Here is a 72,089-nt window from a genome sequence, read left to right on the forward strand (position 1 = left end):
CTACACTCACTGTCCATTTTATCAGCTCCACTTACCATATAGAAGCACTTTGTAGTTCTACATTTACTGACTGTAGTCCATCTGTTTCTCTGGATGCTTTGTTACCCCCCTTTCATGCTGTTCTTCAATGGTCTGGACCCCCACAAGACCACCACAGAGCAGGTATTACTGCAGTGACACTGACATGGTGGTGGTGTGTTAGTGTGTGTTGTGCTGGTATGAGTGGATAAAACACTTTACTGTCACTGCTGGACTGAGAATAGTCCACCAACCAAAAACATCAAGCCAACAGCGCCCAGTGGGCAGCGTCCTGTGACCACTGATGAAGGTCTAGAAGATGACCAACTCAAACAGCAGCAATAGATGAGCGATCGTCTCTGACTTTACATCTACAAGGTGGACCAACTAGGTAGGAGTGTCTAATAGAGTGGACAGTGAGTGGACACTTCAGCAGCGCTGCTGTGTCTGATCCACTCATACCAGCACAACACACACTAACACACCACCACCATGTCAGTGTCACTGCAGTGCTGAGAATGATCCACCACCTAAATAATACCTGCTCTGTGGTGGTCCTGTGGAGGTCCTGACCATTGAAGAACAGGGTGAAAGCAGGTTAAAAAAGCATGCAGAGAAACAGATGGACTACAGTCAGTAATTGTAGAAAAGTGGAGCTGATAAAATGGACAGTGAGTGTAGAAACAAGGAGGTGGTTTTAATGTTATGGCTGATCAGTGTACATTTGGTACAGTTGGTCTGTGTAAGTACTTACAAACTTGATGTAATTAAAGGCAGGTTTGCATGATGTTTAAACAGTTTGTAGCTCCAGCAAGCTTAAAACAATAAACATGTCTTGTTTCATTGACTGCATCTGGAATGAATGTAGAATTGTGTATTTTATTTAGTTTAAGGCTGACTTAAGAAATTAATGTCAGGCTAAATTATTTTGTAATTAGGGAGTAAAGACGGCTTGTTTAATTGGAACTAGACTTGATCAGAATTCAGCCCTTACTGCAATATAATGTAGGTTTAAATGAAATACGGTTTGTGTAGATATAGCGAGTCCATATAGTGCATGTACTGTGAAAGTGGAAACGTCACACCATGGAACTGTACAGTAACTGCACACACAGGGTGGCTGGAATCACCACCAGTGAAAATAATAAACAAACACAAAGATATTCTGTAAGAAAACCAGACTGTACGGTTAGTGTGACAATAATGTTTGTGTGTGTAGTTCACACTCACTTGTGTAAAAGGCAACTAATCTAATCACAGGCATCTGCTCACTCACCACTAGCCATGTGTACAATCCTAAAAGCTCTATAGATACCATCTGACCAGTCCACTTAAACCACATTCCGCTGTGTGTGTGTGTACGTGTGCGTGCGAGTGTGTATGTATGTGTAAAAAAACGTCGAGTTCTTAGCAGGGGTGCACGTTGCACACACGGCTCTCTTTGAGGGGCCTGCATTTGCCTTTGCTGTTCTTCCTAACAGTCTTCACGCGCTCCTGGATCCCCCCGCCGCACACCTTGGTACAGTCCGTCCAGCTCGACCACGGGCCCAGTTTGCAACCTGCCGGGAGAAACCAAACGTTCAGAAAGGGGGAGTCAGAAAGTATAAAGCATACAGTGTTAAATCAAAATTAAATACTTAAGTCTGTATTAGAATCAGGGCAGAATTATGTAGCCTTTTGAGGGAGCTGAGGGCCGAGGTATGCGGACCACTGAAAACGAGCTTGTTCAAACTGTCCCAGTCCAAAACCATTGGCATAAATATGGATGTTCCTCCCCCCACCCTTTGTGGCTATAACAGACCACTCTTCTGATAAAGCTTATCAAGATTTTGTGTATCTCGGTCAAAAAGCATTTATACTATATGAACAAAGCCTGCTGGACACCATAGTTCAAAAACAAAATTATATTTAAAAAGAATGACTTCTTTTTTATGCATTTGCTCCCTTTTTCTCCCCATTTTACCCAATTGCGTTATGCTTCCTCTCTACTGGTGCTGACCCCCAACCCTAATTGAGGAGAGCAAAGTGACACACGTCCAATACGTGAGCAGTAGCCGACTGCATTTTTTCACCTGCACCAGCCGAGTTCATACGTGAATCAGCCCTGTGCACGGACAGCCACACCCTGATCAGAATTATTCCTCTACTCCAGCCAGCAGAGGTCGGAATTGCATCAGTTATGAGGTCCCTATCCGGCTCCCTAACCCTGTGTGAACAACAGCCAAATGTTGTTCATACAGCTGCCCAGCCCAGCCGGATGGCAGAGCTGAGATTCCATACGATGTATTCGAAATCCCAGCTCTGGTGTGCTAGCGTATTTTACCGCTGCGCCACCTTTTTATCTATAACAGCAGCCACTCTTCTGAGAACACTTCTCGCAAGATTTTGAAGTATGTATGTGAGAATTTGTGCCCATTTGGTCCAAAGAAAATTTGTATGGCTGGGCACTGATGTTGGTCAAAAAAAGCCTCAATTTATGTGCTGAGGTCAGGGCTCTGTGCAGGCACTGGAAATTCTTTGAACCAAGATTTTGTTCATGCCTTTCGTGTACATGGGCACAGTCATGCTAGAACTGGAAAGGGCCTTCCCTGAACTGTTGGTGCAAATTTGGACGCATTAAATTTCCTGTTAGCAGTTGTTGTGACTGAAAAACATGAATTAAAATATTAGAAGTGTTGTCCCAATACTTTTGTCCATATAGTGTATGTATGGGTATATGTGTACGAGTGTGATGATAGATTGGCACCCTGGCCAGGCTCTTTCTGCCTTGTGCCTAATGTTTCTGGGTGGTTCCTGCCCAGGATGAATAACTAAAATGAATGCTTGCGTTTCTTGTGTGTGAGTGTGTGAAACGGAGATGAGCAGGAGTTATATTTAGACCTGAGCTCTCCTCATTGGGTGACGCTGACTCCCGTCCTGGTTTTCCTCTCCTGCGCTCTGTAGCTTCCGGCTTGGCTTTCTTACGGTCACTGGCTCTCGGGCCTCGTGTGCACTTGCGTATCTTACACTTCTTCCTCTGCACGGTTTCTGGGCACGGCAGGCCACCGAACTGAGGCTCCAACTTCACCATGCGAGTGCGGATCATGTGACCCTTCCCACATGACTTATTGCACTCGGACCACTCGGACCATTCGGAGAGCATACAGTCAACCGCTGCAGGATGAAGAGAGGGAGAGGGTTATGACTCGGTTTTATTCATTGTTTTAATATAAACACTGTAGCTAGTATTTAACCACCCAAAGTTAAAGTCCCTAAAGCATCCACATCGTCATACACTATATGGCCAGAAATATATGGACACCTGACCATGAGCTTGTTGGGACATCCCATTTAAAAAACAAATGGTATTGAATAGAGTAACTATAACAGCCTTCTGAGAAGGTGTCTCATAAGCTTTTAAAGTATGTTTCTGGGAATTTGTGCCCCTTCAGCAAAACGATCATTTGTATGGCTGGCCACTGATGTTGGTCAAGAAAGCCCATGTTCCAGTTCATTCCAAAACTGTTCAGTGAGGCTGAGGTCAGGGCTGTTTGCTTTGTGCACAGGGGCACAGTCATGCTGGAACAGCTATTGTACAGTGCCTCTGAAGTCGAGAGAGTAAAGGCCCAAAAGCCCAAAAGTGGCTACATGGCACTCACAGCTTTCCAGTTGGTAACCCATTGCTCTACCCACTAGGCCACCACAGTCCCATTAAAACTAAAGTTAACCTTCATTCATTAATTCATTTTCTTATCTGCTTATCCAATTAGGGTCGCATGGGGGGTATGGTGGATCCTATCCAATCTTTTCAATGGGTGCAAGGCACACAGTAACACCCTGGACGTGACGCCAGTCCATTGCAGGGCAGACACACATACACACACACATACACACACACACACACTCACACCTACGTATATGGCAATTCAGTGTCTCAAAGGACCCAGGACCTTCTTGCTGTGAGGCGGCAGTGCTACCCACTAAGCCACCGTGCCACCCTAAATTTAACATACCAAATATTTCATTTCTGTTTTGTTTTTCCAATATGCAAAATTGTGCACTGAAATTAGCAGGAAAATGCTATATTTAAGTTCTCCTTCTTATATCTGTTAGCTTATTTTCACCTTATAAAAGACTAAAATGGATTAAAAAATGTATGCCATTTGTTTTTGCTGGATCTTCTGTTATTAAATGGTGACCACATTTTATTTCTTTCTACTGAATTTATTGATACTGCTTAATAGAATTAGAGCAGTGCCACCTTTGGTACTGTGAACGTGTATGTGTATGGCATATGTGAGTGTGTTACTCACGACACTCTGGCATCATGCACTTCTCCACCTGCTCCAGCTCTTCTTCACACTGGTCAGGCAGTGCCGGGGTTTTCAGCATTCGCCTTCTCACTTGCATCCCCACACCACATGATACACTGCAGTGACCCCAGTCTGACCACGGAGACACCATGCAGGGTACCACATCTACAAACACACACACACACACACACACACAGTGTGTACTGTGTAAATTGTGGAAACTCTAGATAGTGGATAATAGATTAGTCTACAATTTGTGACATATGGTAAACCGCTGCTAGTAAAAATCATAATTATAAACACATTTAAATAAAATACAACCAAAGCAGCAGCAGTTTTCAGCATGTAGAAGAGACTATACACATGTATACACTGATCAGCCATAACATTAAAACCACCTCCTTGTTTCTATACTCACTGTCAATATTATCAGCTCCACTTACCATATAGAAGCACTTTGTAGTTCTACAATTACTGACTGTAGTCCATCTGTTTCTCTGCATGCTTTGTTAGCCTCCTTTCATGCTGTTCTTCAATGGTCAGGACTCTCCCAGGACCACCACAGAGTAGGTATTATTTGGGTGGTGGGTCATTTTCATCACTGCAGTGACACTGACATGGTGGTGGTGTGTTAGTGTGTGTTGTGCTGGTATAAATGGATCAGACACAGCAGCGCTAATGGAGTTTTTAAACACCTCACTGTCACTGCTGGACTGAGAATAGTCCACCAACCAAAAATATCCAGCCAACAGTGCTCCGTGGGCAGCGTCCAGTGACCACTAATGAAGGTCTAGAAGATGACCAACTCAAACAGCAGCAATAGATGAGCGATCGTCTCTGACTTTACATCTACAAGGTGGACCAACTAGGTAGGACTGGACACGGTATTTAAAAACTCCAGCTGTGTCTGATCCACTCATACCAGCACAACACACACTAACACACCATCACCATGTCAGTGTCACTGCAGTGCTGAGAATGAGCCACCACCTAAATAATACCTGCTCTGTGGTGGTCCGTTGGGGGTCCTAACCATCGAAGAACAGGGTGAAAGCAGGCTAAAACAGTATGGAGAGAAACAGTCAGTAATTGTAGAACTACAAAGTGCTTCTATATGGTAAGTGGAGCTGATAAAATGGACAGTGAGTGTAGAAACAAGGAGGTGGTTTTAATGTTATGGCTGATCAGTGTATATTCATATGGGACAAAAACATGGACAATAGATTTGTCTTTAAATCTGGGGTGCAATTAAGTTCTAAATAAAACCTAAAAGCATGTAAGACATTTATCTAAATTTGGTTTGGCACCATCACATAGAAGGAAGAGACGAGATTTTAGTTTGACATCAATAAATTAAATTATACAAGACTTTATTAGATTTGTTTATCTGATTAATATCTGATTAGAATGCTGCATTACTCAAGTGCTCACAGGAGCTTTATCACCATGACAATGTTTGTTTGTTTATTGGGATTTTAATGACATGTTTTACACTTTACATTTATGACAGGAACGGTAGTTACTCATTACACAAGATTCATCAGTTCACAAGGTTATATTGAACACAGTCATGGACAATCTTGTATCTCCAATTCACCTCACTTGCATGTCTTTGGACTGTGGGAGGAAATGCAGACACGGGGAGAACATGCAAACTCCACACAGAAAGGACCTGGACCGCCCCACCTGAGGATCGAACCCAGGACCTTCTTGCTGTGAGGCGACAGTGCTACCCACCGAGCCACCGTGACACCCCCATGACAATGTAACAGTTTGTAAATATTAAAGAATAGAATAAAACCAAATTCAATACTGTACAGTAAAAAGTGTGTTTATATTATGTCCATTCATGTGTCTGTTTAGTTTGTCTCTACATATCGTTTGTTTGTTTTATTAGGATTTTAACGTCATGTTTTACACTTTGGTTACATTCATGACAGGAACGGTAGTTACTCATTACACAAGATTCATCAGTTCACAAGGTTATATCGAACACAGTCATGGACAATCTTATATCTCCAATTCACCTCACTTGCACGTCTTTGGACTATGGGAGGAAACCGGAGCACCCGGAGTAAACCCACGCAGACACGGGGAGAACATGCAAACTCCACACAGAAAGGACCCGGACCGCCCCACCTGGGGATCGAACCCAGGACCTTCTTGCTGTGAGGCGACAATGCTACCCACCGAGCCACCCCGCCACCCCGCCACCCCGCCACCGTGCCACCGTGCCACCCCGCCACCCCATGACAATGTAACAGTTTGTAAATATTAAAGAATAGAATAAAACCAAATTCAATACTGTACAGTAAAAAGTGTGTTTATATTATGTCCATTCATGTGTCCGTTTAGTTTGTCTCTACATATCATAATATTTTTTTTAAGCTTCACTGAGGTGATTGGCTAATTTAGGATAAACACAACAGCCTCTCATACAAGCTGTATAAAAAACCCAGCAATGCTAATAAAGACAACAGCCAGAAAATAAGAAATCAATATAACATTTCAGAGCTGCAACAACACAGTAACTCACTGTCAGGTTTTTAAATCAGAAGCAGTCGAGCTGTTTGGGCTCGGAGCGAGGTAGTAAATAATTTGTTCGACAGCTGGAAGGAAGTGGAATGAGTGTGCTGAGATGAGTAAGGTCGTGCAGGTCAGTACATGCAAGTGCTTGACCTTCAATTTACAAAGAAAGTGAAGGACGAAGTTGAAGACCACAGAGCAGCATAAACAAGAACATATTGGAAAGGTCATGATAAACACAACAATCACTGTAATGCAGGTTCATGACCCGAGACGGTGCTGCAATGGTGCTGTTCTTTCTTCAATACCGTACTCCTCGTCACCAAGAGGCTTTGGGGTATCAATCAGGAGACTGAGGTTTCGAATCCTGCCCACCCCAAGCAGCCACTGTTAGGCCCTTGAGCAAGGCCCTTGGATTTGTCATTTACATTTACGGCATTTAATGGATGCTTTTATCCAAAGCGACTTACAGTATACAGTCTAAGCAATTGAGGGTTAAGTGCCTAGCTCAAGAGCCCAAAAGTGGTAACCTGGCAGAGGTGTGGCTTGAACCGGCAACCTTCTGATTACTAGTCCAGTACCTAAACCACTAAGCTACAACTGTCATCAATATACACTGATCAGCCACACATTGTCCATTTTATCAGCTCCACTTACCATATAGAAGCATTTTGTAGTTCTACAATTACTGACTGTAGTCCATCTTTTTCTCTACATACTTTTTTAGCCTGCTTTCACCCTGTTCTTCAATGGTCAGGACCCCCACAGGACCACCACAGAGTAGGTATTATTTAGGTGGTGGATCATTCTCAGCACTGCAGTGACACTGACATGGTGGTGGTGTGTTAGTGTGTGTTGTGCTGGTATGAGTGGATAAGACACTGGAGTTTTTAAATACCATGTCCACTCACTGTCCACTCTATTAGACACTCCTACCTAGTTGGTTCACCTTGTAGATGTAAAGTCAGAGACGATCGCTCTTCTATTGCTGCTGTTTGAGTTGGTCATCTTCTAGACCTTCATCAGTGGTCACAGGACGCTGCCCACGGATCGCTGTTGGCTGGATATATTTTTGGTTGGTGGACTATTCTCAGTCCAGCAGGGACAGTGAGGTGTTTAAAAACTCTATCAGCACTGCTGTGTCTGATCCACTCATACCAGCACAACACACACTAACACACCACCACCATGTCAGTGTCACTGCAGTGCTGAGAATCACTACTCTGTGGTGGTCCTGACCGTTGAAGAACAGCATGAAAGGGGGCTAACAAAGCATGCAGAGAAACAGATGGACTACAGTCAGTAATTGTAGAACTACAAAGTGCTACTATATGGTAAATGGACAATGTGTGTAGAAACAAGGAGGTGGTTTTAATGTTATGGCTGATTGGTGTATATTTACATTTTCATCATCACCTATCATCAAAATGTGATATTTCCAAACTAGAAACTTCCCTTAACATCTCATGAAGGATTACTGTAGTGAAACCAGACGTTTTCCATATTCATACCAAAATCCTAACATTTCAATATGTAAAAAAATAAATTGGAAATGGGCACCAGTGACGTAAACAATGTTAGCAAGCACACCACACACCCGGTCATCCTGGGTGCTCAGGTCTGTGCTGGTTATTCCACAACTTTGACAAATATGCTGGTAACACTTCTGGCAAGATGCCACCTTAGGAAATTGCCTATATGGTCTAACCCTGCTAGAGTATCTGTACATCACACCGCTGAAGTGACTCTGTTAGAGTAAGTTATTGTATCAGGTCATCTGAGATTTCAAGGGCATCTCTGATGTTCCATCAGTTCTGGAGACTTGAGTAAGTGCTGATGTGATCGTTTTTTTCCTTCTTTCTTTCTTTTTTTACGGCAGCGGACTGTCAAAGTGAAGGCAGACGAACAGAGATGGATAAAGAAAAAAATGCTATATTTCTGAACTGCTTTAGACTAAGGGGAACCATAAAAACATCAACAAAGCTGCAGATAAAAATATCAGCCTAATTAACAGATAGCGTGGGTAAGGACAGCATAACTGAGACCCTGTGCTCTATAAAGGCTGGAGAACTAAAGAAACCCCAGTGGCCTGCAAAGAGCCTGAACATCACCCCAATTAACCCATTTCGGGTGAGTTGGTTTGGTGATTGCAAGCTGGGCGTTCTAGTGCGTAACCTCACAAATGCACAACAATTTGTGCCCATATCTTACAAATGCTGTGCAAAAGCCTTTCCAAAACACTGGAGGTTGTTAAAGCCAAACAGGATAAATACAGTACAGACTTTTGACCACACAGTATAAGTACACTATATGGCCAAATGTATTTGGACACTTGACAATGAGGTATATATACTGTAATTACTGACTGTTGTCCATCTGTTTCTCTGCATACTTTGTTAGCCCTCTTTCATGCTGTTCTTCAATGGTCAGGACTCTCCCAGGACCACTACAGAGCAGGTATTATTTGGGTGGTGGATCTTTCTCAGCACTGCAGTGACACTGACATGGTGGTGGTGTGTTAGTGTGTGTTGTGCTGGTATGAGTGCATAAGACACAGCAGCGCTGATGGAGTTCTTAAACACCTCACTGTCACTGCTGGATTGAGAATAGTCCACCAACTAAAAATATCCAGCCAACAGCGCCCTGTGGGCAGCGTCCTGTGACCACTGATGAAGGTCTAGAAGATGACCAACTCAAACAGCAGCCATAGATGAGCAATCGTCTCTGACTTTATGTCTACAAGGTGGACCAACTAGCTAGGAGTGTCTAGTGTCCCTGCAGTGCTGAGAAAGATCCACCACCTAAATAATACCTGCTCTGTGGTGGTCCTGTGTGGGTCCTAACAATTGAAGAACAGGGTGAAAGCAGGTTAAAAAAGCATGCAGAGAAACAGATGGACTACAATCAGTAATTGTAGAACTTCAAAGTGTTTCTATATGGTAAGTGGAGCTGATAAAATGGACAGTGAGTGTAGAAACAAGGAGGTGGTTTTAATGTTATGGCTGAAACAAGGAGGTGGTTTTAATGTTATGGCTGATCAGTGTATATATATACAGGCAAAAAAAACATTTGTATGTATACTCACTGCACTCGGGCATCATGCACTTCTCGATCTCCTCCAGCTCTGCTATGCACGGAGAACCATCCGGCGAGGGCATCTTCATCATTCTGGTCCTCTTTTTCACTCCCACACCACAGCTCACACTGCAGGTCTCCCAGTCCGCCCATTCAGTCACCACACAGCTGCTGGGAGCTAAACACACACACAAACACACACACATGAACACAACTTCAATTCTAACTGACATAATATTTTACTCTCCAAGTTAAAGCTGTAGGAATTTTAGTGCAGGTATTAACATACATTTCAGTAATGTAGTAAATAAAATTTAATTATAGCCAATTTGGCTTTACAGTAAAACCTATAAATATGTAATAAAAGAATAATGAGTGTAATGATCAGTATGTACACTTTAATAACAATAGTATATAACACAGGTGTTGTCTTTTTATTGATCAGGTATGTGCTGGGTGGGATGGGATGAGATGCAGGCATCATTTATGTGAGTTATGGTCTGGAGAACAAAGCTATTTAGATAACGAATAGTCCAAATTTCACTGGCTACACCAAATATAAACCATACAACACACTTCTCCAGGCTTTATCAGAAAGTGCTTTATGAGTCGCCTGAAACCAACGCTGTTAATTCCAGAGAGAGATTCAGCTGGACCATAAACAAAGTGTGGCTGGGGCGCCTGGGTGGCGTAGAAGTCTTCTATGCTAGAGGTAAGTCAGATGGGGTATAACCTCTTTGCAGCTGTAACAGCGACACCTGCGGCCTGGTTGAGGCCCTAGCACACATGGTGAAAGAATACAGAGACAGGAGTGTGATCCTCCTTACTTAAACCTTACTGTCGTCCAGCTGAGAGGTCACCACATGGAAAGTACTCTCCCTCTCACTCACTCACTCACTGTCTTAACCGCTTATCCAAGTAGGGTCGCGAGGGGGTGCTGGAGCCTATCCCAGCTTTACAATGGGTGCAAGGCACACAGTAACACCCTGGAAGGGGCGCCAGTCCATCGCAGGGCAGACACACACACACACACACACACACATTCACCTATAGGGCAATTCAGTGTCTCCAATTATCCTGACTGCATGTTTTTGGACTGTGGGAGGAAACCGGAGCTCCCGGAGGAAAACCCCTGCAGACACGGGGAGAACATGCAAACTCCATACAGAAAGGACCCAGACGGACCCAGAAAGGACCCAGACTGACCCAGTGCTGAAAATCAATCACATTTGGGTACACCCCACCAATTTTGCAAAGCAGAGAGGTCAAAGATCCAGAAGTGTGCCAAAGGCTTGTTCACGGCTAAGGACTATGGGACACATATTGGGCTGCACAAATTTTGTCGTATTGTCATATTTCTAGAAGCTCCACAATAAATGTATGAAATAACATTAAAGTTTAAAAAACTTTGACTTCAACCACACACACATCCATACAGAATGAGGACTCACAGCAGTCGTCGTTCACCACACACTTCTCTGTCTCCTCGGTGGGTTCCCTGCAGCTCGAGCCGTCCTCGGGGAACGCTTTGATGTAGCGCTCTCTGGACCTCATGCCCATCCCACATGATGCACTGCACGGAGACCAGCTGATCCACTCGGACAGCATGCACGGAGACGCCTCTGCACGACAGCACACACATATATACACACACACTGCTGTTTACTGTTCTTTACGGTTATACAGCCTTGTACACTTGCACAGGAAAATCTGAGGCTAAAATATAATTATTAATTCATAATGCTAAATATAGGTAATGATAGGTCACATACACTATATAGCCAAAAGTGTGTTGAATACCCTCATAATTACTGAGGTGCTTTAGCTGTGTTAGATTGGATGGCAAGCATCAAACCAACTTTAGGGTGCATTCACATGAGAAGTGGCAAAACCGCAAACCTTGGTGCAAATTGCCGCTTTGTTCAGTGCTTGGTTTGAGTGGTGTGGTGAAACGTCATCAAAGTGACCACGACACGAATCTGCATTTGTGTGAAATAACCATCAAATCCACTCTAAAAGCTCCACATGTATCTGTGTTTAGCTGTATTTCCCTCACTGTTTCACTTTTAAACTTGTGTTATAGCTCAGGGTGCTGAGAAGTTGTGAGAATTAGCTTTCCGAGAGAGTCTAAAATGCTTCTAAAACGTAGTTCACGTTAAGCGTCGTTCGTACTGCTCGAGTCGTTTTTATTATGTCGTATCAAATAGTTTGTCTCATTGGAGGCGCTTTAAAAAGGTCAGTGGCAACTTGGGTCAAATTTCAATCAGGTGAACTTTGAGAGCCGCAGCAAGCGCAAAAATTGCGAACCCAATGCAGTAAAAGTACACGGTGCTTGCCGATTAGGGAGGTGCAGCGGCAAGCTAAGCAGCACCGCTGCACTCCATAGCAAACAACAACACAGTCAGCGCAAAAGCAGTTTTGCTGCTTCGCATGTGATTGCGCACTTAGGTCTTTATATGGAGTTTAGGTCTGAAGTTTGGCTGGACCAATCAATAACATTCAGTAACATGCCCCAGAACCACTGTAGTGTTGTTTTTGCTGTATGCTTGGGGTATACACTTCCATGTTAAAAAGAACTATAGGCTCCAGGGAGGTTCCTTTATTTGGCTGCATTTATTGGTCCTTCAATTCATACCAGTAACCTTGTCCCTGATGCTGATAAAAAGGAACTCAATAGAATGATGCTGCCACCACCATGTTTCACAGAGTGTATTTAGCCAGTTCTCCTATATGCCTCGGAAACCAAGAAGATAGAGAAGATAGAGAGCTGGCTCAGAGGCTTCGAAGGGCGATGCCTCCGTAGAATCTTCAGAATACACTGGGAACAGCGTATCACCAATAAGGAAATAAGCAGACGCACAGGCATCAACAACATTCTAGACAAGGTGAAGCAGAGACGTTGGAGATGGCTAGGCCACGTCCTACAGATGAGCAAGACCAGACATCCACATGCTGCACTCAGATGGGCACCACCAGGGAAGAGGAAGAGAGGCAGGCCATTGGGCACATGGCAGAGAACGGTGGAGAAGGAAATGGCAGCAGAAGGCAAGAACTGGGATGAGATACATTGGCTTGCCCAAGACCGCGATGGCTGGAGAAAATATGTTGGCGCCTTATGCTCCAGCTGGGATTAACTAACTAATTTAGCCAGGTAATGTGCACTGCCTGTTTTTGGACAGACATTGTGTTTGCTGTTCTGCCCAAAGAATTTAAGTTTTTATCTAGAACGCCTTTATTTGTCATATATACATATATGTCATATATACATACAGTGTATCACAAAAGTGAGTACACCCCTCACATTTCTACAGATATTTAAGTATATCTTTTCATGGGACAACACTGACAAAATGACACTTTGACACAATGAAAAGTAGTCTGTGTGCAGCTTATATAACAGTGTACATTGATTCTTCCCTCAAAATAACTCAATATACAGCCATTAATGTCTAAACCACCAGCAACAAAAGTGAGTACACCCCTTAGTGAAAGTTCCAGAAGTGTCAATATTTTGTGTGGCCACCATTATTTCCCAGAACTGCCTTAACTCTCCTGGGCATGGAGTTTACCAGAGCTTCACAGGTTGCCACTGGAATGCTTTTCCACTCCTCCATGACGACATCACGGAGCTGGCGGATATTCGAGACTTTGCGCTCCTCCACCTTCCGCTTGAGGATGCCCCAAAGATGTTCTATTGGGTTTAGGTCTGGAGACATGCTTGGCCAGTCCATCACCTTTACCCTCAGCCTCTTCAATAAAGCAGTGGTCGTCTTAGAGGTGTGTTTGGGGTCATAATAATGCTGAAACACTGCCCTGCGACCCAGTTTCCGGAGGGAGGGGATCATGCTCTGCTTCAGTATTTCACAGTACATATTGGAGTTCATGTGTCCCTCAATGAAATGTAACTCCCCAACACCTGCTGCAATCATGCAGCCCCAGACCATGGCATTCCCACCACCATGCTTGACTGTAGGCATGACACACTTATCTTTGTACTCCTCACCTGATTGCCGCCACACATGCTTGAGACCATCTGAACCAAACAAATTAATCTTGGTCTCATCAGACCATAGGACATGGTTCCAGTAATCCATGTCCTTTGTTGACATGTCTTCAGCAAACTGTTTGCGGGCTTTCTTGTGTAGAGACTTCAGAAAAGGCTTCCTTCTGGGGTGACAGCCATGCAGACCAATTTGATGTAGTGTGCGGCGTATGGTCTGAGCACTGACAGGCTGACCCCCCACCTTTTCAATCTCTGCAGCAATGCTGACAGCACTCCTGCACCTATCTTTCAAAGACAGCAGTTGGATGTGACGCTGAGCATGTGCACTCAGCTTCTTTGGACGACCAACGCGAGGTCTGTTCTGAGTGGACCCTGCTCTTTTAAAACGCTGGATGATCTTGGCCACTGTGCTGCAGCTCAGTTTCAGGGTGTTGGCAATCTTCTTGTAGCCTTGGCCATCTTCATGTAGCGCAACAATTCGTCTTTTAAGATCCTCAGAGAGTTCTTTGCCATGAGGTGCCATGTTGGAACTTTCAGTGACCAGTATGAAAGAGTGTGAGAGCTGTACTACTAAATTGAACACACCTGCTCCCTATGCACACCTGAGACCTAGTAACACTAACAAATCACATGACATTTTGGAGGAAAAATGACAAGCAGTGCTCAATTTGGACATTTAGGGGTGTAGTCTCTTAGGGGTGTACTCACTTTTGTTGCCGGTGGTTTAGACATTAATGGCTGTATATTGAGTTATTTTGAGGGAAGAATAAATTTACACTGTTATATAAGCTGCACACAGACTACTTTTCATTGTGTCAAAGTGTCATTTTGTCAGTGTTGTCCCATGAAAAGATATACTTAAATATCTGCAGAAATGTGAGGGGTGTACTCACTTTTGTGATACACTGTATATACATATACTTGTTTGGAAGCTGGGGTCAGAGCACAGGGTCAGCCATTGTATGGCGCCCCTGGAGCCGAGAGGATTAAGGGCCTTGCTCAGGGACCCAACAGTGGCTGCAAGGCAGAGCTGGGATTTGGACTCTCAACTCTTCAACTGATAGTCCAAAGCTCTACCCACTAGGCTACCACTGTCCCCGTAATCTAATCAGACCAGAATGTTTTTTCCACTGTTGTCTTTTACATCCCATAATACACATTTTATTTAACAGTGGCTTCCATCTTGCCACTCTGTCATAAAGTGATGGAGTGCTCCACATATGGTTGTTGGTCAAATGTCAGGTTCTCCCGTCTTGGCAGAGATGTTTTTGAGCTCTATATCCTTCAGAGTGAAATGGGGCTCTTTTGTATCTTCCTGACCAAAACCCTTCACGCCCCAATGCCCAATTTGGCCCGACAGGCAACTCTCTGAAGGTTTAAAGTTGTGCCATGCATCTTCCATTCCAAATTTATAGAGGCTTGTTTTTTTCCTGACAATGCAGTGTGCATTTTCATAGACCAAACTATATCCAATCAATTTAAACTGTAACATTTGGACCAGACACATGGCACATCTCAAAGATAATGAAAGCAAAAAGGATGCACCTGACTACAATTTGAGGTGACACAGCAAGGCAATTATATGGCTGTCCACTGTTTTTTAGTCTGTGCTGCATACATACTTCTGGATTTAATTTTCTGTGAGATGCGCTGACTCAGACTGCCCAAAATCTGCAGACTAGGGCTAAAAAGTTTAAAAAGTACCCCATGGTGCAGTGTAACCCATCTTATTTAGTGAGCCTTTGTCAGAAAAATACAAAAGTTATATAAGATACAACTGTTGTGTTCCATAATCGAATTTCCTGACACATACAAAATGTATTTTAACACATACTATAACCAACAGTGCACAGCATCCTTAAAAACAGCATCTTGTTCACCGCCTGACATTGTGACAGTTCTGCAACCTTTCACTTGTCCATGTCTGTCCTTCCTTTCATTCCTCTCCCTCACAGTGACCGATAAGGAATCAAACAAGCCCCGTTTATCTACGCGCAGCTTTTCCAATTAGCCCCGAAGCAGGAGCTCACAAATAGATTTATCATCTGGCGGGATGAGTTTGGCTAACTCTCCATAGATTTCTTCCAACCGCAGCCTCGCAGGACTGATCACCGAGCGGCGCTAATGAAGCACAACTAAGTGAATCATTAATAAGAAATGTAAATAAATAATGCTTTACTGAGGAAGGTCTCCGGAGGCAAACGCTCTGGTCCCCAAGCTAGCCAAGCCCACCATGAATCAATACGCCCTGCTAACAGACCATTAAATAAAAACAAAGAAGTGTGCAGTTTATAGTTCTGATCAATGTGGAGCTACAAAAAATAAACTAAAGCCGTAAGTGACTGGCTGTACAGAAAAGTCTGAAAAAAGGGAGGGAGGGAGGGATGGATGGATGGATGGTTAATTGATTGACAAATAGATAGTAATAATATTAGTTGTAATAATTATAGTTGGATTTTTATTTAAAAAATGAATAAGTGTACAAATGGATAGATTAATGGATGGATGTATGGATAAATAAATGGATGATTGGACGGACGGACAAATGGACATATGGATGGATGGACAGATGGATGGATGGATTGATTGATTAATGGATTTGTAGGTAAGCAAAGTGATAAACTGATGGATCAATGGCTGTATAAATAGATAGATTAACAGCTAGAAGGAGAGATAAAGGAGATGTTTCATTAGATGGATGGATATGTAGATAAGCAAAGAGATAGACTGATGACTGTATGAATAAATGAATGAATGGCTGTATGATTAGATGATATGATAAACATGTGGGTGGGTAGAAGGAGGGTTAGATGGCTGCATGAGGACATGGTTGGATGAATTGTTAAATGTCTATTGGTAGATGGATGAATAAGTAGATGGATGTAGACAGTGATAAATAAACAGCTAGATGGAGAGATAAAGGAGATGTTTCATTAGATGGATAGATGGATGGATATGTAGGTGGCCGAAGTGATAGACTGATGACTGTATAAATAAATGGATGGATGGCTGTATGATTAAATTAAATGATAATCATGCTGATAGGTAAAGTGTTGTATGAATAGGTAGATGGTTGTATGAATAGATGGATGGCTGTATGATTGGATCAATTGATAATCATGCTGGTAGGTAGAGTGATGTATGGGTAGATAGATGGTTAGATGGTTGTATAAATAAATTGATGAATGGCTGTATGATTAGATGGATGGATATGTAAGTGGATAAATGGCTGTATGATTAGATGAAATGATCGTCATGTTGGTGGGTAGAGTGATGTATGGATAGATGGATGGTTGTATGATTAGATGGAAGGTTGGCTGTATGATTAGAAGAAATGATCATCATGTTAGTTGGTAGAGTGACGTATGGATAGATGGATGGTTGGATGGTTGTATAAATGGATGGATGGCTGTATGATTAGATGGATGGATATGTAGGTGGATAAATGGCTGTATGATTAGATGAAATGATCATGTTGGTGGGTAGAGTGATGTAAGGATAAATGGATGGTTGGATGTTTGTATGAATGGATGGATGAATGGCTGTATGATTAGATGGAAGGTTGGCTGTATGATTAGATGAAATGATCATCACGTTGGTTGGTAGAGTGACGTATGGATAGATGGATGGTTGGATGTTTGTATGAATGGATGGATGGCTGTATGATTGGATGGATGGATGGTTGTATGATTGGATGGATGGATATGTGAGTGGATAAATGGCTGTATGATTAGATAAAATGATAATCATGTTGGTGGGTAGAGTGATGTATGAATAGATGGATGGTTAGAAGAAGATATACTTTATTTGTCATATATACTTATACAGTTGTACAGTACAATGAAATTCTTTCTTCGCATATCCCAGCTGGGGTCAGAGCGCAGGGTCAGCCATCGTACGGCGCCCCTGGAGCAGACAGGGTTAAGGGCCTTGCTCAAGGACCCAACAGTGGCTGCATAGCAGAGCCTGGATTTGAACCGCCAATCTTCCAGTTGATAGCCCAAAGCTCTACCCACTAGGCTACCACTGTCCCTAAATGGATGGTTGTATGAATGGATGGATGGCTGTATGATTAGATAACATGATAATCATGTTGGTGGGTAGAGTGATGTATGGATAGATGGATGTTTAGATAGTTGTATGAATAGGTGTGTGGCTGTATGATTAGATTAAATGATAAACGTGTTTAGATTTAGTGTGGATTGAAGGGTAACAATGACGGTTATATCTGTTCAAAATTAAACCCCCAACACAAAATGTAAGTGGGAACAATTTCAAGTTTACACATGATCAAATGCTCCCACAACCAAGTTTTAATTCCCTCCTGTGCAACGTAGCAATCAGTTTTATACTCAAATGGGCTGAAAATCCATGTGAAACTTCCTGTCAACAGTAAAGATTAGATTGGCAGTGTGTGTTTGTTCACTAGGTTTACCTGAGTAAAACATCACTGCTAGTGTTTTTTGTAATCTGTGCATCAGCAAAAACCTTTCAATCCTTTTATATTAGTAAACAAGAAAAGCCAAATTTGAAGTTTCTGATCTTTGCATCAGCAAAACAAGTAACACAGTCGAAACGTTTCAATCTGAAGTTTAATAAAAACAAGAGCAAGGCGCCCAGGTGGCACAGCGGGATATATCACTAGCACACCAGCACTGAGATTCTGAACTCCTCGGTTATGTCATGATTTTTGTCCCTATTCAGATTAACCTGTGTGCATTAATACGATTTTTAATGTTCGTGGAAGGCCTTGACTGATCTGCACTCACCTTCCTCACTGCAGCCGGGGCCCATGCAGGGTTCGAAGTCCTGCGTGTGGAGGCAGGAAACAGCTGCATCCAGCTGTGCCTTCAGCATCCTCTGTCTCATGCGCAGACCCTTAGCACACGTGGATGAGCTGCATGCTGACCACGGAGACCAGTTGGAGTAGATACACGTCTCTGGGGTGTTGTCTACTGAAGAGAAAAACAGAGGAGGGGTATCTAATTAGGAAGTGCACTAGTGCTCAATCACCCAGGTACTCTGGAGCGTCAGTAAATAATTATTCAGTAAGTGTTTAATTGATCTTGAAACCTTATTAAATGACATTTAATACATTTTTCTGAAGAGTTAAACATGAGAAGCATTAATTTTTGTGCCATTTAGTCGATTTCGACTCCTGGTGTTTGTTCAGAACATATCGTCCTCTGTTGGGTCTTCAGGCTTCTTAATGGCTTGTTCGTTATTCCTCTAATTGTATCCATCCATCTTGTTTCTAGCCATCGTCTTCCTCCTTTACCTTCAGCTCTTCCGTGCATAATTGTCTTTTCCAGTGAATTGATTATTCTCAAACTGTGTCCAAAATAATAGAGCTTTAGTTTGGTTATCTGGGCTTCGAGTCAGAGGTTACATTTGTCTTTGGTTGAGAATCCATTTGTTTGTCTCATTTACTCTCAAAAGTCTTCGCCAGCGCAGAAGTTCAAAGTCATTGATATTGTTCCTGTCCTGCTTTTTATTGTTCTGCTTTCACATCTATAATGAACCACAGACTTTCTAATGGCATCTTAAATATAGAACTTTTTTGCCGCTCAGGTGGAGCAGCGGTAAAGTACGCTAGCTCACCAGAGTTGGGGTTTCGAATACATCGTATCGAATCTCAGCTCTGCCTTTCCGACTAGGCTGGGTGGCAGTATGAACAATGATTGGCTGTTGTTCTTAGGGGTAAGTAAGTCGGATCATAGGTCCTCATAACTGGTGCGACTGCGGCCCCTGCTGGCTGACTGATGGCGCCTGCACAGGGCTGAGGAATAATGCTGATGGGGGTGTGGCCCTCCGTGCACAGTGCCTGTCATGATATGAACTCGACTCGTGCAGGTGAAAAATGCTGTACTGACTGTGCGTACCGGAGGGGGCGCATGTCAGTTGAGAGGCGTCCTCAGTCAGCGGTGAGGGGTCGAATCAGTATAGAGGACATAATCAGGGTAATTGGACACGACTAGACTGGGGGATGAAAATTGGGGGGAAAAAAATATAGAACTTTATTTGTAGTAGTGATCAGCTACATTACATACACTGACAAGGCATAACATTATGACCACTGAAGTGAAGTGTGACCACAGGTGAAGTGAATAACACTGATTATCTCTACATCACGGCACCTGTTAGTGGGGGGGATATATTAGGCAGCAAGTGAACATTTTATTCTCAAACTTGATGTTAGAAGCAGGAAAAATGATCAAGTGTGAGGATTTGAGCGAGTTTGACCAGGGCCAAATTGTGATGGCTAGACGGATGGGTCAGAGCATCTCCAAAACTGCAGCTCGTGTGGGGTATTCCCAGTCTGCAGTGGTCAGTATCTATCAAAAGTGGTCCAAGGAAGGAACAGTGGTAAACCGGCGACAGGGTCACAGTGAATACACAGTGCATCACAGTTTGTTGCATATGGGGCTGCAAAAGGGGAACCAACATGATATTAGGAAGGTCATAATGTTATGTCTGATCTTCTTTATTTCATAAGGGAAAATTAATGGAATGATAAGTGAGTAATTAGTTTAATGATTTATATACTTACTAAACTAGCAGCTCAGTTAAGTGTGGACACACTTGTTTTGGTACATTTGCTAAATTCCTTGCAAAAAAGAAAATGAATAGATGAACTTATCTTAGTCATCTCTAATGTACACATCCCTGATTTATCTTCACATGCCCGACTTGCCAGTAAATGACTCACAGCAATCACTTTCTGTAAAGCATTAGAGTGAGCGCAAATATACTATAGAAGCTTTGCAGGGGGGTGAAAACATGGGAGTCCAGAAAAAAGTTAATTTGGGGTGAGGTTCCAGTAAGCCCAGTGTTACTTTATTTTAAACCGATTAGTCTATTACAGAATATTATACTAATTTATTTAGGGACAGTGGTAGCCTAGTGGGTAGAGCTTTGGGCTTTTCGATTGAAAGACTGTCGGTGCAAATCCAGGCTCTGCTATGTATCCATCGTTGGGCCCTTAAGCAAGGCCCTTAACCACACCTCGGCCAACCGGCCTGCATGAGGTCAGTGGCAATTTAAAATCAGACATAAATAAATGTGCATCACACATGCAATACAACAGGATACACCAATCAGGGATAACATTAAAACCACCTCCTTGTTTCTACACTCAATGTCCATTTTATCAGCTCCACTTACCATATAGAAGCACTTTGTAGTTCTACAATTACTGACTGTAGTCCATCTGTTTCTCTGCATACTTTTTTAGCCTGCTTTCACCCTGTTCTTCAATGGTCAGGACCCCCACAGGACCACCACAGAGTAGGTATTATTTAGGTGGTGGATCATTCTCAGCACTGCATTGACACTGACATGGTGGTGGTGTGTTAGTGTGTGTTGTGCTGGTATGAGTGGATCAGACACAGCAGCACTGATGGAGTTTTTAAATACCGTGTCCACTCACTGTCCACTCTATTAGACACTCCTACCTAGTTGGTTCACCTTGTAGATGTAAAGTCAGAGACGATCGCTCATCTATTGCTGCTGTTTGAGTTGGTCATTTTCTAGACCTTCATCAGTGGTCACAGGACGCTGCCCACGAGACGCTGTTGACTGGATATTTTTTGTTGGTGGACCATTCTCAGTCCAGCAGTGACAGTGAGGTGTTTAAGAACTCCATCAGCATTGCTGTGTCTGATCCACTCATACCAGCACAACACACACTAACACACCACCACCACCATGTCAGTGTCACTGCAGTGCTGAGAATGATCCACGACCTAAATAATACCTGCTCTGTAGTGGTCCTGTGAGAGTCCTGACCATTGAAGAACAGCATGAAAGAGGGCTAACTAAGCATGCAGAGAAACAGATGGACTACAGTCAGTAATTGTAGAACTACAAAGTGCTTCTATATGGTAAGTGGAGCTGATAAAATGGACAGTGAGTGTAGCCTATGTATGTATGTATATGTACTGTATATATGTGTGTGTGAGAGAGGAAGAGGAAGTGAGGACAGCTTCTACCAGGTTTCTTTGTTCTTTAAAGAAAAATTCTTCCATTTTTTAAAACAATTGGCAGTGTTTTCTCCAATTAACTGACACAAGCTTGAAGTGCTATTTGAAAAAGTTTTAACGATCTGCCGCAACAATAACAAAGTACTTCACATTTCTCCTTCAGTCCTTTATTCTTCGGTTGCTAGCAGCTGAATCACACGGACAGCAATGCCACCTAATTTATCAGGCTACAAATTAGCACAGGAGTGCCAGTGTGTTTCCTGACTGTAAACCATGACCGGCTGTACCGGCTTATCATTGTGAGCGAGACGTCTCTGGACGTTTACATAAGAACCGCTGCGAGCTGTCTTGTTAATTAAACTGTCCGAGAGCTATGCAAGACCCCACAGAGGGAGATAAGGAAGTCAGGCTCCACGTACCCTCCACTGTCTTCTCCTGGGCGATGTCGGCCACAATATCGTCCACGGTGTCTGGAACTGTGTTGCACTGCTCTCCCTGCAGGTTAGTGGAACAAAAAACAACAGTTTAAATAATGGAATATTGGCTGGAAGAACAAAGGAAACATGGTTCACTAATTTTACACATTTAAAATCTTTTTAACAGAAAAATTATTTATGCTGAGTTAGCTTTAATGACTCTTGAAATTTTATATGGTCAAAAGTTTGTGAACACCTGGCAATAAGCTTATTGGACTTCAGATAACAAAATCCTGGTTACGTTTATAAACAAGAAAGCCTGGCTTGCAATTAACCTTAATTCATCCCAAAGATGTTCAGGGTCATTGAGTTCAGAGCTCCAATTAATGTCAGTCAGCAAGATGAACTGTGTGTCCACAAACTTTAGCCATATAATGTACACAGATCAGCCATAACATTAAAACCACCTCCTTGTTTCTACACTTAATGTTCATTTTATCAGCTCCACTTACCACATAGAAGCACTTTGTAGTTCTACAATTACTGATTGTAGTCCATCTGTTTCTCTGCATGCTTTGTTAGACCCCTTTCATGCTGTTCTTCAATGCTCAGGACCACCACAGGATCACTACAGAGCAGGTGTTATTTACGTGGTGGATGATTCTCAGCACTGCAGTGACACTGACATGGTGGTGGTGTGTTAATGTGTGTTGTGCTGGAGTTTTTAAACACCTCAATGTCACTGCTGGACTGAGAATAGTCCACCAACCAAAAACATCCAGCCAGCAGCGCCCCATGGGCAGCATCCTGTGAGCACTGATGAAGGTCTAGAAGATGACCGACTCAAACAGCAGCAATAGATGAGCGATCGTCTCTGACTTTAAATCTACAAGGTGGACCAACTAGGTAGAGTGGACAGTGAGTGGACACGGTATTTAAAAACTCCAGCAGCACTGCTGTATCTGATCCACTCATTGTCATTGTAACTGCAGTGCTGAGAATCCTACCCCACCTAAATAACACCTGCTCTGTAGTGTCCTGTGGTGGTCCTGACCATTGAAGAACAGCATGAAAGGGGGCTAACAAAGCATGTAGAGAAACAGATGTTCTACAGTCAGTAATTGTAGAACTACAAAGTGCTCCTATATGGTAAGTGGAGCTGATAAAATGGACTGTGTGTAGAAACAAGGAAATGGTTTTAATGTTATGGCTGATCGGTGTATATTAGAGTTCTCTGTAAACAGTGACGGTAAACTGAACCCTCTCTTTTATTCCTCCACATCCTAAAAGAGCAGAACTCTGACTCATCCCAGAGGTTCTGCAGATACAAAACATCTGCATTACAAAATAAAATAATGTTAAACGCCAAATCTGAGGAAAAAACCTGCGTAACTGGAAGAAGGAGGAAGTGAGAATAAACAGCATGAATAAACGGTTTTGTATTTTTTACATTTGTGAGTAATCCCTGTATGATTTTCAGATGTTTAAGGTCATGCCTCATGGACGAGCTAGCTAGAACAGATAAACTGTGCGTGACTCGGCACTTCCATTAGCATGTAACGCAAAGCAGCTGCGCACACTGAAAAGCACAACAAATCAATCACCGAATTTAGCAATCGCACCAGGACCCTGGGAAAAACACGAAGCTGTGAGAGGAGAAATTGGGGATTTAGTGTTACTTAATCTTTAATGTTCTGTTCACTGCTCAGCAATAAATATCACATTAACCCTGGTTATCATATAATAACTATAAAATACACCGATCAGCCATAACATTAAAACCACCTCCTTGTTTCTACACTCACTGTCACGTGGGAAGAAAGGGACACAAATGCAGAAGTAAAATTATAAAAAGATATTTTATTTAATTAATAAGGACAACAGAAAAGGTAAACAGCTAACATAAAATAAAACAAAACCCAATCGGAAACTCCGACGGAAGCTGACAAACACCGATCTGAAAAGGAGAAAAACAAAAGAGAAAGGTTACACAACGGTAAGGCGTGGATTCGAACCGGGGATGCTGGCGTGACTGCCGATTACTTTCCGGAGTTGCCACCCAGCGGTTACAGAATCCAATGTTCCGTTTAACTAAAGGCACTGATGCCGAAATTACCACCAACGCTAAAACAGCGCGGAGTGAAAGCCGCTAATGCTAATGTTAGCGTTTTAAAGAGACAGCGATAAGGAGTCTGCCCAGCAACTGCACGAGAGCTGGGCAGCTGTAGAGAGTGTGGATTCGAACCGGGGATGTTGGCGTGACTACCGAGTACTTTCCGGAGTCGCCACCCAGCGGTTGGAGAATCCAATGTTCTGTTTGACTGAAGGCACTGATGCCTAGGATATAACCAGCGCTACTAGAGCACTGAGTGAGACCGCTAAGCTAAAGCTAGCGCTGAAACAAACAGCAGTTCGAGGACTGCGCGGCGTCGCACCACACTATTTCTAAGAGGACGAAAGAAAACCCTCATACCTCAAACCTTGCGGTTTTACTTACCCTAATGGCCTAGCGCCACCAGGGCTACCACCTATAGCTAAACAACAGTGTGGACGAGCTGCCACAAGAGACCACAAAACAAACAAAGGTGCGACACCCACTGCTGTGTAGAGCTGGCTTAAATAGCCAGCCCCACAGCTGTGGGTGATCAGCACTAATTGGGAGGTCTGGTATAAGAACCCTTTGTTTGCTGAGCTCTGTAACGTCTGTTTCGCTGGGAACCCGGGGCACGTTCACCAGCTACCACAGACCTCGTTATAGAACCCCCTCCTCTAGGGACAGCTCCTGAGGTCCCAAGACCCGCAGCACGGTTCCGTCGGAACTCGCGGATCAGTTCAGGGTCCAGGATCTGACGAGCCGGTACCCATGAACGTTCCTCAGGGCCGTAACCTTCCCAATCCACCAAGTATTGGGTACTACCCTGAACCTTCCTGCTGTCAAGTAACCGGCGAACCGTGAAGGCAGGGGCACCCTGGATGATACGAGGGGCGGGAGGTTGGGGAGGGGGTAAAACTCCCCCGCACATAAATGGTCGGAGATGGGAGACATGGAAGGTTGGATGCACTTTCATGCGGGGAGGAAGCTCCAACCTATACGTCACCGGGTTAATCCGCCTTACCACCTTGAACGGGCCAATGTACTTGGGTGCCAACTTATGTGGAACACCTCGAACGGGGAGATCCCTCGTTGAAACAAGTACTCGTTGGCCTGGCCGGAAGGTAAGAGCCGGCTGCCGCCTGCGGTCAGCTTTGCGCTTCACAGAGCGCTGGGTGGCCACAAGTGCCTGCCTAGCTTTGCGCCAGGCGGCGCGGCAGCGGCGGACCTGAAGCTGTACAGACGGGACCGCTACCTGCTGCTCTTGCTCAGGAAAGAGCGGAGGAGGGTACCCGAACTGAGCTTCAAACGGTGACATGCCGATCGCCGAATGATGCAGGGTGTTGTGAGCAAACTCTGCCCACATCAGCTTGTCCGACCACGTGGTCGGATTCCCTGCCGTCAGGCACCTGAGCATCTTGCTCAGATCCTGGATAAGCCTCTCCGACTGCCCATTCGACTCCGGGTGGTAACCGGAGGATAAGCTGGCCTTCGCGCCAATAATTTGGCAAAAGGCCCGCCAGCACTGGCTCACAAACTGTGGGCCCCGATCTGACACAATGTCTGAGGGGACCCCATGTGCTCTCACCACATGATTCAGAATGATCTGCGCAGTGCCCATGGCGGATGGTAGCTTGGGCAGTGGGATAAAGAGGCAAGATTTGGTAAACCGGTCGACAATTACCAATACCGCCGTGAACCCTCTGGACTTAGGCAAGCCTGTCACAAAGTCCAGGGCAATGTGGGACCACGGTCTAGCCGGTATTGGCAACGGGTGAAGAAGGCCCCTGGGGCGCTCTCTGGGACTCTTGTTAAGAGCACACACCGAGCAGGCACGGACAAAGTCACGTACCTCATTCTCCATCCCCGGCCACCAAAATCTTCGGCGCAGCAAGACCAGGGACTTAGTCACGCCTGGGTGCGCCGCAAATGGGGAAGCATGAGCCCACTCGAAGACCTGACGCCGTACGGATGAAGGTACGTACAGTCTGTCAGGAGGTCCCCCACCGGGGTCGGGTTCAGCCCGTTGGGCATCCCGAATGACCTTCGATATGCCCCATGTGATTGGGGCCGCTATCTGGGTCGAGGGGATCACGGGATCAGGTCCGGTCTCCGGCCTGGTCGGTTCCCACTGTCTAGACAGAGCGTCCGGTTTGACGTTTTCGGACCCCGGTCTATAAGACAGTGTGAAATTGAACCTTCCAAAAAATAAGGACCACCGGGCCTGACGGGAGTTCATCCTCTTGACTTGCTGGATGAATGACAGATTTTTGTGATCCGTCCAGACAAGAAAAGGATGTTTGGCCCCCTCGAGCCAGTGTCGCCACTCCTCTAACGCCAACTTAATGGCCAAGAGTTCCCTGTCTCCAACCGGGTAGTTCCGCTCGGCTGGAGTCAGGCGGTGCGAGAAGAAGGCACATGGATGTAGCTTCTTCCCCGGCCCCACTCTTTGGGACAAAACTGCCCCAGCCCCGACCTCGGAAGCATCCACTTCGACAACGAAGGGTTCCTCTGGGTCGGGCAACTGCAAGACGGGAGCAGTCGTCAAGAGTGTTTTTAGCTTGTCGAAAGCTTGCTGGGCCTGCACCGTCCATTGGAACGGACCTTTGCCTGTGAGGTCCGTTAACGGGGCGGCGACTGAGCTAAAGTTCTTAATGAAACGCCGAAAAAAGTTTGCAAAGCCCAAAAACCTTTGCAGTTGGCGTAAAGAACTTGGAGTTGGCCACTTCTCCACCGCAGATACTTTAGCCGAGTCCATGCGCAGGGTGCCCTTGGACACTACAAACCCCAGAAACGAGACCGTGGGGGAGTGAAAGACCGACTTCTCCAGCTTGACAAACAGATGGTTGTCGAGCAAGAGCTGGAGAACTCGTCGGACATGCCCTATATGCTCGTCGATGGACTGACTAAAGATAAGAATATCGTCTAAGTAAACATAGACGAATTTACCAAGAGTCTCCCGCAAGACCTCATTGATAAATCTCTGGAAGACTGCGGGGGCATTCATTAACCCAAATGGCATCACCGAGTACTCATAGTGGCCAGTGGGCGTAATGAACGCAGTCTTCCACTCATCCCCCTGCCTGATCCGGATCAAATTGTACGCGCTGCGAAGATCGAGCTTTGAAAAAACCGATGCTCGCTGAAGGGCTTCGAAAGCCGTGGCCATCAGCGGCAGCGGGTACCGATCCTTGATCGTAATGGCATTCAGACCGCGATAATCGATACAGGGGCGCAGGGTGCCGTCCTTCTTGTTCACAAAAAAGAACCCTGCCCCAGCTGGGGAGGAAGAAGGACGGATGAACCCCTGTTTAAGCGCCTCACGCACATACTCCTCCATAGCAACCTTTTCTAGGCCGGAGAGCGAAAAAAGGCGCCCCCTAGGAGGAGTAGTGCCGGGCAAAAGGTTGATGGCGCAATCGAACGGTCTGTGGGGGGGCAAGTCCTGCGCCCGGGACTTGCTAAAAACCTCCCGTAAATCATGGTACACAGGAGGAACAGCTGCCAAATCCGGAATCGCCATCTTGGGTTCGGACGGCTCGGGGCTCGCGCCGCCTTGCAGTAGGCACGAGTCCCGACACTGCGTTCCCCAGATAAAGATCGATCCGGTGGCCCAGTCGATCTGGGGGTTGTGTCTTTGCAGCCACGAATACCCCAAAACCACCTGGAGGTGAGGAACGTGAGTCACAAGAAAGGTGATCCGTTCCTCGTGGTTTTCCAGGCGCAACGTGAGAGGTCGCGTCTGGTGGGTTATCGGGCTGCCCGCTACAGGTCGGCCATCCACAGCATGGACCGACACTGGAGTTGTTAGCGGTTGGACCTCAATCCCCAGCCTGTGTACCAGGTTGATGTCTATGAAACTCTCCACCGCGCCTGAATCCACACAGACCCGAAGGTCTGTGTCTCCCAGACCCCAAAGCAACCGGGCCTGCAGAAATAGTCCTTGGGCAGGGATGGTAGTTCGGCTCACTCCCGAGTCCCTAGCTCGAGAGCGGCCTGCTAGTTTAACGGCTGCCGGGGTCTGGCAGACGGACCCGAAGCCGTTGGGGCACCAGTGCGAGCTGACCCCAACTGCATGGGCTCAGGATCCAGGACAGGCGGAGGAGAATTGGGAGAGACCTGCGAGCGGGTGAACGGGGAACAGGTGCCCCGTTCCCGGGCTCGCTGGCGAAGGCGGGTGTCTATGGCGTTGGCCAGGACATAGAAGTCCTTAAGAGTGGTAGGAGGGTCCCTGGTGGCTAGCTCGTCCTTCACCTTACCAGACAAACCACGATGGAATATGGCAGTAAGGGCCCCCTCGTCCCAACCACACTCAGCCGCGAGCGTTCGAAACTCGATTACATAATCGGCTACTGACCGAGCACCTTGGGTAAGCTCGAGTAGACGAGGGCCTACCTCACGGCCACCCGAAGGGTGAAAAAAGGTCTCCTTTATAGCTTCCTTAAAGGAGCTTTCCGAAGAGCATTCTGGAGCATTTTGCTCCCAGAGGGCAGTAGCCCATTCTAAAGCTCGGCCAGTCAGCAGGGAAATTATGTATGCAACCTTCGATCGCTCCGTAGGGTAGCGAGAGGGTTGCAGCTCAAACGCAAGGGCACACTGGAGGAGGAAGCCACGGCACCTCTTAGCCTCTCCCGAATACCTTTCGGGAGGCGAAATAGGGGTGTCGCGGTTTCCGCACCCTCCGGAGTGGGTAGGAGAGTGGGCAGGGGGTTCAGGACCGGACCTAAGAATTGGCGACTGCAGGGTGAGCGCAGCTACCCGCTGCGCCAACTCGTTTAGGGCCACCTCGTGCCTGCCTAACGCTACCCCTTGATGACGTAGAACGTCCGTAAGGGGTGGAACTTCTGCTGCGTCCATGGTATGGTCGCACCTTTCTGTCACGTGGGAAGAAAGGGACACAAATGCAGAAGTAAAATTATAAAAAGATATTTTATTTAATTAATAAGGACAACAGAAAAGGTAAACAGCTAACATAAAATAAAACAAAACCCAATCGGAAACTCCGACGGAAGCTGACAAACACCGATCTGAAAAGGAGAAAAACAAAAGAGAAAGGTTACACAACGGTAAGGCGTGGATTCGAACCGGGGATGCTGGCGTGACTGCCGATTACTTTCCGGAGTTGCCACCCAGCGGTTACAGAATCCAATGTTCCGTTTAACTAAAGGCACTGATGCCGAAATTACCACCAACGCTAAAACAGCGCGGAGTGAAAGCCGCTAATGCTAATGTTAGCGTTTTAAAGAGACAGCGATAAGGAGTCTGCCCAGCAACTGCACGAGAGCTGGGCAGCTGTAGAGAGTGTGGATTCGAACCGGGGATGTTGGCGTGACTACCGAGTACTTTCCGGAGTCGCCACCCAGCGGTTGGAGAATCCAATGTTCTGTTTGACTGAAGGCACTGATGCCTAGGATATAACCAGCGCTACTAGAGCACTGAGTGAGACCGCTAAGCTAAAGCTAGCGCTGAAACAAACAGCAGTTCGAGGACTGCGCGGCGTCGCACCACACTATTTCTAAGAGGACGAAAGAAAACCCTCATACCTCAAACCTTGCGGTTTTACTTACCCTAATGGCCTAGCGCCACCAGGGCTACCACCTATAGCTAAACAACAGTGTGGACGAGCTGCCACAAGAGACCACAAAACAAACAAAGGTGCGACACCCACTGCTGTGTAGAGCTGGCTTAAATAGCCAGCCCCACAGCTGTGGGTGATCAGCACTAATTGGGAGGTCTGGTATAAGAACCCTTTGTTTGCTGAGCTCTGTAACGTCTGTTTCGCTGGGAACCCGGGGCACGTTCACCAGCTACCACAGACCTCGTTATACTCACTGTCTATTTTACTGCTTTCACTCTGTTCTTCAATGGTCAGGACCCCCACAGGACCACCACAGAGCAGGTATTATTTAGGTGGTGGATCATTCTCAGCACTGCAGTGACACTGACATGGTGGTGATGTGTTAGTGTGTGTTGTGCTGCTATGAGTGGATCAGACACAGCAGCGCTGCTGGAGTTTTTAAATACCGTGTCCACTCACTGTCCACTCTATTAGACACTCCTACCTAGTTGGTCCACCTTGTAGATGTAAAGTCAGAGACGATCGCTCATCTATTGCTGCTGTTTGAGTTGGTCATCTTCTAGACCTTCATCAGTGGTCACAGGACGCTGACCAATGGGCGCTGTTGGCTGGATACTTTTGGTTGGTGGACTATTCTCAGTCCAGCAGTGACAGTGAAATGTTTAAAAGCTCCATCTAACAACACACACTAACACACCACCACAATGTCAGTGCTGAGAATGATCCACCACCCAGATAATACCTGCTCTGTAGTGGTCCTGGGAGAGTCCTGACCATTGAAGAACAGGGTGAAAGCAGGCTAAAAAAGTATGCATAGAAACAGATGGACTACAGTCAGTAATTGTAGAACTACAAAGTGCTTCTATATGGTAAGTGGAGCTGATAAAATGGACAGTGAGTGTAGAAACAAGGAGGTGGTTTTAATGTTATGGCTGATTGGTGTATATTAAATATATAAACCTTCTGTCTCCCAAGCAGTCAACTGTGTCTATAAAGCACCCAGCCAGCTTGGTGGCACCACCAAGACTCAAACCAAGGTCTCTGAAGAGGTGGGCTAGCACATTAGACAGCTGTTCCACCCGAATGCCCTTACTTTATTGTAATTTTTTAATTAAACTGAAGAAGCAGTCTAATATAGCAGAAGTGATGAAGCGATTGGTTGAAATCCCTGACCTTCTACATGACATTCGAGCCAATCACATACCTTCCTGGCTATCCTCTCGACAAGCACTCGAGCCAGGGGTGGGATGGGGGCTCCGGAAGGGTCGTAAAAGGGGCTCTGAGGATGATCCAGGCTGGTGAGGGGTCGAATCCTTTCCTGAGGGAAACTGGGTTTATTCGGAGACTGAAAAACAATGCAGAGAGAGAGAGAGAGAGAGAGAGAGAGCATGAGGGCTGAGAGAAAGTCATTGTTAGAGGCCATATGCCAGGGGCTCCCACCTTTCATCTCCATCTGCATCACTCATTCCGCCTGTAATATTCCCTCTCCAAGTGATTTATAGCACTGTTTCTGTCGGGCCTCTCTGAGAGTCACCTGTTATGCCCCTCGTTCTGCACCGGCAACCACAGAGAGGCGCAAAATCAAATGCCAACTGCTCGTGTTCACCTAAGTTTCAGTAAAGAGGCAAAGTCTATCCACTTTCCAAAACAGAATCAATGACACAGAGGAAACGGGAGGGAAATTAATGACTTCCTTGTTTAACAGCAGGGGGGCAGCGTCAGGGGCGTCTCGCTGGGGCTTCGCAGGTGCATGTTTAAAATGCTGAGATTTAAATAAGCATCCAGTCTGAGAGACACTTAGGTAAACACTAAACTCTGTGGGTAGCAATTTCAGGCAGCATTTGCACAATGTAGAAACACAATCTGTTCCATTCAGATGTTAGCTGCTCTCTGAGGTACCTTATTTTGGCCAAATTTGCAGATAGAATTGCAGGTGTTCTTCTAAGCGTGGGCCGGGGCTTCCTAAATTAAGTCCTGGAGGCCCGTTGCCCCGCAAACTGTCGGGTTTTCTCAGCTCCCAACACTCACTGAGTCAGCTAATGAGCTAATCATCGAGTCCTTCTTGAGCTGGACCAGGTGCGCTGGGATAAGAAAAAGCTGTACGCTGGGCAGGGCAGTGGGCGTCCAGAGTGGGCGAGTGACACTGAGAAACGCTGGTGTAGGCAATGGCACAAGATTTCACCACATCAGAGTGCTATTTCAGTCCCAAATATTCTGACTGGAAGATTTTTCTTAACTTGTTAGGCATGTCTGTCAACTACCCATGCCCATAGCTAGCTAATTAGCCAACTGGTTCATTCTCCTGCCTTCTTAGCAAAGAATTTAATGATGCAAAGTTTGTCGGATCAAATATACACTGTATGATCAAAAGTATATGGACACATATTTATTCATTTTAGGTGTTTCAGCCACACTCATTGCAAACAGGTGGGGCAGGTGTAGCTCAGCGTATAAGGTACAGGACTAGTAATCGAAAGGTTGCTGGTTCAAGCCCCACATCTGCTAGCTTACCATTATTGGTCCCTAAGCAAGGTACTTAACCCTCAATATAAGCTCAATAAGATAAGATAATCCTTTATTCGTGCCACAGTGAGGAAATTCACAGTATTACAGCAGCAAAGGGATTGTTGCTCATTGTTATGTGCCACTGAGAAAACTACACTTCCTGTAAGTGTTTATAGTTTCAAGTGTGTGTGTACGTGATCTGTCGGGAGCAGTGCTAGTTGTAGAGTCTAACAGCAGCAAGAAGTAAGGACCTGCGATACCGCTCCTTTACACAGTTGGGGTGAAGCAGCCTGTCGCTAAAGGAGCTGCCCAGTGCTGCCAGAGTCTCATGCATGGGGAGGGAGTCATTCTTCAGCATGGATGCCAGCTTGGCTAACATCCTCCTGTCTCCCACCACCTGCACTGGGTCTAAGGGGCTTCCCTTAATGAGTTCGTCCAGTCTCTTCCTATCTGCCGTAGAGATGCTGTTGCCCCAGCATACCACTCCATAAAAAATGGCTGATGCCACCACTGTATCGAAGAAAGTCCTCAGGAGTGCCCCCTGCACTTTAAATGACCTCAGTCTGCTTTGAACTGCTCTATGTACTTATGGTCTTTTGTAAACTGACCAGTCCAGTTTGTTGTTTAGGTGAACACTCAGGTACTTATAAGAGTCCACTCTTAATGTCCATTCCCTGGTTCACTGATGGCAGGGGGTGTCTGTCTGCTCTCTGAGGTACCTTATTTTGGCCAAATTTTCAGGTGTTCTTCTAAGTGTGGGCTTATAAATAGTAATATAATAAATAATAATAATAATAACATTATATAATACATATAATAACAATAATAATAATAATAATATTATTATATAATACATATAATAACAATAATAATAATAATAATAATAAATAAATAATAATAATATTATATAATACATATAATAACAATAATAATAATATTATATAATACATATAATAATAATAATAATAATAATATACAAGACATATAATAATAATAATAATAATAATAATAATAATAATAATAATAATAATAATAACACATAATTAAAATAATATATTAAAAAAAATAATGAATGCATTAGTTTTTGTTCAGTCTACATTTGGAATGACCACTGGAATGATTTCAGTGGCCAGATCTTAGAAAGATCATTTCAATACCTTCATTTCAGGCTAATTTAGTCATCAGTTTTGATGCTGTGTTTTGGGTCTTTGTCTTGCTAAAACACCCAATTGTATCTAAGATTTAACCTCTTGCTTGATGGGTTGAGGTCAGACTGTGAAGTTTCTTCATTTTATTTTCCTTTCTGCTCAAGACATCCTCAAACCAGAATATTACCACCGCTATGCCTGGCAGCAGGTACAGTGTTGTTTTTTTGACTGCCCTACTGGGAAGTTGTGAGAACTTACCTCATAGCTGTGGCCGCTGTCTGTGCCGGCGTCCCACGGCCGCAAGTCTTTGGTGAGTCTCTGCACCCAGCCACACTCAGATGTACACAGGTTCTCAGAACTCAGACCAACGTTCCAGTCGGGACTCGGACCCAGCATGGTCAGAAACGACATGAGATGACGTGTCTGGTCCACCGAGAACTCGGCCGAGGGAGGCGCCCGTCTGACGAGGAGACAGAGAACAAATTAGGTGGGTAAAAGAAGGAAGAGAGGAAAAAAGTGATGGATGGATGAATGGATGGATACGGCCATAGGGTAAAGATGGAGAAACAAATAGGATGAAAGGAGAACTTAAAGAGTGATAATGAGACAGTAAGAGAGGTGGACAAATAGAAGAAGGGACAAGAAGAAAGAATAGAAGACAAAGTAAACAAGATATGGACAGACAGACAGCTATAAAGGACAAACAAAATAGATGACAATGACAGACAAAGAGTGGAATATATAGACAGACAGAGGCAGATATGGCCAGACAAACAAAAAAGACAGATGGACAAAATAAGAGACAAACATGAAAGCTACAAGCAGATGGATGGGAAGACAGGGAGAGACAAAGACGATATGGACAGACAGAAACATGTATGGATTGACAAACAAACCAGAAGACAAGGACAGACAAAGAATAGAAGATATGGACAGACAGAGACAGCTATGGATAGACAAACAAAAAAAGAATAATAGACTAAAGATGAGAGACAAACAGTAGCAAACAGACCAAGGAACAAGCGAAGAGACAACCATCAAAGCTACAGACAGATGGAGGGGAAGACAGGGAGAGTCAGAAAATAATAGTGGATGTGGACAAACAGAGAGCCATATATAGAAAGACAAACAAAAAAGACAGTTGGACAAAAAAGAGTGAGACAAACAGTGGCAAACAGACAAAGGGACATTAGAAGAGACAAAAACATGGAAGCTACAGACTGATGGAGGGGAAGACAGGAAGAGTCAGAAAATAATAGTGAATATGGACAGAGACAGATATAGACAGACAAACAAAAAAGACAGATGGACAAAAGAAGAGAGAGACACACAGTGGCAAACAGACAAATGGACAAGAGGAGAGACAAACATACATGGAAGCTACAGACAGATGTAGGGGAAGACAGGGAGTCAAAAAATAATAGTGGCTATGGACAAACAGAGACAGATATACTAGACAGACAAACAAAAAAAGACAGATGAACAAGAGGAAAGAGACAAAAAGTGGCAAACAGACAAAGGGATGAGAGAAGAGACAAACAAAAATGGAAACTACAGACAGATGGCGGGGAAGACAGGGAGAGTCAGAAAATAATAGTGGATATGGACATATCGACAGACAAACAAAAAATACAGATGGACAAAAGTAGAGACATGGAAGCTACAGACAGATAGAGGGGAAGACAGAAAGAGAGACAGACAAAGAAAAGAAGACATGGACAGAGGATGAAAGAAAGAGAATCAGTGGTGGATGTGGACAGAAATGATGAGAGACGAACAGAGCAAGATAAGGACAAGTTTGAAGACAAAAAGAGAAATGTTGGGAGACAAAGACGAAGACAAATAAATAGATAAAGTTGAAGGGTAAGAGGACTGGAGGGACAGAGGAAGAGATGGACTGAGAGACAATAAAAGAGATAAAGAGAGAAACAATAATTGTAATCCAGAATAATGATGTGTGTGTCTGAATCAGACTGAATCAGAGAGCAGAAGAACGTCTTTTGTCCCTCGTTTGTTCACGTTGTTCGGGGAGCTGGTCGTTACGTGGAAGCATGCTGTGTGTTTCTCTGATGGTGAATGGTCGACTCGCTGTGCGCCGAGGTGTAATTTCCACCGAGACTGCGCTTTGTACGGCGGCACAGATGGTAATTAATCACGTTAATTGTCCTGATTAGAAGCCGTCTCAGAAGCAAATGTTGGCACTACAGCGCTCGGGGCGGAGGACTGAGGGCTGGATTATGCGGAGTCTGACTCCATCGATAAACCGGCATAAAATATTCATTACCTGCCTTCCGACTTCAGACACGTGTGACATTTCAGCCACGAGAAGATAAACTCTGCTGTGTGTGAATGAATTCAACTCGTGAATTTGTGGTTTTGATGTGGGATGGATGACACACAACTGCTCACTGCTTAATTACTTATTATTTATATTATTATGTAAATATATGCACCAATCAGCCATAACATTAAAACCACCTCCTTGTTTCTACACTCACTCATTTTATCAGCTCCGCTTACCATATAGAAGCAATAGCTGACTGTAGTCCATCTGTTTCTCTGCATGCTTTGTTAGCCCCCTTTCATGCTGTTCTTCAATGGTCAGGACCCCCACAGGACCTCTACAGAGCAGGTATTATTTGGGTGATGGATCATTCTCAGCACTGTAGTGACACTGACATGGTGGTGGTGTGTTAGTGTGTGTTGTGCCGGTATGAGTGGATCAGACACAGCAGCGCTGCTGGAGTTTTTAAACACCTCACTGTCACTGCTGGACTAAGAATAGTCCACCAACCAAAAATATCCAGCCAACAGCGCCCCATGGGCAGCGTCCTGTGACCACTGATGAAGGTCTAGAAGATGACCAACTCAAACAGCAGCAACAGATGAGTGATCGTCTCTGACTTTACATCTACAAGGTGGACCAACTAGGTAGGAGTGTCTAATAGAGTGGACAGTGAGTGGACACAGTATTTAAAAACTCCAGCAGCACTGCTGTATCTGATCCACTCATACCAGCACAACACACACTAACACACCACCACCATGTCAGTGTGACTGCAGTGCTGAGAATGATCCAGCATCTAAATAATACATGCTCTTTGGTGGTCCTGTGGGGGTCCTGACCATTGAAGAACATGCTGTTAGCCCCCATGAAAGAGGGACCAACAGATGGACTACAGTCAGTTGTTTGTTTATTAGGATTTTAATGTCATGTTTTACACTTCTGGTTACATTCATGACAGAACAGGTAGTTATTCGTTACATAAGATTCATCAGTTCACAAGTTGTAATGTCAAACACAGTCATGGACAATTCTGCATCTCCAATTCACCTCACTTGCATGTCTTTGGACTGTGGGAGGAAACCGGAGCACCCGGAGGAAACCTAAAGGACCTGGACCACACCACCAGGGGATCGAACCCAGGACCTTCTTGCTGTGAGGCGACAGTGCTACCCACTTAGTCACCGTGCCGCCCCGACCACACACACACAGACACACACACACACACACACACACAAATCCTCTTTTTACTGAATGGGCAGAAATTCCCACAAGCACGCTCTGAAATCCTATTGCGAGGTCATATTAATGGCCAAAGTTTGGAAATAGGAAATCTTGCACAGGTGTCTGCATACTTCTGCTGTGGCACAACACTGATGTGTTTTAATACGATTACAAATGCAGTATGCCCTGCAGTAGTTTTGTGTGTCTCAGACCAAACTGATTACGCCGTGCGTCCTTGTTTTCTTTTTTCTTATCTTAATGAAAGTAATAAAGCCCCACAAAGCTGAGGGGCGCCCGAGTTCACACGATTCAGATGGAGGCATGCTAAACACGCGTTCGTTCTGGCACTAGAGATTAATTTAGGCCTACACACACCTAAACGTCCTCCTGAGGCTGAACACGAGTGTTTTAACTGAAGTGAACTTAAAGCAGAAGATCGAGGATTGAAGTGCGCTGGGCTGTCAGCGAGGGAAATGCTGAGCTAATCAACAGCGGAAGTCTGGCCTTTATCTCTAAAAAAAAAAAGCCCATAAAATATTAACAGCCTCATTAGCAAAGGCAGGAAAACATCCACATGCCCAGCAGGTGCCAGACAAGAGCGCTGGCGGGAGAATCTGTCGCCCACACGGAGTAAAACTCAGCAGTCAGGGAGTGTGAGGACATTTCACAGAGAGAGGAACAGATTCTACAGTCTTGATGAACATACCAGGGTTCAAAGCTTTGGGTCTTACCATCAACAGCATCTACACTGAACGGTCAATAAGAAAAGCCTGCAAGGATCCACGCCGAGACCTCCAGCCTCATAATCAGTTTGTTCTCTGCAGGCCAGCAGACTGCCGAGTAGATCTAATTACATTTATGGTCATTTATACTGTACAAGGGCAGCACGGTGGCTTAGTGGGTAGCACTGTCGCCTCACAGCAAGAAGGTCCTGGGTTCAATCCCCAGGCGGGGCAGATCGAGTCCTTTCTGTGTGGAGTTTGCATGTTCTTACCGTGTCTGCGAGGGTTTCCTCTGGGAGCTCCGGTTTCTTCCCACAGTCCAAAAACATGCAGTCAGGTAAATTAGAGACACTGAATTGCCCTATAAGTGAAGAGTGTGTATGTCTGTGTGTGTGTGTATGTGTGTTTGCCCTGCGATGGACTGGCGTCCCGTCCAGGGTGTTACCGTATGCCTTGTGCCCATTGAAAAGCTAAAATAGGCTCGAGGCCTAATGGATAAGCAGATAAAAAAATGAATGAATAAATATACTGTACAATCAGGAAACTTGAGGGTTAAGTGTCCTGCTCAAGGGTCCAACAATGCAACCTGGCAATGGTGTTAATTGAACCAATTATCTGTCAATTACTAATCCAGTACCTCAACCACTGAGCAACCACTGATAACAAGATCCTTTAATCTTTGATGCGTGGATTTGATGGTTATTCTACACAAATGCAGATTCGTCTCATATTCGCACTTTGATGACATTAAACAAAGCGCCAGTCACATACATGCAAAGTTTTTTTTTTGTATCTTTCCCTCAGTTTTCTCCCCATATCTAGTCGTATCCAATTACCCTGACTTCTGTACGGATACTACCATCCGCCGCTGACTAAGAAGCACCGCAACTGACACAGGCCCCCTCCGACACGTGTGCAGTACCGACTGCATGTTTTCACCTGCACAAGGCGAGTTCATATGCGGATCAGCTTTGTGTATAGAGAGCCACACCCTGATCAGCATCATTCCTCAACTCAACCATCAATCGGCCAGCAGAGGTCATACCTGCATCAGTTGCCTGGTTCGGCTTTGTGCTCCCACCTTGTGTGAACAACAACCAATCATTGTTCATGTAGCCGCTCAGCCCAACCGGATGGCAGAGCTGAGATTCGAAATCCCAGCTCAAGTGTGCTAGCGTGTTCTTCCACTGTGCCACCTGAGCGGCACGCACGTTAAGTTAAAGGTAAACGTCAACTTTGTAGTGTGTGACCCCCTATCGCCGATCAGTCGTGTAGTGTGAAATCCACAACGAATTAAAAGACTCTTGATAACAAGAGATCCAGTTGTGTAGTGTGAACTGTACAGCGATCTGACAGCTCTGAAAGTCATGTAGTGTAAACTTGGCATAAGTAAGGCTCTAAACCCTCAACTGCTTGCATGGTATTCAGTCATACATGTAAGTTACTACAAGTAAATAGTCAATAAAGAAGGGTGTCCACATACATTTGGCCACACAGTGAGTGTTTTGTTCTCGATAATGAGCTGTTGAATGATTATTTTGAGGTTTATGGCTGTATGATGCAGAAACGTAGAACGTCACTGGTGATACTCACATGTTGAGAGGTTGCCAGGCTGGCCACTGAGCTTTGGTTTTAATAACAGTCATAACATCGTCACCCTGAGAGAGAGAGAGAGAGAGAGAGAGAGAGAGAGGGAGAGAGAACATGTTTAATTATCAGGGGTGTAAAGATTGACGTTTCTGTGGCACCAAAGCAATACGTCTCTACGCTGTTCACAGTTCAGGATAAGAACACACACACACAGCTGCTCAGCTGAGCACAAACCTGATTTTTATTATTTTTGCAGATTTGTGGACGTTCCTGAGTCCAGCTGACATTCTGATATTAAAACAAAATTCTGCTGCAGCAGGACAGCAGCATTAAACGTGAACCAAACTGAACTGAACCGAAATTCATCATCCTATTTTACTCTTGTATTTGACTTTTTTTTTATTTCTTGACGCCCACTATGATATTTAAACAGAAAAAGCAGTTTGATTACTTTATAATACTGTAATAGTACAATGTTTAATGTTTTATTGATTTTTACATGCTATTTTATGATGGACCTCACTGTCTATGGTTGATGAACCTCACTGCGCATGGTTGATGGACCTCATTGTCCATGGTTGATGAACCTCACTGCGCATGGTTGATGAACCTCACTGTGCATGGTTGATGGACCTCATTGTCCATGGTTGATGAACCTCACTGCGCATGGTTGATGAACCTCACTGTCCATGGTTGATGGACCTCACTGTCTATGGTTGATGAACCTCACTGCGCATGGTTGATGAACCTCACTGTCCATGGTTGATGGACCTCACTGTCTATGGTTGATGAACCTCACTGCGCATGGTTGATGGACCTCACTGTCCATGGTTGATAAACCTCACTGTCCATGGTTGATAGGCCTCACTGCCCATGGTTGATGGACCTCATTGTCCATGGTTGATGGACCTTACTGTCCATAGTTGATGGGCCCCACTGTTCATGGTTGATGGACCTCACTGTCCATGGTTGATGGACCTCACTGTCTATAACTGATGGACCTCACTGTCCATGTCCACGGTTTGATTACTTTATAATACTGTAATAGTACCATGTTAAATGTTTTATGATTTTTTCACACTATTTTATTATGCTATTTTCTCCTCTTTTCTTCCCATTTAGTGTAGCCAATTAGTCTTACCCTGCTGAGAACCCCATCACGTCCAAGAGGGTAGATTTGCCAGCTACAAGCTCCCTCTGACGTGTGTACAGACCCTTGTATTTTGATGGATTTGCATATGAGGTCGGTCTCGCACGTGTAGAGTCACACTGATGTTCGCGTTCCTCTCTTTCTGTACAGGCACCTGGGCTACCAACCAGGGTCTTTACACAGCGTCGAAGACCCCACCCTTTAATTCAGTTGATTGTGCCCGCTGGAGGCACCCAGTCGACTGGTAGCAGAGCTGAGATTCGAACTTGGACAGTTAAGAATCCCAGCGCTGGTGTGCTAGCGGAATCCCGCTGTGATTTTTCGAAATACTTCTTTGCTCAATTTAAAATTTCATTTCATTTTCATCAACAGCTGTATCCTGGTCAGGGTCACAGCAGGTCCAGTTCCACTGGGAAACACCAGGTACAAGGCAGAAATACCCTGGACATGTGCCAATCCATCACAGCTCTAGTCATGTCTGTGTAGAAGCCCAACTGACTGATAGCACATCTGATATTTGATCCAGATTCCAGCGGTAATGCAAAACCTCTGGTCAAAATAAAGTGCCTGACCTCAAAAATGCTCTTTACATTTGCGATATTTAGAAGACATTTTTAACCAAAGCAACTTACAGTTCGGGGTTAAGGGCCTTGCTCAGGGGCCAAACAGTGGCACCGTGGCAGTGGTGGGGCTTGAACTGGTAATCTTCTGATTAATAGTCCAGTACCATTTAAATTTTCAGCCCACTGATCTACGTTCCCTTTCTGTACAGGCACCTGAGGCTACTAACCAGGGTCCTTACACAGCATTGAAGACCGCACTCTCTTTTATTTAGCCATTTTTGTCTGCTGAAGGCACTGCTAATTGTGCCAGCTAGGGGGTGCCCAGCCGAATGGTACCAGAGCTGAGATTCAAACACTGAGAGTTAAGAATCCCAGCACTGGTGTGCTAGCATAATATCCCACTGTGCCACTTTTAAATACCTCTTGTTGTATTTAACATTTCATTTCATTTGTATCAACAGCTGTATCCTGGTCAGGGTCACAGCAGGTCCGGTTCCACTGGGAAACACTAAAAGCAAGGCATGAATACCCTGAACAGAGTGCCAATCCATCACAGGGCTTCGCCCACCTCCCCCCTAGACATAACTAGTCATGTGTGTGTAGAAGCCCAGTTGGCTGATAGCACAGCTGATATTTGATCCAGATTCCAGCTGTGGTGAAACCTCTGGTCAAAATGAAGTGCCTGACCTTAAAAATACTATTTAACCAAAGCAACTTACAGCTCAGGGTTAAGGGCCTTGCTCATGGGTCCAACAGTGGCACTGTGGCAGTGGTGGGGCTTAAACTGGTAACCTTCTGATTCATAGTCCAGTACCTTAACCACCAAGCTATCAGCTGTGCTTTTTAATAAATGGACACAAATTCCTACAGACAACAACTCTCTTGTAGTGACAGCCATGGCTTTGGAATGGGATGTCCAACAAGCTTATGGTCAGGTGTCCACATAAAGTACTTTAGACAAGCGGTTACACATAAAATATAATTTCACGGACCAGCAGGGGCGGGAGGATTTAAAATAGAATAACTATACTGCTCACAAATGAGCTTTTTTTGCTGCAGCGAGACGCTGCTTCCACCTGGGGGTGATATGAGACGATAAGCACCCGCGTGTTGGAAATGGAAGCAGTGTTTTCACTGCTGATGTAGCGATCTCTAATTATTTATTATTTTCTGTGCAGCCCAGTAATAAATGACCCACGGACCGGTACCGATCCACGGCCCGGTGGTTGGGGACCACTGCTTTAGACCATATTGTGTACAAACAATCAAAATCTGGTCAGGGTACAGTTGCCAAAACCTGCTGTTTTCAGCACATACATCAATAAAGTGTGTTCAGAATGTTAGATACCCCAGATGTGTAACACATAGTCCTTCACTCAGCTCTGTAAAGCTCTTCACAATTTCTTTTAAATGGGCTGTTTGTAACGGGTCGATTACCTGCGGCCATTTCCACACGTAGTCGGAAGCGCAGGTCGACTCGTTGTAGTCCAAAAGGAACTGCAAATCCCAGGAGCTGCGGCAGCGCCAATCTGCGCTAATTGGCAGCACCTGATCGCGCTCTATTTAAGAGATCCTTAGCCACGCGATCAGTGCTGAGACATACTCAGTCGGTAAGGTAGTTGGCCGGTGTGCGTTCCTCCTTACTTCCTAACTCTATTCTTAAGCCAGCGGTTTTGTTAACGCTCTAAAATACGAACGCGTTTAGCGTTCACTTCCGCATTTAGGAAGTCCTTTTCTGCGCAAGCGATTCCGCTGCTGAACCGACTCTTGGTTCAGAGTCGTTTCGCACGAATCGATTCGGAGTCGATTCCCTAATCGACTCCCTCGCGCTTTTTACTTTTGTTTTCTGATTAGAATAGAAGAGAAGCACTGGGACCACGACTGTGTGTTGGTATCCTGGTGGATTGAGTAGCTGGGGTACTGACCATGGTTATGGTTCCACCTAGCGCTCTCTGATTTCTCTTATTCTGTCTTCGTGGCCTACCACGGTGAGAGGTTGGTGGAGTTTACCTCTCATCCGCTTAATAAGTTCACTTTTGTTATTGCATAAGCACGTTCCTTCCCTGCAAATGGGTCCAGCCCCCTACTGGTGAGCTTCCCACCATCTGGCACACCAGTGCAACCCCTGACAGAATGTCTCAGCCACAAATGGACCCAGCGGATCTGGAAAGAATTAAATGTGCCATTGAGAGGCAAGGAGCCCTCATCGGGCAGCATGAGCAGGTACTGCATGAAGTCCTTGCACAGTTGCAAATACTCACTGCAGGGCAACGGGCTGGAGCTGAGGCCCCAGAGCCCTCAACGACTTCTCCTACCCGTGAGTCCCAGGGGCCTGAAATTCGGCACTCCCTCCCGGAACCTCAATTACCCGCTCCTGAGCGTTTCAGTGGAGAAATGGGTAGATGTAGAGGTTTTCTTCTGCAATGTTCACTGGCGTTTGAGCTTCAACCATCGCGTTATCCCACCGAACGATCAAAGGTCGCCCACATAATTGCCCTCCTGTCTGGACGGGCCCTGATATGGGCTACGGCTATTTGGGAGAACCGACCCGATCTATGCTCCTCGGTTGATCGCTTTACTGAGGAGTTACGGCAAACTTTTGACTGCCCCATGGTTGGCCGAGACTCGGCCAGTCGACTCCTCCGCATTAGACAGGGTCAGCGTTCTGTGGCAGACTATGCGGTTGAGTTCCGCACGCTCGCTGCCCAGAGTGGGTGGAATTCGGAGGCTTTAATAGCAGCCTACCAGGAGGGACTCTCTGAACAGCTCAAGGACGAGCTAGTAACCAGGGACCCAGGGACCCACCCACCTCCCTCGAGGAATTATATGAATTGACGGTGCGGCTGGACAACCGACTCCAGGAGCGTGAGCGTGGCCGTCGGGCCAAAGCCCAGTGGCAACGAAGGTGGGTTGACAGCCCTCCCAGGCCCTCTCCTCTGGCATTTTCACAAACTCCTCACCCCTTAGAGGAGCAAGAGGAAGCCATGCAGGTTGGTGGCACAAGCCTTCCATACCCCTGTCGGCGCTCTGACCCCTGGAGGAGGTCACGCAAGCTTGGCAATAATAAAGCGGGTGTCCATAACCCCAGCCAAGATCCAGCGTTAAAAGGTCAGGTCCGCCCCAGGGAAGGGGACCTGTGACGGACCCAATATTAGCTCCCCACTCCTCAGGGATGTTTCATGAGGTCACCATTCATTGGGGTGCCCAGCAAAAAAAAAGCCTGCAGGCGTTTATTGACTCCGGCTCAGCAGGTAATTTCATGGACAGATCTTTGGCTAAGACCCTGGGTATCCCCAAGACCTCCCTCATTGCACCACGCCCTGTAACCAGTATTGATGGCCGACTGCTAGGGTCTGGAGCAGTCACTCACATGACCCAACCTTTAATCATGAGTCTGGGGAACCATGTTGAGGAAATTTCCTTTCTCCTCACTCAGGCTCCAGATTTACCCTTGATCCTGGGTTTCCCGTGGCTTCAGCAACACAACCCCAGGATCGATTGGGGAACTTGTGAGATCTCTATTTGGGCCCCCATTTGTCAAAGGACATGTCTTAGGGGGAACCCAACAGTTCCACTCACACCCGAAGGGCCCTCAGAGATGGTTGACTTAACGACTGTTCCCCCGGAGTACCATGACCTTAGGTTGGTGTTTAGCAAACACAGGGCATTATCTCTTCCACCCCATCGTCCTTTCGACTGCACGATTAACCTGCTCCCTGGTATGACCCCTCCTCGAGGCAGGTTGTTCTCGCTATCAGCCCCCGAGCAGAAAGCGATGGATGAGTACATCCAGACTTCCCTAGTCTCAGGACACATTCGTCCTTCCTCTTCTCCAGCCGGGGCTGGGTTTTTCTTTGTTGAAAAGAAGGATGGTTCCCTGCGCCCCTGCATCGACTACCGGGGTCTCAACAGCTTAACTATTAGAGATCGCCACCCCCTGCCGCTCATGAATTCAGCATTTGAATCATTGCAAAAGGCCTCCATCTTCACCAAGTTGGATCTGCGCAATGCCTATAATCTTGTTCGGATTCGCTCGGGGGATGAATGGAAGACAGCCTTTATTACACCATCGGGGCACTATGAGTATCGAGTGATGCCATTCGGGCTTGTTAACGCCCCGGCTGTCTTCCAGAGACTCATTAATGAAGTACTTCGGGAGGCATTGGGGCAATATGTGTTCGTCTATTTGGACGATATTTTAATTTATAGTAGAACCCTAGAGGAACATGTGACTCATGTAAGACGGGTCCTACAGTGGCTTCTGGACAACCAACTCTATGTCAAGCTTGAGAAGTCAGAGTTCCATAACTCCTCAGTGACTTTTCTTGGGTTTGTGGTGTCCCAAGACCAATTACAGATAGATCCTGCAAAGACCGAGTCCATTAGTGAATGGCCCTCGCCCACTTCGGTCAAGCTGGTCCAGCGCTTCCTGGGGTTTGCAAACTTTTTTAGGCGGTTTATCCGAAACTTTAGCGGCATGGCCGCTCCACTTACTGCTCTTACCAGGAAGGAGGCAGGTAAGTTTCGGTGGACGCCTGAGGCACAGGAGGCCTTCAATGAAATAAAGAACCGCCTCGTAACTGCCCCTGTACTAACTCTACCTGACCCAGAGGCCCCTTTCATTGTGGAGGTTGATGCCTCTGATGTAGGTGTTGGGGCAATCCTATCCCAACGCGCAGGTCTCAAGAAAGTTTTGCACCCCTGCGCTTATTTCTCTCGTCGCCTCACCCCAGCCGAGAGGAATTATGATGTTGGGAATAAGGAATTGTTAGCTATTAAGCTCGCGTTAGAGGAATGGAGGCACTGGCTGGAGGGTTCCAAACACCCTTTTTTGGTCTGGACCGATCATAAGAACCTAGCCTATATCCAGCAGGCCAAACGGCTTAACCCCCGCCAGGCCAGATGGGCTCTGTTCTTCGGCCGCTTTAATTTTATCCTTTCATATCGCCCGGGGTCGAAGAACACTAAACCAGACGCCCTTTCCAGACAGTGGGAACCTCCACACTCTTCCCCTTCAAGTGAGCCTATCATTCCAGGATCCCGTATCCTCGCCCCTCTCCGATGGGGGCTGGAAGAGGCAATACGAGAGGCTCAGCGGCAGGAGCCGGATCCTGGTAATGCCCCCCCAGGGAAACTCTATGTCCCAGCGTCGGTCCGGGGACGAGTACTGCAGTGGGGGCACTCCTCCCCTTTTGCAGGCCACCCAGGTGCCCACCGAACACAAGAGTTTTTGCGTAGGCGATTTTGGTGGTCCTCCATGGAAAGGGACGTGCGGGAATATGTGGGGGCATGTGAAACTTGCTCCCGCAATAAGGAGCCTAGAACACGTCCAGCTGGCCTCTTGCATCCCCTCCCTATCCCATCACGTCCCTGGTCTCACCTGTCACTTGACTTTGTAACCGGGTTGCCCCCTTCACAGGGCAACACGGTAGTCTTGGTCATAGTGGACAGGTTTTCTAAAGCATGCAAGTTTATCGCCCTGCCCAAACTCCCTTCGGCCAGGGGTACCGCCGAGATTGTTCTGAAAGAGGTGGTTCGGGTACATGGCTTACCTAGTGATCTGGTGTCGGACCGGGGACCCCAGTTTACTAGCCAATTCTGGAAGGCCTTTTGCCGGATCTTAGGGGCCTCCGTTAGCCTTTCTTCAGGCTTCCATCCTCAGTCCAATGGACAGACGGAGAGGGTCAATCAAGACCTAACACGTACCCTCCGATGCCTAATCTCCACCAACCCTACAGCGTGGGCAAACCAATTATTCTGGGCGGAATACGCCCACAACACTCTGTGGCACTCCTCCATTGGCATGTCGCCATTCGAGTGCCAGTTTGGGTTTAGTCCACCCATGTTTCCGGAGCAGGAGGCAGATGTTGGTGTCCCATCGGCACAACGCTTTGTGCAGCGTTGCAAAAGAGTCTGGCGAAAGGCCCAAAACATTCTTCGGGCCACCACTGCTTCCAGAACAGCCGTAGCCAACCGCAGAAGACGCGTGGGTCCTTCTTTTCGCCCGGGGCAGAGAGTCTGGTTGTCCTCCAAAGACCTTCCTCTCTCCCTGGAGTCAAAGAAGCTAGGCCCTAAATATGTGGGGCCCTTCAAGGTAGTTCGTAGGGTCAACCCAGTGGCCTACACCCTCCAATTACCCCGGACAATGAAGATTAACCCCACTTTTCATGTTTCACGTCTAAAGCCGGTGCTATGCAGCCCCTGGAATGCCCCCCCCACCTCCAATCCCCCCCCACCACGAATGGTTGAGGGTGCCCCAGCTTACACAGTAAAGCGTATCCTCAACATGCGTCTAGTCAGACATAGCACCCAGTACTTGGTTGACTGGGAGGGATATGGCCCTGAAGAACGGTCCTGGGTTCCAGCCCGCCACATTCTGGACCCAGAACTTATTCGGGAGTTTCGCCGCAACCAAGCGGCAGGACTTGGAACGTCAGGAGCCGTCCCTAGAAGAGGGGGCTCTGTAACGGGTCGATTACCTGCGGCCATTTCCACACGTAGTCGGAAGCGCAGGTCGACTCGTTGTAGTCCAAAAGGAACTGCAAATCCCAGGAGCTGCGGCAGCGCCAATCTGCGCTAATTGGCAGCACCTGATCGCGCTCTATTTAAGAGATCCTTAGCCACGCGATCAGTGCTGAGACATACTCAGTCGGTAAGGTAGTTGGCCGGTGTGCGTTCCTCCTTACTTCCTAACTCTATTCTTAAGCCAGCGGTTTTGTTAACGCTCTAAAATACGAACGCGTTTAGCGTTCACTTCCGCATTTAGGAAGTCCTTTTCTGCGCAAGCGATTCCGCTGCTGAACCGACTCTTGGTTCGGAGTCGTTTCGCACGAATCGATTCGGAGTCGATTCCCTAATCGACTCCCTCGCGCTTTTTACTTTTGTTTTCTGATTAGAATAGAAGAGAAGCACTGGGACCACGACTGTGTGTTGGTATCCTGGTGGATTGAGTAGCTGGGGTACTGACCATGGTTATGGTTCCACCTAGCGCTCTCTGATTTCTCTTATTCTGTCTTCGTGGCCTACCACGGTGAGAGGTTGGTGGAGTTTACCTCTCATCCGCTTAATAAGTTCACTTTTGTTATTGCATAAGCACGTTCCTTCCCTGCAAATGGGTCCAGCCCCCTACTGGTGAGCTTCCCACCATCTGGCACACCAGTGCAACCCCTGACACTGTTAGATCGAGTCCAAATCCTCGGGGTGTTTATTACTCCGATGAACCAATATTCTTCAATTCCAATCCCACAATCCCCTCTCAGGAGCAACACCGTTCAGCTGACCAATTAACAGCTGGCACCCCGTAATTAAGTAATCAGTCTCATAACTGGCTGAACTAATGAATACGTTTCAGAGCAGCAGATGGTCCAGCACACAAGAAAATATCCAACCATTATGAATCTCTCACCCACTGAATCAACGACTAATCAATCTACTAAATGTACTCGCTATGCGGCCAAAACGGACGCCTGAACTTGAGCTTGTTAAACGTCCAATTTCAAAAACAAATGGATCTTTTCAGCTAGAACAACACATGAATCTGTCTGTGGGAAGTTGTGCCAATTTAGTCAAAATAGCATATGTATGTCTGGGCACTCATGTTGGTCAAGAAAGCCTCAGTTCATTTTCTTGTTCATTCCAAAGCTGTTCAGTGAGACTGAGGTCAGGGCTCTGTGCAGGACACTGGAGCTTCTTTAAACTGAGCTATTCTTCATGTGTTTCAAGAGCTTGCTTTGTGCTCAAGAGTACAGTCATGCTGTAACAGGAAGGAGCCTTCCCTAAACTGTTGCTGCAAGGTTGGAAGCATAATTTTCTATATATGATTTAATACACCTGTTAGCAATTGTTGTGCTTAAAACACATGTATTGAAAAAGTATATAGTACATACACTGATCAGCCATAACATTAAAACCACCTACTTGTTTCTACACTCACTGTCCATTTTATCAGCTCCACTTACCATATAGAAGCACTTTGTAGTTCTACAATTACTGACTGTTGTCCATCTGTTTCTCTACATACGTTTTTACCCTGCTTTCACCCTGTTCTTCAATGGTCAGGACCCCCACAGGACCACTACAGAGCAGGTATTATTTAGGTGGTGGGTCATTCTCAGCACTGCAGTGACACTGACATGGTGGTGGTGTGTTAGTGTGTGTTGTGCTGGTATGAGTGGATCAGACACAGCAGCGCTGCTGGAGTTTTTAAATACCGTGTCCACTCACTGTCCACTCTATTAGACACTCCTACCTAGTTGGTCCACCTTGTAGATGTAAAGTCAGAGACGATCGCTCATCTTTTGCTGTTGTTTGAGTTGGTCATCTTCTAGACCTTCATCAGTGGTCACAGGATGCTGCCTACAGGGCGCTGCTGGCTGGATATTTTTGGTTGGTGGAATATTCTCAGTCCAGCAGTGACAGTGAGGTGTTTAAAAACTCCATTAGCATTGCTGTGTCTTATCCACTCATACCAGCACAACACACACTAACACACCACCACCATGTCAGTGTCACTGCAGTGCTGAGCATGATCCACTACTCAAATAATACCTGCTCTGAAGTGGTCCTGACCATTGAAGAACAGAGTACAAGGAGGTTAAAACAGTATGTAGAGAAACAGATGGACTACAGTCAGGACAGTGAGTGTAGAAACAAGGAGGTGGTTTTAATGTTATGGCTGATCAGTGTATATCTCTGCTTCAAACTACTTGACTGAGGCAGTATCCTAAATGTCAAAACAGTGCATAATGTGGTGTATTAGCATAGTAACAACACCATTTCCTTTTTATAAACTCGTTCTCGTGATCCACTGGGAACTTTATAGAACGTAGTTAAAATGCAGCTCGGTTCGAGCCAGCGGTGACTCCTCTCATGCACAGCTGCAGAAAACTGATAGCAATCAGATTACCAAAATACATCATCTGAATAACCAGATTACCCGGCACAAATCCAAGTACTTTATTCGGATTACCGAAATCAGACGTAGCCTTGATCAGATTAGGATAATCAACGTATGCTGTCAACATGAGCACTTCAATCATTACTTAATCATATTATTATTGTGCATGGGATCTCAGCGATCCAATCACAAACGCACAAACGCAAGTTTATACCTGAATAAAAGCTGTTCAGACAAAAAGCAGCAGTGTGTCTGATTCCAAACAGGTTTGTGTGCTGCAAACAATGTGAAAGGCTACGATTAAATAAATAATAAAAAAGTGTTGAAGTGGTTACTGCTAGATTTAACACAATCAGTTATTAAGGGCACCACGTGAACCCAGGAGTAAAGAGCTTTCGAGTTGATGGCTGGCGGCGTTTCCTGCAGCGGCTGTGAGTCTGCCGAGCCCTCGAGCCCACGGCAGTTCAAACCCCGACGCCTCGAGAAAAATCTGCTGCTGCTTCGCTGGTTTACATGCTGACACAGTTTTACATCGAAATTTGCTTCGCAGTTCTTACGCTGAATTTTAAACAACAGTCCAGCAGAGTGTGTGAAAAGCTAGTAAACAAAAACAGTAAGAAGTGTGTGTGTGTGTGTGTGTGAAGGGGGGTAGTTCTTTTGTTGATTTCTTTTGCTTGTGTAAATGTTATCACATTGATATTGGGTCTGATTAATTGGGCAAAAGGTAGATAACACCCTGATTAGGTCACCAGTCCATCACAGGTCAGACAGGGCATGTCCGAAGCCCTGCGATGAACTGGCACCTGTCACTGGTATTCCTACCCTGCGCCCTGCCAGAACAGAACAGTTAATGAAATAGGAAAATATATCTAGGACATACACCTTATTGCCAAAAGTATTCGCTCGTCTGCCTTCACACGCATATGAACTTGAGTGACGTCCCATTCTTAATCCATAGGGTTTAATATGATGTGGGCCCACCCTTTACAGCTATAACAGCTTCAACTCTTCTGGGAAGGCTTTCCACAATTTAGAAGTGTGTTTATGGGAATTATTGCCTATTCTTCAAGAAGTGCATTTGTGAGGTCAGACTCTGATGTTGGACGAGAAGGCCTGGCTCGCAGTCTCCGCTCTAATTCATCCCAAAGGTGTTCTATTGGGTTAAGGTCAGAACTCTGTGCAGGCCAGTCAGTTTCTTCCACATCAAACTCGCTCATCCATGTCTTTATGGACCTTGCTTTGTGCACTGGTACGCAGTCATGTTGGAACAGGAAGGGGCCATCCCCAAACTGTTCCCACAAAGTTGGGAGCATGAAATTGTCCAAAATCTCTTGGTATGCTGAAGCATTAAGAGTTCCTTTCACTGGAACTAAGGGGTCGAGCCCAACTCCTAAAAAACAACCCCACACCATAATCTTCCCTCCACCAAACTTTACACTTGGCACAATGCAGTCAGACGAGTACCGTTCTCCTGGCAACCGCCAAACCCAGACTCGTCCGTTGGATTGTCAGACGGCGAACACGTCTCCACTGCTCTAGAGTCCAGTAGGGGCGTGCTTTACACCACTGCATCCGACACTTTGCATTGCGCTAGGTGATGTAAGGCTTGGATGCAGCTGCTCGGCCATGGAAACCCATTCCATGAAGCTCTCTACACACTGTTCTTGAGCTAATCTGAAGGCCACATGAAGTTTGGAGGTCTGTAGCGATTGATTTTACGTGGCTACCACTTTGTGGCTGAGTTGCTGTCGTTCCCAGTCACTTCCACTTTGTTATAATACCACTGACAGTCGACTGTGGAATATTTAGTAGCGAGGGAATTTCACGACTGGATTTGTTGCACAGGTGGCGTCCTATCACGGTACCACGCTGGAATTCACTGAGCTCCTGAGAGCAATCCATTCTTTCACTAATGTTTGTAGAAGCAGTCTGCATGCCTAGGTGCTTGGTTTTATACACCTGTGGCCATGGAAGTGATTAGAACACCTGAATTCAATGATTTTGATGGGTGAGTGAATACTTTTGGCAATATAGTGTATAAATATTCTGCTGATTTTATGTAAAAACTATGTTTTACAGTTCACAGCCCACTGATCCAGTTGATCCAGACTAAACCTGACTGATAGGACACACCAAAAGCACAGAAGGATGAGTACAAAGCACAACAGGATTAAAGCTGGAGAACTGAGAGTGTGGCTGAGTGATCATGGTGAGCCAGCAAAAAACAGCATTAAAAAGTCACACACACACATACACACACACACACACACACACACACACACACACAGGCACATACCCATATGCATGCATACACTTCTACACACACACACACACACACACACACACACACACACACAAGCACATACCCATATGCATGCATACACTTATACATACACAGGCACACACACACTCACACACACACACAAGAACATACCCATACACATGCATACACTTCTACACACACACACACACACACACACACACACAAGCACATACCCATACGCATGCATACACTTATACATACACAGGCACACACACACACACATACAAGCATATACCCATACGCATGCATACACTTATACATACACACACACACAAGCACATACCCATACGCATGCATACACTTATACATACACAGGCACACACACACACACACACACACACACACACAAGCACATACCCATATGCATGCATACACTTATACATACACAGGCACACACACACACACAAGCACATACCCATACGCATGCATACACTTATACATACACAGGCACACACACACACACACACACAAGCACATACCCATACGCATGCATACACATATACATACACACACACACAAACACACAAGCACATACCCATACGCATGCATACACTTATACATACACAGGCACACACACACACACACACAAGCACATACCCATACGCATGCATACACTTATACATACACACACACACACACACACACAAGCACATACCCATACGCATGCATACACTTATACATACACATACACACACACACACACACACACACACACACACACACACACACACAAGCATATACCTATACGCATGCATACACTTATACATACACATACACACATACACACACACACACACAAGCATATACCTATACGCATGCATACACTTATACATACACAGGCACACACACACTCACACACACACACAAGAACACACACATACACATGCATACACTTCTACACACACACACACACACACACACAAGCACATACCCATACGCATGCATACACTTATACATACACAGGCAGGCACACACACACACACACACACACACACAAGCACATACCCATACGCATGCATACACTTATACATACACAGGAAGGCACACACACACACACACACACACACACACAAGAACATACTCATACGCATGCCTACACTTATACACACACACACACAAGCACATACCCATACGCATGCATACACTTATACACACACGTGCAGACAATCACACACCCATACGCATACATACATACAGACACACACACACATACACATCACGCACACATTCACATACACAAACACACACAAGCACATAACCATACATATACTTAAACAGACACACACACACACACACACACACACAACCACATGGACATATTTATACACACACTCTCACATACCCACTTATACACACAGACACACGCACAAATGCATACACACACAGACACACACATACACTTACGCCTTTGCATGAATACACATTGATTTGGGGTTGGTATCACCTAGTAACTGAACTTGAGATGCAGCATTTAAAGAAGCTTTTGTGGTCGATTAGACAGAAGGGCTCCGCGTGGCTTTATTAACACTACTCTGTTAACTACTGATATTAAAAGCTATGAAATACACAGATAAAGAGCCACAACTGAAGATAAACGAGCCACATGTGAGTTTGAGCCACAGTCTAAGCACCACAGCTGTAACTCGAGCTACAGTTACACAGCATGATGATCTGTTGATAATCAGACTGATAGTTTACTTAGAATACAAAACATTCTTCTAGACTCCTCAATCAGAACACAGTCACATGGTCAAGTCCAGTTTAAACATCATCAGCGTACTGAGTGTTTCAACTAATTAACTCCATGTTTAGTGCATGAAAATGCTTAGTCTAAATTTGACGATTCAACATTTGAAAATGACCGCTGTGTCGTTGTTTGGAAACTGAGGGAATCAACTGTAACAGAGTGCTCACCACTAAACCCACCTGCCCATCTCTGAGGTCTTTGGGATATTTCTAAAAATGCCTTTTTTCTGACAAACAAAATACCACGTGATTGGTGCAGCCTGAAAGCAGCTCTGGGTGCCCAGTGAATTGGCTCCGGTTGACACGATTTGTGGAATCATGTTAGTCAGGGCTAGCTGGTAGCCTCGGCCTCAGAGGCACAAGCAGAATACCTCGCAAGCAAGGAGACTTCAGGAGAGTTAGCTTCACAACTGAACTGCTAATGAAACAGAAGTTTCCCAGGACCCTAAGGCTGTGAAGCAGCCACACTGTACTATGGACCAGTGTACGTGGCTAAAATAAAAAGGGTCAAAAGAGGATACAGTCCAGAACTGCCTCTCTGAATTGTCCAGGAGAGTGAGAGAGTGAGTCTGTATGTACCGTATGTGGTTTCATAATATGGAATGGCACCATTAGGTTGTGTTCCTGCCTGCGCACAGGGTTCAGGGTGGCACCATATCCTGACCAAGATAAAAGATGTAAAGATGAACACTCACTCACTTAACCACTTATCCAATCAGGGTTGTGGGGGTGGGGGTGCTGGAGCCTATCCCAACTTTTCAATGGGCACAAGGCACACAGTAGCACCCTGGACAGAGCAGCAGTCCATCGCAGGGCAGACACACACACACATTCACTTATAGGGCAATTCAGTGTCTCCAATTAACCTGACTGCATGTTTTTGGACTGTGGGAGGAAACCCACACAGACACAAGGAGAACATGCAAACTCCACACAGAAAAGACCCGGACCGCCCCGCCTGGGAATCGAACCCAGAACCTTCTTGCTGTGAGGCAACAGTGCTACCCACTTAGCCACCGTGCCAACCTTGTATAGATGAACAACTATATACAATATTGAAATTAAGTATTAAAAAACTGTGGGTACCAGACAGCAAGATGGGTTCTATAAACCTGGGTTCAATCCTCACCTCTGGTCACCTCACATCTGTAAAAATGTTAATGTTTTACCCATGTGTGTTTTTTCCTGAACATGTTAAATGAAAAGTCACTAGCTGAAGTCGCTTGTAATCACTAATGAGAAATTTGAAGAGCATTATAACAGTTGTGGGCAGTTGTAGCCTAGCGGTTAAGGTACTGGACTAGTAAGCAGAAGGTCGCTGGTTCAAACGCCACCACTGCCAGGTTGCCACTGTTGGGCACTTGAGCAAGGCTCTTAACCCTTAATTGCTTAGACTGTAAGTCGCTTTGGATAAAAGCATCTGCTAAATGCCGTAAATGTATAACAAAGTTAAATGACGTTCTAGAACTGCCCAAACCACCACATGAATAATCTACGTTGCTGTAAGTATATTTGAACCCAGCAGACTGTGTGAATTTCTTTTTAGAAAACCCAAATCAAACATATAAAAGAAGTGAAAAGGAATTTTTACATGTGGTTGAACATATGTATACTCCAGGTATCTCCAAAAAGCCGCCACAAAACAAGAACCATGTGTGGAGGTTCAAGCTCCTGACAGTTTTCTGACAGGGATTCTGACGTGAAGCAGGCCGAGTCTTGCTGACACTTCTTGCTGCTTGACATTTTGGCGGCTCTCGGAGCCTCAGGAGAACGTTCAGACATGTTCTGGCTCTAATTGGATGCCCTGTTGGCTCACAGATCTGATCGAACTCCTTTTACTCGCACTTCTAAATCTACAACAGTGTCAAAACGTCTAAACTGAAGAGTAACAAAGGTTTTTGGTTGACACAAGATTAATTGGTGATGTTTGTGAGTTTATAATTGAACGTGCAGGCTGAGGCATGGCGACGGATTTCACACCAATTACAGGATGAACAGTTTCAGCAGCATTATACAAAGATCTGAAACATAAGCAGTTTTATATCAGCTGTAGCTTCAACACTTACTGAAACATTTCACTGAAATCAAATCACCTGCAGTTAAATGTGCTAATATTGTGTCTGCACTGCTTTATGGTGCAGGTTATGTACTGTATGAGGGATCTTCAAAAAGTTTCCACACTTTTATATTCTCATTGGAAACGGTGAGGGTGGGAGGAGTAGTAATTGTAGTAATCGGCTGTGTCTGAGAGACTGATAGACGTTTATAGTCCGGATTTAGCGCCATCTGATTTCCACCTTTTTTGACGCTCAAAGAAGCTTTAAAGGGAAGAAGATTTTCATGTAATGATGATGTGAAAGCAGCGCTGCATCAGTGACTACTCGCTCAACCAAACACATTCGAAGGCAATTGGGTATTAAAGTGATGTGATTTGTTTTTGTATAGAGTTAAAAAAGTGCAGAAACTTTTTGAAGAACCCATGTGTTGCAGGCCTGAAATGCAGGAATGGAGGTTTATTAACAAATGAAATGAAGTTGAGCAGATAAAACATGAAATATATTGGGTTCAAGATGTCTGCAATCAAATAAAAGTCAAAGTAAATGTAAGGAATGTTTTTATTTTATTTGCATTTTCCATACTGTCCCAACTTTTTCTGATTTGGGGTTGTACAAGGCTTAACGGCCTTGCTCAGGGGTCCAACTGTGGCAACCTTCTGATTACTTGCCTAGTACCTTAACCACTAAGCTACCACTGACTTACAAATACATATAAACCTACACACCTGTTTTGTATTTGGCTTTACAGACTCTTTGTCCATGCTTTGGAAAAACACCCCCATAGTATGATGCTGCCGCCACCATGTTTCACTGCAGCAAACATATTATCCAGGTGATGTGTAGTGTCTTTTACCAGACACAATAATTGAAGATAAGGATGCACCTGACCACACCTGAGTCACAGCAATTTTAACGTCATGATTTTACACTTCATTACACAAGATTCTTTAATTCACAAGGTTATATGCAATTAACCTCATGCAAACTCCACCTGGGAATCAACCCCAGGACCTTCTTGCTGTGAGGCGACAGTGCTACCCAGCGAGCCATCATGCCGCTCACCAGCTGATAGCAGTAGGTGTGGACAGTATCTCTCTGATTCAGATATTCACTATTTAATCAGTAAGAAAAGGCTTCAGGCCTTCAGCACCTCAGTGGGAGCGATGAAGCTGGACTGTGTTGATGTGTGTTTATATAAGTAAATCAGGCCGTGCAAAAAGAGACGACATGAGAGAGCCAGATCACTATAGTAATAATAACCAGCTTGTACTAAACCTCGTCCAAGAGTTAATGTCATCTCGGAAAAATGCAAGAGAGGAACAAACAACGTAACAATCTCCCACAGTTCCCGATGTGTGCGGTTCCGCCTCGCTGCAATGCCGGTAATCGCTTTGGTTGCTGATGCTACAGTACAGCTAAAACAAGAAAACAGAGCGATTACGCAACACTCTTCCTTTCTCTTTATTCTTCTTCTGTTCTGGTTTCAACCCACATCTGCCTCTCTGTTCCAGGAAGCTTAAACCAAAAGCACCTTACATCCCAAAATCTTTAGCTAACACTGACAGGAAGTGAAGCAGAGCTTAACGGCTTCTAACTAGGCAGAAACTGCACTGCACCCTTTGTTGGCATTTCTAGTTCCCTATTACAATTTCTTTGTTGCACACAAGACCCCCTGGCTAGGGAGGTCCACACAGTAGCACCTGTCTCATAGGTGTGGGACGTGCCTAAAGAAAAAAAAAACAGAGAATGTGAATATTCTTTTTGAATATCAGCTCTGCTACCGGTCAGCTGAGCGCCCCCACAATTGGATATGCCTGCAGCTGCAGCAGACAAAATTGGCCACTAGTCTGATGGGTGGGAAAAGACTAGACTAAATAGAGGGGCGGAGTGTTCAACGCTGTGTAAAGACCCTGGTTGATAGTCCAAGACGCCTCTGCAGAAGTGGAGGAATGTGGAGATCAGTGCATGACTCTCCATGTGTGAGACGTGCTTCATGCATGAATCCATTACAGTATGGGTGAATAAGAATGGGGTCAGTGGACTGCACACGTGTCGGAGGGAGCGTGTGTCAGATAACTATAGCCTCCTCGTATGTTGTTCCCATTGTATATATATGCATTCAAACATAATTTATAAAGAAATAAGGTTGAACAAAACTAGGAAATGAATTCTGACAAATCGAACACCCTTGTTTGGAAATTCCCTATTGGGAGTCTGGGATTCCTATATGTTATAAATGAAAGGCGACTACCGACTACAGCTCTACAGTTTTTGTTTGTTTGTTTATTGGGATTATAACGTCATGATGTTAAAATCCTAATAAACACAGTTGCGGGGCTGTTTTGGCAGCAAACAGGGGACCAACACAATATTAAGAAGGTGGTCATAATGTTATGCCTGATCGGTGTAAATATCAATGGCTAAACCTTTCTTTCTTTTTTTCCTCTCTTCTTCTTTTCTCCTTTTTGTCTTGAGTGCACAAATATGTTCAGTGGCAATAAAACAATCCTGCACCCCTTAGACCCTGACCGACACCACAGACTTGCTTCATCAGTTTAATTGTCCCTAATAATTTGTAAGCTGGCATTTACGCTAGACGCTGCTTCACCGGTATTCATTAATCAAATCCTTTAAACGGCAGAAAGAGCAGACACGACCATTCGAGCCGGTGCCATCGGTCCCCCTGGGGGCCCGTCTGACTCGGCAATTATACCCACCGCTCAGTAAATTAGAAGTAGCAGAGCGAGTCGTCAGAGACGTGTGTAGGTAAGAAATGTAGAGGTGGAAACGGCCTTCGTCTGAATGTGCTCTCAAAAGCTGAACCTTGTGAAGAGTAAGAGGGACATGATCAATAAACCCAAACGCAAATTTAATCTCCTGTGGAACTGTAATGTATCGATCTGGTGCGCATTAGGAAAAATGCTTACTGGCAAAAACATTTACCTTTGCTGGGATTCTCATACTCATGCTGACACAGAGGGGCAGGGTTATGAAAAACTAGAATTTATGAGACTAATCAAGGTTTCAGCAGCTGCTTATAAGACAGGAACGAAGCTGTAATTGACGCCACCGCTGCATCAATCTGTCTCCTCAATTAGATCAGATTATCCGGAGCTGACATGCTTCCACGCTGTGGCCAATTTCCCCCGTAGTTGTAGCTATATTCATTAGCTCATGGGCATGACTGAATTTAATGATGCCAGCGGAACCGGAATAATTGCAGATGTTGCGGCTTATCTTAACACGAGTGGCGCTTCTAGTTTGTGCTTCAGAAGGGGAAAGTGGAGCTGCAGGTGGGCAGAATTCTGGGAGCTTTTCCTTATTGATGAAGGAGGTGCAGACTTTTGAAGCTGTGGTGGTGTTGAACCTCCTTTATGCAACGTGATGCAAGGACTGCTTATCCAAATATTGTTGGGAGGGGGGGTTTGGGTGTGTGTGTGCTGGAGTCTATCCCAGATTTTCAATGGGCGCAAGACACACAATAACACCCTGGACGGGGCGCCAGTCCATTGCAGGGCAGACACACATACACACACATACACATTCACCAATAGGGCAATTCAGTGTCTCCAATTAACCTGACTGCATGTTTTTGGACTGTGGGAAGAAACCGGAGCTCCTGAAAAAAACCCACACAGACTCAGAGAGAACATGCAAACTCCACACAGAAAGGACCCGGACCGCTTCACCTGGGAATCGAACCCGGTTTATACACGTGCGTTTGGACATTCTGCAGTTAGTTTTGTATATGAGACTCGCCGTATGGCCCCAGCATTGAACCCAATAGGTAGTTCGGGTGCTGGAGCTAGGCAGTCTTAAGTGTTTCATATATATATATAAAATGAAATTTGTTAAGGGGGCCCAAATTTTTTTTTGCACTAGGGCACATGAGCCCATGAGTTACACCACTGGATCGAACCCAGGACTTTCTTGCTGTGAGGCGACAGTGCTACCCACTTAGCCACCATGTTTAATCCCATTGTTTAAAATATATTAGAATCCTATTTTACCCCAATCACACACACATAATGATTTGCTTTATTTAATTTACAGTTTATTTACCCTGCTGGTAATTTTTGTACTTATTGTTCTTTTCAATTACTGTGATCGCTGAAAGGTGGAAATGTCCAGTGGAAATGGGCACTCTTCCTACGAATGAGCCAATCATTGTTTGCAAAGGGGCCCAGCCTCTTTAAACTCACAAGTTTGAGATGTCAGCTCTGGTGTACAAGTGTGTTTGCACCACAGGTTGCCAACGCCCACAATTCTTTGGGCAAATCTTTGCACTAGCCGTCTAGGTTTTTTTTCATCTAACATTGATTCTTGAACTCACAAGCACTTTTTGTAAAAAGCCTTCACTGAGAAGTGTGGGCTGTTACAGTAATGCTCAGTGATTTAGAATAAGATGTCCAACAAAGTCATGATCAAGTGTCCTCATACTTGTAGCCATTATGTTTATGTAATTTGGCCAGGGTGGCCAAACTGTTTTGGAATGTGATTTTATCGGTAGGTTAGTCCTGACTGTAAGCATGTTCCTCAGGGTTTGCTTCCCATAGAGCTTTTTTGACATTATAAAAGGAGTCTGTCTGTAAAGGCCTTGACCTTCACTGCAATGCACTTCATCCAGTCTTAAGTCTCGTAATTAGTTTCAAATCCCACTGCCGCTCCCAGGGAACGGACCTATTAGCCAAGTAAATGACCTGCCGGAGCTGTGAGGTCAAGGATCCATCTGGAAGTGGAGAGTCATAGGTAACACAAGGTCAACGACTTCTCAATTTTAAAAGAATAGACGTAAGTGATGGTTCAGTGTAATCCTTGAAAAAGCAAATTACATTCTTTTTAAAATACCAATTATGCTGAAAATATTCTGTCCATCTTTTCATGGCCGAGAGACGTGAAACGACCACGTTTTGGTTCGGTCCGGCTGAACGTTTAAGCATTAATTTTAATGGGTCACTGAAATCTAGATGAGCTGCTTTAATAATGCAGCTCAGGGCCGTAATTGCTTCTTTCCGCCTCCAGTCCGAGAGTTGGAATTGGAATTGAGTTGTGAAAAATTCCATCGTCCCATTTTTCTGTATGTACTAGATTTGATTGAAAGCGTAATGGAAACCGTGTCTGTCTCACGTCCCCTTTAGAACACTGTTTGCTCTAGAACACTGTTTAAGCATAGACGCTGCTCGATAAAATCAAGGAGACCCATGATAGGCAATGGCAGACGCCTTTATCCAAAGCGACTTACAAATAAGGCTGTATACGCTGCAAGCAATTGAGGGTTAATTGAGGCTCAAGGGCTTAAACCAGTGAGCTTCCGATTACTAGTCGTGTACCTTAACCGCTAAGCTACCCCTGTCCCTGTTATTACACTCTGTGGTTACATTCATGACAGGACAGGTAGTTACTACTTACACAAGATTCATCGGTTCAAGTCCTTAATGTCAAACAGAAAGAACCTGGACCACTCCACCTGGCAATCAAACCCAGGACCATCTTGCTGTGGGGCGACAGTGCTCATTGCTGTTAGGTACCAGGACAAAATCCTTAAAGGCACTGTCAGACCTTATGCTGATACAGTGGGCACTGGCTTCCTCCTGGTGCAGTCCAGTGCCCAGAAGAGTGTAGGCAGTTTCTGGAGGACCACATCATTGGTGCCATTGACTGGCCCTCATGCTCCTCAGACCAAATGAGAACCTCTGAGACATTTTGTGTCAGTGCATCCGACATAGCCAAGTAGCACCACAGACCGTCCAAGAGCTCACTGATGCTCTGATCCAGGTCTGGGAGGAGATTACGCAGGACACCATTCACCATCTCATCAGAAACATGCTCAGATGTTGTCGGGAGTGCTTACAGGCACACAGTCACCAAAGATGCCAAGGTGGCTGTCACGTAGGTTCTCACACCCAGCCCGTACAAGTCCCACAATCAACAAAACAAAATGATAGCAAACTCACAAGGAAGTCTTTTAAATCCTTTAAGGATGATTTATTGAACCACAGCCCTTAATCCACAGTGAGATGTGTAGTCCAAGGTGAGAAATTAATCCAGTGAAAAAAACACAACACTAGTTACAAAAATATATACGAAAATCTACTGCTCACAACCAACTGTCTATTGTTAGCTCCACTTAACTCCAACTAGGGCCAGTGATAGCTCAGTGGTCAAGGTACTGGACTAGTAAACAGAAGGTTGCCGGTTCAAGCCCCGCCACCACCAAGTTGCCACTGTTGGGTTCCTGAGCAAGGCCCTTAACCCTCAATTGCTCATCGTGTTCCGCTCATTGTGTAAGTCGCTTTGGATAAAAGCGTCTGATAAATGCTGAAAATGTAAATGTAAAAACTAATCAACCAACCCCAACTCCTTGGTTGGTTGCCCTTTTATATCCTCTCCTCTCCCCTGGAAGAATCCAAAAGTCCAACAATTAATTAACCTTAAACTAACAGACATAATCTCATTTATCACATAAACATATTCATAAACATAATATACTTTTCTAGTCTTTTAATATGGGCATCAAATTTTCCCCTCCAAATGGAATTGCCCAAACCCCTATTTCCAATCAGGCATTTATTAATACAGCCCAGTTCCCCAGCTTAGGTCCTTTAGTTGCCTGCACAGATGAGGAGTAACACAACCAAACAACTGGCACCGCACTGACAGGATAAGTGAAATAAACTGTTTGTTTGTCATCAACATGTGTGGTGTGGTTTTCTTTATGTCTATAATATTTATTGTTGGTATTGCTGTGAAGTTATCACGGATGTAGCCGATAGCAGCTAGTGGCTACTAGCTAACGGCTAGTGTGTTTGCCAGTGACTGTGATAGCCTTTCTGTCACAGTGGCACAGGGGAATATCCGCTAGAACACCAGCGCTGGGATTCTGAACTCTCCAAGTTCTCCAAGATCTCAGCTCTGCTACCCGACGGCTGGTTGCTCCCTAGCAGGCACAATTGGTCACTAATCTGTGGGGTGGGGAAAAAAAACGGACTGTGTAAGGACTAGGGATGTAACGATACACTCTACCCACGATGCGATACGATTCATGATACTGGGTTCATGATACGATTTTTTAATATAAAATAAAATAATAATCCTGGGTCCTGTTATGATTTGCAGTGATGAACTCCATATGAATGGGATCAGCCTGTGATTTCAAATTTGTACTTTGATTTTCTTAGTCTTTTAAGCCCCATAAAGAGATGGTGTAGGTCTTATTCTTACTATTTTTAATAATGATAAATTACTACTACGGAAGTCAAATAATACCAGCATGAAGTGTTTTACCGTGGTCCTTAACTGTACATTTTGGTTTTCCAGAACGATTATAAACCGCTAGGATTACGATCACTTGCCACTGCATTTAAACCTCTCAACTCATCTCACCACTCACACAAAGCCTTTCCATTACCATGTGACATGAATAGAGCTTCCACCACTGCCTGAGAGCTTGCTAAAGTACTACAGTGCTCACATCCTCCACGCTAGCAAAAAAGCAGAAAGCATCAGCGCTACAAAGCTAAAGCCCACAGACTCCATAGAGATGCTAATGCTCCTCTCGGAATGTTTTTCTCGGCCTGTCCGAGCTGTCCGACTCTAATTATCTCGTCTTCTGAGATCTAAACTCGCATAATAGGAAGTGACGCTCAGAGTGAGCAAGTGGAGCAATTAAAGACAGAGGAGTGTTGAGGGACCTGGCGGGACACCCACACAGAGAGCGTCACTCCGGAGTTCACAAAGAAGCACTCGGAGTAAATTATGTGGTCAACACGACACATGAGACGCTAACAGGAACTAGGGGCGAGGTCAGTCTAAGCTAAAAGGAACTTTATTTCCAGCTTTTTAATCAGCAGGCTGATGTTAGCGTAGCCAGAGCTTTGCAGCTTTGTAGTTTTATAGTTGGTGGAAAAGTGGTGGTAAATCTGACTTGCAGATTTTATCCTGGTCAGGGTTGGGGTCAGTCTTGTTTCCCCTAGCAACACTGAGTGCAAGCAGGAACACATTTAGCCACCCTCCTCCAGACATGGCCAATCATGCCAAAGTAGACATCTGATAGCACCTGCTGAGATACCAACCCAGATCGCAGCTAGCGTAATACACAGCTCTGCCACCCAAGCAGCTCTGGGATTCCATATACTTGGCAGTAACAGTGGCAACTTTGCAGTAACAGTGGCAAATTGGCAGTAACAGTGGCAAATTGGCAGTAACAGTGGCAACTTTGCAGTAACAGTGGCAACTTTGCAGTAACAGTGCCAACTTTGCAGTAACAGTGGCAAATTGGCAGTAACAGTGGCAACTTGGCAGTAACAGTGGCAACTTGGCAGTAACAGTGGCAGCTTGGCAGTAACAGTGCCAACTTTGCAGTAACAGTGGCAACTTGGCAGTAACAGTGGCCAACTTGGCAGTAACAGTGGCAACTTGGCAGTAACAGTGGCCAACTTTGCAGTAACAGTGGCAACTTGGCAGTAACAGTGGCCAACTTGGCAGTAACAGTGGCAACTTGGCAGTAACAGTGGCCAACTTGGCAGTAACAGTGGCAACTTTGCAGTAACAGTGGCAACTTGGCAGTAACAGTGGCCAACTTGGCAGTAACAGTGGCAACTTTGCAGTAACAGTGGCAACTTGGCAGTAATAGTGGCCAACTTGGCAGTAACAGTGGCAACTTGGCAGTAACAGTGGCAACTTGGCAGTAACAGTGGCCAACTTGGCAGTAACAGTGGCAACTTTGCAGTAACAGTGGCAACTTGGCAGTAACAGTGGCAACTTGGCAGTAACAGTGGCAACTTGGCAGTATTCCACTGAACCACAGTAAAAGCTATCATTTCAAAATAGAAGACACTCAAACAGCTGTAAATCCACTCAGATTGTCTCATCTTAAAGGGCTTAGTGACAACTACAGGAACAACACTATATCCTAGAACATCTAAGGAAATGTATATGTCACTGTCCCCTCAGGTCAGAGTTCAAGATTTCACTAGGCAACTGTAGCAAGACAGAAAGCACTTCTAACCGAGAGGAACATCAGAAGACGTCTGACATTTGCAAAAGTGAATGCACCTGGATGATTCACACACCTTCTGAAATCATGTTCTCTGGCCTGTGAAATCAAACTTTGACATTTCTGGACACAGTGGTTCATTATTTTGAAGAAAAAGGAAATACAGCATGGCATAGGTGATGAACAGTGGCACAAATGGAGTGATTTATAATTGAAACACAATAAAACACTTATTATAATGCTTTTTCAATTAGTCGTCATCTTAAGGTTACAATAGTTTGAAGCTTAGGCCAGAAATACTGGACACAATACTCGACAGTGCTATCCACCGAGCAACCGTGCTGCCCATTGCTGTTAGGTACCAGGACAAAATCCTCAGAGTCATTGTCAGACATTGCGCTGATGCAGTGGGCTCTGGGCACTGATGGTCTGTAACGCGTCACTTAGTAACGCGTTACTCTAATCTGACCACATTTTTCAGTAACGAGTAATCTAACGCATTACTATTTCCAATCCAGTAATCAGATTAAAGTTACTTATCCAAGTTACTGTGCGTTACTATTTTTGTCATTTTCCTTAGTGAAAATATATTTTTGCTTTCTTCTTGGCAGGGGCGGAGCCAGGGGGTGGCCAGTGGTTGCCATGGCCACCATAAAGTAATCTTCGGCCACCCCTCTGGTCCCCCCACCACCGCTTTGCCGGCAATTTTTTTGCGGAAGCATTTCTGCACGCAGGAGCAGCGCACCTCAGATGAGTAGTTCTTCACCAAAACAGTGCAGTAACACACTCAACATAAATGTCAACCACCAACACAATTACAGAAGTAGTACTATTTAGTAGTATTCGTGGCACGCTACGAGTAAAAGCGCCAGCTTCTCTGCGCATTCCAGTGTTGCCAGATTGGGCGATTATCCGCCAAATTGGGCGGATTTTGTTGGAAAACAATTTAATAGCAGGTAAATAACACTTCTATTTAAAAGAAAATCTTCCGTTTTAAGAAGCTCCAGCATTGTAGAAGGCTATTAAAAGTAAAGTCAATTTTCAATGCTGATTTAGCGTAATAGTGTTGGTCAGTCTGTATCATATTCTTGAAAGAAAATTAAAATTTGTTTTCCATGCATTCACACTAGCATGTTCTGGGATTCAATTGAGTCTCATCAGTACACACAAGTTGGCAGCCAAATGATAAAGTATTGCAAAGGAATATCTTTGAAATATTCCGCATTATATAACTAATAAAGTAACTTGTAATCTAACTTAGTTACTTTTAAAATCAAGTAATCCATAAAGTAACTAAGTTACTTTTTAAAGGAGTAATCAGTAATCAGTAATCAGATTACTTTTTCAAGGTAACTATGCCATCACTGGCTCTGGGTTCCTCCTGGTGCAGGACATTGAAGGTATTGACGACATTGACTGGCCCTCATGCTCCCAAGACCTAAATTCAATCGAGAACCTCTTTTTGAGGATGTTTTGGGTCAGTGCATCCGACGCATCACTGACGCTCTGATCCAGGTATGGGAAAAGATTATTATTTTGAACAACAAGGCAAATACAACATGACATAGGTGATGAACAGTGGCACAGATGGGATGGTTTATAATTGATTGTTCTTTTATAAAAGGATTTTGTTGCATGTTTGAAACACAATGTGACAAAGATTTTGTTTCTTGATTGATTTATATTGTAAGGCAATTAAAAAAAAACCCTTATTATAAAGCTTTTTCAATTAGTCGTTACTTTAGGTCACAATGGTTTAAAGTGTCCAGAAATACAGGACTAAAGGATGGCATACAACATGGACCAGGGTGCAAATCCAGCTCAGGACATTTTTACATTTGCATTTATGGCAATTAGCAGATGCTTTTATCCAAAGAGACATACAAGCAATTGAGGCTTTGCTCAATGACTTAACAGTGGATACCTGGCGGTAGAGTGAATTGAACCATTAACCACCTGATTACTAGTCCAGTACCTTAACCACTGACCCTAACCATTTGACTCCTACCTACGAAGCAACAAGAATAGTCAACCAAAGATCCACAAATCCCCAGGACTTTATTGTACCTGCAGCTGTCATTTATTCTAAACAATTGTAAAAAACCTGATTGTTGCTCATTTTTGCTGGCATTTAGAACAGAAATATAGTCCCGGTGCCCAGGTGGCCACTGTTACAGATAATCCGCTAGCACACCAGCACAGAGATTCTGAACTCCGCGGTTTGAAACTCTGCGTTGCCACTGGTCGGCTGGGTGCCATCTAGCGGGCATAATTGGCTGTGCCTGCAGCAGACTCTAATTGGCTACAGTGTCTGATAGACTGGACTATGCAGTTTAGGTCTTCAAATGCTGTGTAAAGACCCTGATTAGCAGATAGAGGCACCTTTGCAGAAGCATGGGTAAATAAGAAAGGGTCCGCTAATGACTGTGCATGAGTCGGAGGAGGCGTGAGCAGGAAATATACCTTACTCGAATACAATCAGGGATCCCCCAGCAGTGGAAGACAAACTGACTACACTAAATCGGAAGAAGATGGGAGAAAATATATAAATAATTTTTAAAAAAGCAATATAGCCGCTCAGGTGGCGCAGCGGTAGGTGAAGCACACGATGTTCACCAGAGCTGAGATCTCGAATACATCGTATCGAATCTCGGCTCTGCCTGCTGGCTGAGGATGAGCGGCCAGATGAACAACGATTGGCCTGTTGTTCAGATAGGGGCAGGATTAAGCCGGAGGGGGACTCTCTCTCAGACTAGTGTGATTACAACCTCTGCTGGCTGGTTGGTGGCGCCTGCACGGAGATGGGAAAGGAGTACGGTAGAGGGTGTGGCTCTCCGTACACAGTGCTGCACTGCACTGCACTCGTCAAGTGTAGGTGATAAGATGTTCGATTGCTGTGCACGTGTCGGAGGGGGCGTGGAGCAGCCTCGTCCTCCCCAATCGGGCAGAAATTGCATGCGCTAAAGTGGGAAAAAAAAGAAAAAAAAGGGGAAAAAAAGCAATATAGTCCCATGGTATAGTTCCCCTTACGCTGTTGTTTGAAGACAGCAATAAACTCTATGGGTGCATTCTAATTCTTCAATGTTGTTTCCATGTTTTCTTTTGATAGCTCCTCTTTTCTAGGATGCCAGGGAAGAAAGTAAGAAAAAGGAAACAAGGACAAAGGAATCAGGGTTGAATATTTTTGTGAAATTAAACATCTTTGCTTACTTTACGTTACATTACATTAGTGGCGTCACTTGTAAACCTAAAAGCGCTCAATTTGGTCATCCCTTATGCTCCAGATGTGAGGGTAAGGACAGAGTTTATTGCCTTGTAGGCTACGTCCTTGGCTAGGATGCACATGATACCATAATAAAAGCTTCCTCCTCTCCTCCCTGCCCCCCACTTTGGAACATAACTGGGTTCTCAAAGGAGTAGTGTTTAACTCAGGTCTTGTGTTTATAGCTCAGGCAGAAGTTACCGCTGGACTGTTTGTTAAGGTGAAGCAGTCGTAATAATAATATGCATATTTAAACGTAGGTGTCAAGGATCAGACTGAATCAATTTCTATTCATCACAGCAAATTTGAGCACCTAGCAGACGACACAAACATCATCCGTGTATAAGAATAGCATCATCACGGGCCCGTCTTAGACTAACCTGCGAAACGAAAACAATTGAGATTTGCAAGCCTTATTAAATTACCTGAATGAATAATCAGCGTATTTGCATAGCAATATAGGCTAATGATCTTTTTTAGCACAGCAATTAGCTGGAGCTCATCAAGAGAGCTTGGGATTGTGTGTGTGTGTGTGTGTGTGCGCTAAACAGGAACGAGCATGTTAGTGTCACAGAGGAATTTCACCCTCCTGAAATAGATACTTAGTCGACGTTAATAAATTATTATCATGCAGGATTAACATAATGGAAAATAGATCAGGGACTCGCATTGTGTTCGGGTTCTTATGGGAATTCCAGCCATGTGTAACCTCTAAGTTTGATATTGTTTGTGGAATAGCATTTTTCTTTGTTGTGAGTTGAATAGAACCTTGGCAATTTTTTGAGAGAAGCTGCTGCTAACTCAGACCTGGGCTTTGTACAGCTTCACATCGGGCCCTTTGGCTGTCCCCAACCGGACCGCATTTGGTCAGTGGTAATTAGAAATCAGACATAAATAACTGTACATCATACATGCAATACAACAGGATTGTTTTTATTTTGAAGAGAATAATAAAAATTTTTTATTTTTCTCCATTTAGAGCACATGTCAAACTCATTTTTCACAGAGGGCCACATCTGCATTATGGTGGCCCTCAAAGGGCAGACTATAACGTATCCTGCTGTGATTGCAGTCTGCCTTTTAAGTCTTGGACAATTTGTTGTTTTTCTAGAAGGCTAAATTCTGTGTTTGGTGTCAAAATGCAAAATTTATACTGTATATTTATAATGTACATTTATATTGTACTGCTTTACCACAGACACGGCCTCATAACACAGGAGATTTACCTGTTTTTCTTCTTCCAGCACAAACTTGTTGTCACTTTCCTACCTTTCATTAAATTACCTTTATTCCTTCTACTTCAACTTTCTCTTCTTGTAAATTTTGGAATTATTTGTAAATATTTCTCAACATCATCTAGTGGAGGGATGCGGTCACTTTGCAGGTCACAAAATCGGCATGCATTGTAGAAGAAGCAGTTTATGTAGAATTTTACAGTGTATTTTGAGAGAATTGTTCTGCCCTCGCTAAGACTTTTTCCCCTTTCTCAGCTAGACAGACAGACAGATTCCTCCAAAATACAGTTAGGTCAGTTTTATTTGCTTCCCAACTGTGTGATGCACTGTGTGCATCGGAATGGATTAAAACTACAAAATACAAACAATAAACAATAACAAACTTAATACAGTACATGCACATAGCTGTAGTTAAGTGTTACATCTAGTACAATATGAAATTTAACCAAACGTAAAGTAGCACTAATGAGTTAGCAATTTGTGTAAAAATACTAATTGCTATAGTAACGGTAACAACCGTATTTAATTACGGCATTACGGTAAATTCGTAACTGAAACGCTGTAACATACTTGCTAAACATTTACAAACAACTGAGAATATAAATGTCTACTACTGACAGATGATGATTCTGTATTGGATTGCAAGAGAATTAACTTCTATTTGTTATTGTTTACGCTACTGATGCTACCCCGCGTTCTTTTGCCGCTAAAACGTAAAAGTCACGTCTTCATAGCAAAGGTCCAAGTTAGTTGCCATGACTACAATGTCAGCGGTTGCCGCTTAAAGGCGCAGGTGTCCCATTACATTATAAGTGCGTCTCTGTGACTACTTGAACCATCACAACAATCATACGTCTTTTAAGCTCTCGCCTTGAGTTTGACACCGCTCATTCAGAGCATGTCAAACTCAAGGCCTGCCTGCCCAATCCGGCCCGCCACGTCATTTTATGTGGCCCACGAGAGCTTAAAAGATGTACGACTGTCTTAAAATACACTGTAAAATCGTACATAAACTGCATCTCCCACAATGCATGCTGATTTTGTGATCCGTAAAGTGACCGCATCCCACCACTAGATGGCAGTGTTTCCACATAAGCATTTAACTGAGGCGGTTTTCCAACAAGTGATGTTGAGAAATATTTACAAATAATCCCAAAATGTACAAGAAGAGAAAACTGAAGCAGAAGGAAGGTAATTTAATGAAAGATGACAGCATTTTAAGGCATCTAAGAATTCGAACGGCCTTCTTTTCTGGAGCGCACATGTAAAGAGACCACTAGGTTGTCAAACACACCCAAATTGTGACCATATGTTATGGATGAAACTATTGTACTGTACATTAAACTATTTTATTTATTTATTGTATTTTATTTAGATTTTAAAAAATCACCACGGCGATCAGGCTTCTTCTTTACATTGTTCATGTGAACTGGTACTGTACAGGAATCTCAGAGCTATGAAATGAAAATGCAGCAGAAGTGACAGTGAGTTAAACAAGTCGGACGTTTGGTAATATCCGTTCAGTTCTGTTTAACACCTCTCACCGTCTCGGCACACATTATGAATCTGGAAGTGAGCATTATGAATGAGCTCGTCCCTCATCTAAATTCCACATGCTAAATTAATCTTATTTCCTTTGCTTTTGTTCTGAGGTGTCAGTTTCTTCTTCATTGGAATCCTTTGTGAGGGAAATTTATTACAGTAAATATGTAAACAAAATGAACCCGTCAACACAACGTTTCTTGGAATATTAAACAGTTCTCGAGAACTGAGAAACATGTACACCAAGAAAATAATAAATACAGACTTATGTGAAATTGAAGACAATATAAATATTAAACACTCAATATTTATTCTACAACCCCAAATCAGAAAACTGGGACAGCATGGAAAATGCAAATAATAAAAAAACACAGTTGCCGCTTAGGTGGCGCAGCGGTAAAACACGCTGTTCACCAGAGCTGAGATCTCGAATACATTGTATCAGAGTCAGAGTCAGAGAGGTTTTATTGTCATTTCAGCTACATACAAGTACATATTGAAACGAAACAGCGTTCCTCTAGGATCACGGTGTAACACGGTACAAAAAGTGCAAGACAATACAAAACAGTGCAAATACAACAATAATACAAAAAATCCTATAATAAATAACTACAAAAGATATTCCTAATTATCCCTAATCTAAACAAGTAATTAGAAGACAGGACTAAAGACAAGTGTTAGTACATGATGGTGAATAGATGGTACAATGGTTCATGAGGTAGTGACATGTTGTACATTAGCAGCGTAAAATTGGCAATGCAGATAAGGTGCCTAAAAAGTAAATAAGGTGCAAAATACAATTAAGGTGCAGAAATTATTGTGCATTTCCAGGAGGTGTGCAAAAATACAAGTAACATAGTCAAAA

The 72,089-nt window shown here is 44.7% G+C and overlaps 1 protein-coding gene across 2 annotated transcripts; it reads right to left on the reverse strand.

Moving 5' to 3' along the window:
* Positions 1-972: 972 nt before the first annotated feature.
* spon1b (spondin 1b) lies at positions 973-39,512 on the reverse strand. Of its 2 annotated transcripts, none has more exons than XM_063000808.1 (10): positions 39,459-39,512; positions 33,894-34,095; positions 31,187-31,327; positions 22,316-22,391; positions 18,684-18,866; positions 11,363-11,533; positions 9,922-10,089; positions 4,311-4,475; positions 2,899-3,171; positions 973-1,577 (listed from the first exon to the last, which is right to left on the reverse strand). In XM_063000808.1, the coding sequence occupies exons 1-10, from the start codon at positions 39,509-39,511 to the stop codon at positions 1,426-1,428; spliced, it is 1,584 nt and encodes a 527-aa protein (XP_062856878.1). In that variant the 5' UTR covers position 39,512; the 3' UTR covers positions 973-1,425. The 2 variants fall into 2 exon arrangements, with proteins under 2 accessions (XP_062856878.1, XP_062856877.1); XM_063000807.1 differs by having other exon boundaries at positions 18,684-18,869.
* Between the last annotated feature and the right edge of the window lie 32,577 nt (positions 39,513-72,089).

Source organism: Trichomycterus rosablanca, chromosome 8, assembly GCF_030014385.1.
Source record: "Trichomycterus rosablanca isolate fTriRos1 chromosome 8, fTriRos1.hap1, whole genome shotgun sequence".
Classification (NCBI taxonomy): Eukaryota; Metazoa; Chordata; class Actinopteri; order Siluriformes; family Trichomycteridae; genus Trichomycterus; species Trichomycterus rosablanca.

Coding starts and splice junctions, on each gene's coding strand:
- spon1b (XM_063000807.1), bottom strand. CDS start 39,511: ATGACTGTTATTAAAACCAAAGCTCAGTGGCCAGCCTGGCAACCTCTC. Junction 4,476..9,921: donor GTGCATGATGCCCGAGTGCA/GTGAGTATACAT, acceptor GTGTGTTTGTAG/ATGTGGTACCCTGCATGGTG. Junction 1,578..2,898: donor ACCCAATGAGGAGAGCTCAG/GTCTAAATATAA, acceptor TTCTCCCGGCAG/GTTGCAAACTGGGCCCGTGG.